At 35.2% G+C, this 72,089-nt stretch overlaps 4 protein-coding genes across 5 annotated transcripts; 2 read left to right on the top strand and 2 right to left on the bottom strand.

Annotated features, from left to right (window-relative positions):
* Window positions 1-5,032: 5,032 nt before the first annotated feature.
* LOC104105182 (rhamnogalacturonan I rhamnosyltransferase 1-like) lies at window positions 5,033-8,594 on the top strand. Its single transcript, XM_009613437.4, has 8 exons — window positions 5,033-5,940; window positions 6,324-6,391; window positions 6,519-6,607; window positions 6,708-6,873; window positions 6,963-7,252; window positions 7,329-7,533; window positions 7,621-7,778; window positions 8,014-8,594. Exons 1-8 carry the CDS (start codon window positions 5,613-5,615, stop codon window positions 8,267-8,269), a joined length of 1,560 nt encoding a protein of 519 aa, XP_009611732.1. The 5' UTR covers window positions 5,033-5,612; the 3' UTR covers window positions 8,270-8,594.
* Window positions 8,595-32,573: 23,979 nt separating this feature from the next.
* Window positions 32,574-38,914, bottom strand: LOC104105183 (transcription factor BIM1). 2 transcript variants are annotated; one of them, XM_070197551.1, is made up of 12 exons: window positions 38,598-38,914; window positions 38,180-38,512; window positions 38,035-38,103; window positions 36,243-36,617; window positions 35,795-35,909; window positions 35,575-35,702; window positions 35,380-35,488; window positions 34,972-35,041; window positions 34,801-34,893; window positions 33,898-34,346; window positions 33,137-33,266; window positions 32,574-33,019 (listed from the first exon to the last, which is right to left on the bottom strand). In XM_070197551.1, the coding sequence occupies exons 2-12, from the start codon at window positions 38,214-38,216 to the stop codon at window positions 32,918-32,920; spliced, it is 1,677 nt and encodes a 558-aa protein (XP_070053652.1). In that variant the 5' UTR covers window positions 38,217-38,512; window positions 38,598-38,914; the 3' UTR covers window positions 32,574-32,917. The 2 variants fall into 2 exon arrangements, with proteins under 2 accessions (XP_070053652.1, XP_009611733.1); XM_009613438.4 differs by having other exon boundaries at window positions 38,602-38,914.
* Window positions 38,915-53,849: 14,935 nt separating this feature from the next.
* LOC138908452 (uncharacterized) lies at window positions 53,850-54,536 on the bottom strand. The gene has a single exon (XM_070199118.1). It carries the CDS (start codon window positions 54,534-54,536, stop codon window positions 53,850-53,852), a length of 687 nt encoding a protein of 228 aa, XP_070055219.1.
* Window positions 54,537-67,446: 12,910 nt separating this feature from the next.
* Window positions 67,447-67,761, top strand: LOC104105185 (zinc finger BED domain-containing protein RICESLEEPER 3-like). Its single transcript, XM_009613440.1, has one exon. It carries the CDS (start codon window positions 67,447-67,449, stop codon window positions 67,759-67,761), a length of 315 nt encoding a protein of 104 aa, XP_009611735.1.
* Window positions 67,762-72,089: the final 4,328 nt, after the last annotated feature.

The following is a 72,089-nucleotide window of genomic DNA, read 5'->3' as shown; positions in this document are numbered from 1 at the left end:
AGCCCAAAGGGCCTCTGTTCATTTAACCCGTGACACCACTTGACCGTTCTGACACAGTCTTCTCACCTACTCGTCTTTTCCCCTTCGTTATAAACTTGCCGTTATAACGGCGGTACCGACACTCCTCACGGTACGGGCCTATAGTAATAGCATCAACGAAAGATCCAGTTGTCATTTCTTGTTCCTTTTCAATTTATCGCCCAGCGTAAGCGTACTTCTCGCTTACGATACTACTAATTTTTACGCAATACTACTCGTCTGCCGCTATAAAATTATTCCGAAAATGGAGTTTCATGATCTGTGGAATCTTGCATAGGTTTTAACTACTACTTCCTTATGTCGGGGATAATTTCTACCATTTTAAGAAATCACAAATTCACCCTATTGCTTGACAATAAAAATCTCTGGCCTTAAAGATTAAATCAATTTTCCTGTTGACCTTCATTTGTATTTTAGAAGCCTGCTTGCTTTAAGTATGCATACTTTGCTTTTCTTTCTTGCCATATTATATCTGGTATACGACAAGTACATTAACAAGGTTGAGAATTCTGTAGTATTATATCATTAAAAATGTCTTTCCATGCTTTAATATCAACTAGATATAAAATAAACTCTAACTTATGACGCGTTTATTTGAATATGTGATTGCTCAAGATATCAGTTTCCCGCCTTATGCAGAAATTATTGATAATATACAATATATAGTTAGTTTAATAGAACCAATTACTTATTGTATTGAATTACAAATAGATGAAAATCGGGAAAATCTCATGGTTTGGCATAGAGCTGTCAAAACGTCAGCCCAGCCCTCGTGTGCTTTTAAATTTAGTGTGCTAGGATGGGCCGCCCGCCATATAAATGAGTCTTAAAATGGCTATCCCAACCTAGCCCTAAGAGGGTCGCAGGCTAGGGCGGACCGATCCTTCAATTGTTTTTTAGAAAAAAGAATTTCTTTAAATTCTTAAATATTTTTTCGTGACATAATCGATTAATCATGTACACAACTTTTGTTTGCTTAGAACGTATAAAAAGCTTGATATTTGACGAGGAATCTCGTAACTGAAATGTAAATTTTTTACATCTCTAACTCTTCTTTTTTAAAATTACATGAATATTTTCTTAGTACTTTTCTTTCATTTTTCTCAGATTCAGGGATTGCTTCAATAAGTTTATATGTTGAGGTTTTTAATTTAGGATTAACATTATTTGCTTATTTCATCATTATAGTCTATTAAATTTTTAAAATTCCTGAATTTTGCTAGTGGTCAATTTTTATTTTTTTGTGTATTCAAAATTGATCTTTTTCTATACTGAAGAGCAATTTAAATATTAATAATATATTAAAGTAATCCAAACTGATCATTGGCCACTTAAAGTAATATTTTTTTTTGAAAAAAGATTATTATTGACCACCTAAAACTTTTCGAATTCGTTATTAATTAGCCAAAAGAAAAACTAATTTTGTCATATTACATGCACGTCAAAAATCTAAATTCTAGTTGATATAGAAATGTAAATGAGCAATCTAGGGTTGAGGAATGTGGATTATAGTTAATAGTTGTTACTTTTTTAAATATTAAATATTTAATAGTTAATTAATTTGAATTTAATTAATTTTTGGCCCATGGGCCGGCCCAGACCCAATCTCGATCAAGCCTCAAGGGCCAGCGGGTTGATTTGTGCCGGGCTTATAAGCTTAAGTTTTAAATGAACAAAAAAAATCCTAGCCCAACCCTACCCAAATAGCGGGCTGGGTTGAACTGGCCTCACGGGCCAAGCTCATTTTGACGGCTCTAGTTTAACATATGAATCTCTAAAGTAACAGCCAGGTTATCAATTACTTTTGACATATCTATCTAAATATAAGATACCTGAAAGAAGAAGAAGAAAAGATAAACCTTATTGTAAATGGTGATATGTTTGAGACACCAAAATTAAGATATGCGCTTTGCTTTGTTGGATAAGTTAATTATCTATGCTATATTTACTATTTCTTGGGCAAAAACTTACCCACTTGGAAGTGTTTATACCAAACAAATATATACCTAATATGTGTCTTGCAAATAAACTTCAAGCACTCAACCATAGTAAATTTACGCTATTTCTTGAGTCTAAAACCCTCAACCGTTGTATTCTTGGTCTCTTAAATCAATGATCACATTTAAATCTGTCCCGAGGCTCCTGGCTGAATTCCACACATGGCGCCAAATTGGCCCCTATTGCAACTTTTTTATCTTATTTTGAAGTCGATCATTTTCTATTTCCTTTATTTTGCATGAGGCTAAGATGGTTCGGACATGTTAAAAGGAAGTGCACAAATATCCCAGTCAGGAGGTGTGAGAGGTTGTCCTTGAGGGTTAAGAGGAAGGGTAGAGGTAGGCCAAAGAAGTCTTGGGGAGAAGTGCTCAGGCGGGACATGGCGCAACTTAAGCTAACCAAGGATATGACCCTTGATAGGAGAGTCTGAAGGTTGACAATTAGGGTAGAAGGTTAGTAGGTAGTCGAACGTTTCTTTTTGTCTTCCTTAGTTCAATAGTATTAGTGTTAGTATGGTATATGTTTTATCCTAAGCTTGCTATTACCATTTATCTTGTACTGTTATTACTTGCCATCAGTACTCCCTTAGTTTGCTATCAATACATATCTTGTATTGTTATTACTTGTTATCAATACTTCTTTCATATTCTCTTTTGCTATCTTGGATTTAGTTTTCTAATATCCTGTATTGCTATTTCTTGCTATCAGTGCTTCTTTCATCTTTTCTTTAACCGAGGGTCTATCGAAAACAGTCAAGCTCTTCCAGGGTAAGGGTAAGACTGTGTACATCATACCATTCCCAAACCCCATTAAGATGCTACTTTGAAATAGTTTTAATAATAGCATAGAAATTATTATTTTAATTAGTTGTTATAAAATCAGAAAACTACCTGTCGTGATCTAAATAAACTGGCTCTTATTATTAGACACAATGCAAGCTAATCATTCCTTGAGTAATGAGGTATCAAGTTTCCCTTTATTCTTCGAAGAATAAAAAAGGACTGTATTACAACTATCTCCAACTAGATAGTTGTCTCATGTTTTTTTTTTCTTAAAGTTTTCCTGTTCATTATTATATTAGAAATTTTGTAATTTAAATTTTATATTAGATTTAATATTTCGAAATTGTACAATAATTTCTAAAAAATTGATTGAATAGTAATGAAAAGTAAATCTGAGCTGAAAAACTACATCCAAACTTTTATCTCAATTAATAATCAAGAAACACAAAATTTAAAGACTAACAATTCTTGATATTTTTAGAATTACTAATGATATTAAACTTTCACCTTATGCGACGAAAATGTTTTTACTCAGCAATTGAATCAGTAAGAGTGTGATTTAGATGTATTAACAAAGGCAAAGATAAATTAGGGATCAGTTCCCTCTTCAGCTGCACTTTCATGTCGTAGCGAATAAAGCCAAAAAAGTAAAACAGGAAGAGCTAACTAAGACTCTAAGAGTCCGTTTGGACATAAAAAAAAAATTCTCTTTTTTTTTTTTAAAAAATCATTTTTTTTTTACTAAATCATCATTTGTTTATAAAATTTTCAGTTTTTACTTGAAAATACATTTTGAAAATTTTGAAAATTTTAAAAACTCCAAAAAAATTGTTTTTCAAAAATTTTCACTCAAATCACTCGCAAAACTTTAAAAACAACCCAAAATTATATTTATATACAAACACAACTCTAAATTTCAAATACTATTTTCAATTAAAAAATTTTTTTCCCTATTTTAGAATTTTATAATTCTTATGTCCAAACACTCACTAAGTCGTGATAAGAATGTCAAAAGAATTGGGGATAAAAGGTAGCATGAGATAGTAAAAACTAAAAAGCCAAAAATAAAGGTTTTTTCTAAATGCAGCCACAGAAATATCGCGAGATATTGTCGGTGTCTCTATGTCCATTATAATTCGGGCGATACGAAGATTGTTGTACGGCCATCTCACGGCGCCACGTGTGACGTTAATGTGGCTCGATCTTTGACATGTCTGACTGGACTTTTATTGAAATGGGCCCTAACCGATAACAATTTAGCTGGCTCTCATTTATTGGTTGTATTTCCATATTTGCCGTGGTTCTCAATTCATAAAACTCTGTTCTAACATGCCGAGGAGGAATCTGGTGTACCCGGTTTCATACTCCAATGGTTGCTCTTGCTCCCCCTTTTATCTTTCGTCTCACTGTTTTGTTTCTATTGATTATTCATTTATTTTTAAGCATATATAAATGTTTTATTTTTATCCTGTCCCCTGCACATTGAAAAAGATTGACACCCAATGGCTTAATTTGGCAGTAAAATGTCCAATCAAAGCTTTGATCAAGTTTCAATTCGTCAATTTGTTTTGCAATAAACACGTTTGATTCATGTGAAGAGAAAAATATACTGATGAAAAATAATGATATTATTCTTTTAATACTGATTGGACATTTTTAATTGCTACATTTTACGTAATAAAAAAAGGTTTATATATTTAACTTATAACTAATTGCACAATACTTGGCTCTTTCTTATTCAAAGAGTTAAATTAGACTTACGATTTTATATGATTGATAAATATGATTGATTTTCACGACGAACAAATTGATCTAAGCATATTATACATTATATTACTCACATTATAGTGACATGATTCATAAGGGTTGTCATTTGTTCAAATGGTTTGTATATTAGGAGTTGATATGACATAATCAAACAAGATATCCTCCAACCAATTTAAAACCAAAAAATAAAAATAAAAATAAAAGTCAAATACACAATTTATTTAGTTTAGAAACTGAACCCAAAGGAGAATGAATATAAAAAAAATAACCATTGCTATGAAAAAAAGACTATATTAGTGATACACGAAAGTAGAAAAAGAAAAAAACAAAACATAAAAAATACATAAAAGGGGAAATGGAAAAATAACAGGAAGAGAACTGTGGAAGTTGCCGCATGTGATAACCGCTATAACCACACCCCAAATCACTCCCCTAAACTCACCACGCGGTGCGTTTTCGTCTCTCTCTCTCTCTCCTCTTTCTTTTTTTCGTCTCTCTCTCTCTCTCTCCTCTTCACATTCACAGTCTCTTTCCCTCCCTCTCTCGTCGCCCACCGACGGCGGCACCAGATTCCGGCGAACGTCACCGTCTCGCCGGAAAATATTCTCAAATATCCGCCACATTTCACATTCATTCTTTTTAATTGTTTTTCTTCCCTTAGAAAAGATAAAACTGAATAATCAGTTAGGGTTCGCTTCCGTTATCACTCAAAGATCGAACTTTTGGTCGATTTTTCCCTTACTATGCGAGAAATTTAGTGTTTCTGGTGCTGCTCCAAAAAATAACAGTCTTTTGAGATCTAATAATCCAAGTTTTCTTCACGTTTCTGAAGGATCAAATTCTGTCCTCTTTTCTCTTGCTGCTCGGATTTGATCCGCTCACGTAATCTGTTAAGCTTTTTTTTAAAAAAAAAAAAATCCTTTCGTTTCTGAGTGATTTTGGATACTACATTATCAAAAAGGCGTGAACTTGTTCAGAGTAAATAGATAAGAATTTTGAGTAGAGGGGAGTTTGTATGGGTGGGATATGTGCAGAATAGAAGGGGAAAAGAGTGAATTGGAGGACAGAGAGGAGAGGAAGAAGATAATGGGTTTCAAAGCAGTGGCTTTAGGTGATAGTCGTGTGGAGAAACTGAAAAGTTCAATGATGTCACGATCTAGAATGAAGTTATGGATGATAAGGGCAACAACGTCGATACTGTTGTGGACTTGTGTGGTTCAATTGATGACTTTAGGGGAGACTTGGGGTCCTAGGGTTTTGAAAGGCTGGCCTTCTTGTTTTTCACAGGAGTCTGCTGCTTCATTTGTTGTCAATTCGTCGCCTGAGGTCCCTGCTAGAGTTCTTCCACCTAAGAGTGAGTAGCTTTTTAACATATTCTGTCACAGAGTAGAGCATAGATGAGCTATTTTTAGTGAAATTGTGAAATAACCGCTGGTTGTTACTTCATACATTGTGGTGACATGTAAAGAGTGTTTTCTGATCACCAGTCTTTTGTGGCATGGTGCTAATTATAAATTGAGATATTTGTAAAATATGTGGTAGAATTGTTTGAATATATTGCTTGTGAATCTTAGTTGAAGTCACGAAAGGTTTATGGTCCTATTTAGGCTGTTCTAGCTTTTTGTGCAACGCTAATGGTCCAAATAAAACAGCAAAGGAGCTTGTTGCTTTCTTGGATATTTATTTTCTCACGAGTATCCAAGTCCTGACTGTTGTCATAATTATTTTTGAATCCAGGGGTTTATAAAAATAATGGTTACCTTATGGTTTCATGCAATGGAGGGCTGAATCAAATGCGTTCTGCGGTGAGTGGCTTTACTTAAGATAAATATCAGTTTAGTGGCACGAGTTGATGTAATCCGATAAGAGTAATGGTTGTGAGTTTAGGTTTCTTTAATTCTCCCACTCATTCCTCTGTATTTGTTGTTGCAGATATGTGATATGGTTACTATTGCAAGATATTTGAATGTGACTCTCATAGTTCCTGAGCTGGATAAAACCTCATTTTGGGCTGATCCAAGGTGTGTCTCCTTGAGTATGTTGATTCTAATTATAGATTGGTTCCTTAAAAAACAAAGGGTAATGATCTGTGGTACACTAACAATACTGTTGAACTTGCAGTGAATTCCAAGATATTTTTGATGTTGATCATTTTATATCATCCTTGAGAGATGAAGTTCGAATATTGAGAGAGCTACCCCCAAGATTGAAGAGGAGAGTAGAGCTAGGAATGATTTACACCATGCCTCCTATCAGTTGGTCTGATATTTCTTACTACCAAAATCAGGTTTGTAGGGTTAGGCCATGCTTCTTTGATGGTGTTGTTAACTCACGTAATCTTCTGTGAGTAATAACTGTCACATTTGCTGATTACAGATTCTTCCCCTAATTCGGAAGTACAAAGTTGTTCACTTAAACAGAACCGACGCTCGGCTTGCCAATAATGGTCAACCCATGGAAATTCAAAAACTGCGTTGTCGAGTAAATTTTAGTGCCTTGAAATTCACCCCTCAGATAGAAGAGCTGGGCAGAAAGGTTGTTCGACTTCTCAGGCAAAAGGGTCCTTTTATGGTACTGCACCTGAGATATGAAATGGATATGCTGGCCTTCTCTGGCTGTTCTCAGGGATGTAATAAGGATGAGATTGACGAGTTGACAAGAATGAGGTAAACTTATATCCTTGTATTAAGTGGTGATCTTTAGTTGTCTTGTCACTCTTGGGCTGATTTAATCCTTTTGCAGATACGCTTATCCATGGTGGAAAGAAAAAATCATAAATTCAGATTTGAAAAGGAGAGATGGTCTCTGTCCGTTGACACCTGAAGAAACTGCCCTGACTTTAAGGGCATTGGACATTGATCCCAGCATACAAGTTTACATTGCCGCTGGAGAGATATATGGCGGAAAAAGGAGAATGGCTAGTCTTACAGCAGCTTATCCTAATCTGGTAGTTAGAAAGTGCAATCTAGTTTTTAAGCTGCTTGTGTTACCTGAATTTGTGGACTCACAGTTTAAGCTATTTTATGTTGAGCAGGTGAGGAAGGAGACACTACTTGAACCTTCTGACCTTATGTTCTTTCAAAATCACTCTTCTCAAATGGCTGCATTGGACTATCTTGTTTCATTGGAGAGTGATATCTTTGTTCCTACATATGATGGAAACATGGCCAAAGTTGTTGAAGGACATCGCAGGTATTTCCATCTGATGAACTTTTTTATATGCTCAAATGCTTAAGATAAATGATATCCTTTTGTTTTGCGTTACCTGGCATGCTTTTGATTGTTAGTACTGCCCAGTATGTATTCAGTACAATTTTAGCTACATATGGTGTCTTCTTATTGGTTTGCTGGTCTTAGTACATAGTAAAGATTTGGTTGCAGCGTTATCTGTTACTTCTTCTATATAAATCTCTACCATTCTATGCAGATATCTTGGGTACAGGAAAACGATCTTGTTGGATAGAAAGCTTCTAGTGGATTTGATAGACCAACATAATGCTGGATCATTGACATGGGATGAGTTTTCTAACTCAGTTAAGGAAGCTCATGCTGAACGTATGGGCAATCCTATGAAGAGGTTGGTTATTCCAGACCGACCCAAAGAAGAAGATTATTTCTACTCAAACCCATGGGAATGTTTAGGACCATCTAATGAGGATGAAACACTAAGTAGCAGCATTTAAATCGAGGTGGCGGTTACAGTTGGTGAAGAAAAGAAAACAGCCATGCAGTTGTGTGACAGATCTAGAGAAAATAGTTCTCTCAATACCTTGAGACAAGAGTGAGAAAGCAGGATTTTGCTTTGAAGTGGCTCTTGAAGTTCAGTGGGAGGTGCACTTCGACGGGCTTAGATGACTCGAGAGCATGCTGGAGAGTACATTGAAAAGTTTTTTACATAAATTAATAATCAAATTTCCTGTATAGAAGCTTCCTTGCCATTGCAGGGTTACATCAACTCTACGGCAGTGTACACAGAGGGGTGAAATATAGAATTTCTTTTACTTGGCAGTACGGACCCAACAATTTTAAGATTCCATCTCATACCTTAGTTTAGGCTTCATTCTTTTCTGCCTCAACGCTCCCTTACAAATTTTTTTTTCTCCTCGTTTGTGTTTCTAGTAGTATCTTTTACTACCATTTATCTCGTTTGCCAACTGCTCTTGTACGAATTTTTGTGCCCCCAGCATTATATTATAGATATAGTTACTTAGGCAGCTCTCTTATAGAGAATACCAACTTTTATTTGCTTCATTGATTACTGGTTTACGTGCTAAAAGAGTTGATGTGAGCAGAACGGTTCTTATGTAGATATTTTTAGATCATGTTTGTCCAAGCGTAAGTACTTTTTGGAAAATTTAAGGTGTTTTGGCCAAAATAAAAAAATACTTTTGGGCAGCAAATTCTAACTTCTTCCAATAAACAGAAGCAACAAATTAATTTGTTCAAGATAAAACTAACCTTACAATAAATTTATATTTTTTAAATTATCCCTCATTAATTTAATATTTTTCTTTTCCTTTTTCCTTTTTTCTTTTTTATTTCTACTATACATTTCTTCTTTTTTTATTGTAACTGTACTTTTATTCTCTTTCTCCTATTCCTAAGAATAGTTTTTATATTTATATTGAATGATGCCTTTTGACATAATTTAAATTAACATTTAAATAATAAGTAATACCAAACACTCAATGTTATTGCTTTGGAATAACTATAATTTAAATTAATTAGAATTTTAATTTATATTTTTAATTTACGTTTTATATTTTAACTGAATTATTTTCTAATAAATGTTTAAATTTAATTATCTTTTCTAAATAATACTAATAGAAAATTGAACCTTTATTGTCCTTTTTCGTAATTTTATAATTAAAAGTGCTTTTTTAGAAGATTGGCCAAAGACAATAGCCATTTACCCTAGACATTGAGTCTTATGTGAAAATTGTGTAATTGAAAACCATGTACGCGAGGTGACAAGTGCGTACTTGGTTTATATGTGTAAATTATATCGGTTGAAATTAAACCGCTATTTTCCAAAATTACTAATAAAAGTGAAGATAAGTAGTTTTTGGCAGCTTGGCCAAACAGGCTCTTAATTCTCATTTGGCCATAACATTTGGGAGCTTTTTTTTAAAACTTTATTTTTAAATATCTGTTTATTTATTTTTTGGCATATTTTGGAAACAAAATCTTTAAATCGCTAAAACAACTCTAGAGCAGTTTTTGAAATTTTCTACTCACAAAACTTCAAATTCTTTTCGAGTAAAAATGCATGTCCAAATGCAATTTTAATTTTCAAAAATTATTTTTTATTTTATTTTCAAAAATTTGTTTTTTCAAGTTTCAATGTCCAAACGCTACCTTAGAGTGCTTAAAGAGATAAACTTCAGTAATGATTTTTTGGCCCAAGAGGTTTTGGATGTATACGAAGAGACAGGGGGACAATTATATTTCCATGTATATGCGGTTGGTAAGATGTGACTAGTGGGGGAAGACGAGGCAAATTATTTTGTAGTCAATATTGGGTATATGTCATGTAAAATTGAAGGTTACACATACGTCTATCATTCCTGAAAGATACAATATATTTAAAAAATGAAAAGCATATGAAAGTGATTGCTTTCGGGCTTTCGGCACATTCTTCTGATGTAAGAGTATTTGATTAATATTCCGAACTATTAATCTAACCACTATTTTTAGTAGCATCAACCAACGAACTCAACTATAAGCCTCCAACAGCTTAGGGGAGCATAGGAAGTTAGTCTAGTGCATGCAGCTTCTTGAACTACAAATTAATTATACTGAAATATGTTACTTTTAGAGAAACTATTACTTTTAGACTATCCACGTATAAACTGTTAATATTATATACGGTCGAAATAGATTTCGGCATTCATATGTCTGATCGAGTTCGAAAGATAAGCGATCGAGGTGAGACTTCAAGATGGGTTCCGAATATAGTACAAACAAGCTTCGAATCCGAGGGACCGATCAATGTCGAGTTCGATATCATTATCAAGCTCGAATCCAAATCAAACTATGATGCAAAGTAAAGCTATCAAGCTTACGATCCAGAGACCGACCAACATTGACTCCGAATCAATTCAAGGGTCCGAGTCAGAATCGAGCTTAAGCCAAGATCGAGAGCTCGAGTCAAAATCGAGCTCACGGACAAAAGCCATTGCAATCCCACTAGAGGAGAGAATTTTGGTAGGAATTCACTACTAAAAATTCGCTAAAAACCAACCAAAAAAACGACCAACGTTGGTCGGTTATGGAAAATTACCGACCAAAACGCGACCATTTCGGTGTGGACGGTGTTTTGATGGTCGGAATGGCTTACCGACCAAAGTTGGTCGGAAATTACCGACCAACTTTGGTCGGTAGCTTAAAACGACCATCTGACAAGTTTAATTACTTACCGACCAACTTTGGTCGGAAATATATTTTATTAATTTAATTTTACCGACCAAAGTTGGTCGGTTTAACTAAATTATATTTTTTTATTAATTATTAAAATTAAAAAAAAACCGACCAACTTTGGTCGGTAATTAAAAATATATATATTTTGAAAATAATTAAAATTAAACATTACCGACCAACTATGGTCGGTAATCTCAACAGTACAAGCAAAATACCGACCAAAGTTGGTTGGTAATGTTGAATTCTGAGAATTCAATGTTCATTAACCGACCAACTTTGGTCGGTATTTTAGAATAATTTATTTTTTTAATTAAAAACCGACCAACTTTGGTCGGTTTTTCTGGGTTTAATTTTGGCATAAAATGCCTGTTTTGACAGCTACATCACCTGCCAGCATACCAATACAACAGCACAACAACAACAACAACAACAACAACAACAACAACAACACAACAACACAACAATAACAACAACAACACAACAACAACAACAACAACAACAACAACACAACAACAACAACAACAACAACAACAACAACAATAACAACAACAACAACAACACAACAACAACAACAACACAACAACAACAACACAACAACAACAACCAAAACATTCAATAAATACTTTAAAACTAACAAATTAAAGTTCAATTGAACATAAAAATCCAAAATTAAGTTAAAACTAATTACAACTAGTTCAAAACTGGTTCTATTTGTCTAGTTCAAAGTATATAAAAGTCAAGGGGTATTTTCTACAACATCATCATCACCGTCTGATGAACTTTCATTTACAAGACGATATAGAGAACGGTCTTGTGGAGGACAGGAAGCACGATCACGGGGAGGACGGGAGGAACGATCACGAGCATGACGGGAGGAACGATCACGTGGAGGTCCACCCTCTGGAGATGACTCACGAGATCAGGGCAACGGAAAAGCTCCACTAGATAGGAGAGTTCTGATCAGAGCTTGCATGCCAAGGAATTGAGCATCTCTAAGCCTTTCTCTTTCCTTGGCCGCTTCTAGCTCTGATGTGAGCTTTGTCACTGTCGCCCGCATAGCGGAGAGGCTCTCCCTATTAAGTTGCTCGCCTTGCGAGGAATTCCCTATTCCTCGCATTCCACACTTATAGCGATGGAAGTTTTTAGTAGGAAGCCCGTATACCTTCCCCCATTTTGGACCGCCAACAGACTCCAACCATATTCTTTCAGCATCCTCGTCCGAAGATTGGGTTGGCTCACCCGATTCACCAGCTAGATGACTACGGATAAATTCCTTCACGTTACTTTGGTAGCGACCCTATATTATTTTAAATTAAATCAGTATTTCAAAATTTTTATAAAAGTAAATTATAATACTTAAAGAAAATTGAAAGCTTACATATGCAGTCGAGGCCCGGTCCTCGACCCACCTATCTTGATCCCCCTCTTTCTTCTTCTTCACAATATGTGTCTCCTTGAATAGCTCATCATGACTCATTGGACGCCCATACTTCTTTTCCTGAAAATAAATTAATTTAGTTAATAAACAGAATAGATATACTTAGAAAAGTAAAATAATTTAAACAATTACGTACCAATCTTCTTTTTATTGTTCCTAGGCTGATCGCACCTCCAGTGTGCAAGGAGCCTCCCTTCTCGGATGCGCGAGCTTTCTTTCCTTTTTTGCTCCTCTCTAAGAACTCCGCGGTAAGCCATTGCCTTTGCAAATCATTCCACAAATTCTCTAGTAACCAGCCAGGCCTCTTGTTCTTCTTTCTAGCATCCGAGAAAGCATCCGCCAATCTCTTGCGAGCTTTATGATGAAAATTTGTAGCCACTTTCGCGCTATAGAGGTCTTCCCATACACACTTGCTCTGTATTTTAAAAGTTAAATATTATATGGAAACATCATAAATATAAATTATTAAACTATTTAAAAGAACATTTATACCTTAAATTGATTGAAAATTTGCTCCTTCAGTGAGAATGGGCAATCAGTCCAAGTCGCATAAGGGCCATCATAAAGTTTTATGATGGCATTGGTGATCCTCGTAGTCTTATTACCCGGCCTGAACCTGTAATTTAACAATAAAAATACATTAATATCTTAGTAAAAATGTTACAAATCAATAGACGCAAAAATAATGAATAACACTTACCCATCACCCTCAGGGACTATGATGATCCCGCCATATCGATCATAATGCACTACCTCGTCATCACCATCCGAAGCATATGTATCAGAGGCATGTGAAGACGGTGTAGGCGGGTCAGAGCTAATGCCTCGCAGGCGAAGGCCTGTAATAGATGGAGTCGATGACTGCGACATAGCTGGATGCAACCCAAGTGGATGTGATACCGATGGCTGTGACCCGAGTGGCTGTGACATGGATGGATGCGATCCATGTGGCTGTGATATGTAGGGATGTGATCCATGTGGATGTGATGCAGATGGCTGTGAGGCAGCTGGACTGTATGTCAGACGTATAGTCTTATGGCCCTGTGATGGAAGACTGGGTGTCTGAATGAAGGTGTACGGCTCGTGATGCAGTGACAGCTCAGTATAGCCGTGTGGTGGAGGATAAGACATAGGCATCTCTGAAAAGGGTGGACAAGAGGGAGTATTATTTTCTACCCTCCTTTTTCCCTTCCTACCCTTTTCTCGACCCTGAGAACTAGTAGGGTCATTGTTACCTTGACCCTTGCCTACCATCTGCATAATATAATACACATTTAGATTGAAACATATAAGAAACTAGCTATAAAACGAGAGTGCTTTAAAAAACCAACTTTTTAATCCTCATCGACGTATTGTTCCTCGTCCGAGAATTCTTCGTCCTCACTTGTTTGAGCTTCATCAGTTGATTCTTCGTCCTTATTTTCTATAATTGTTACTTCATTTATATCAACTTCTTCCAATATACGTTCAGGATGTTCCAAATCATTTTCTAACTGATCGTCCACTATTTGGTGAACATTGGAGATATCGTTTTGATATGCAACATCTAACACATTCTCGACTTCCACCCTACCTACAAGCTTAGTTTTTATTACAACCCACCAATCGGACTTATTCCGCCGCAATGGATAAGGAGCATAATACACTTTCCCTAACGTTATGTGCAATTATGAAAGGATCATCTTTATAATATAACATGCAACCATCTTCATAACAATCAATTCTCATTGACGAAGGTCCTAACTTAGAAACCAATCTCTTTGCCTTATAGAAATCACCAGGTAAGTTGATATTAGGGTCAACTAGTTCACTCATAAGGTCAGTGAAAGAGTCAATGGCTGCTTGAGAAATATTTCAATTAGATTTGATACTTAGTAATCTAACTGCAACAGACAGCTCAGAGTGCGGACTTCCTTCACGTAGTGGACGACTAGCTTCCTCTAACTGTTCATAAAAACGTTTTGCGTCATCATTAGGAGTTTGTTCAATATTTTCATTGGGCTCACCCCCAAAAGCATCCGCAATCATATCCTGAATTCTAGAATCAAGATTTGTATTCTCCACCGACCTACTACTTTCACCAACAACCATGTTATGAAATATCCCACGGCTACCATCGATCTCTCCATGATTAGTCCACACAAAGTAATTCTCTATAAAGCCCTTCCTATAAAGATGAAGCTTAACTTCCTCCGATTTTTTATACTTCATACAATCGCACCTGACACAAGGGCACCTAATTACTCCTTCACTTTGGTATGGTAGAAGTGACATTGCATGTCTAATAAAGTCATCAACCCCTTCTATAAAATCCTCCCGCAATCCCCGCCGATTAGGATAATTTCTATTGTACATCCAAGTTCGATGTTCCATCTATACAAATAAAACAAGAACAAATTAATTTATTCTATAATTATAAATTATTTATATCTTTTTTAGTTAATTCAAGATAATTATTTTTTTCTAATTACACCAATTTATATCCTAAAAGTTCAATTCATATCCAAAAAGTCCAATTCATATCTTAAAAGTTCAATTCATATCCTAAACGTTCAATTCACAAGAACAAATCCTAAAAACTAAAATTTCAATTCATATCCTACGAGTTTAAACGTAAACTAACTAAACTAAAGAAATTCAACCCATACCCTAAAAGTTCGATTCACAAGAACAAATTAATTTATTCTACAATTATAAATTAATTATATCTTTTTTAGTTAATTCAAGATAATTATTTTTTCCTAATTACACCAATTTATATCCTAAAAGTTCAATTCATATCCAAAAGGTCCAATTCATATCTTAAAAGTTCAATTCATATCCTAAAAGTTCAATTCACAAGAACAAATCCTAAAAACTAAAATTTCAATTCATATCCTACAAGTTTAAACATAAACTAACTAAACTAAAGAAATTCAACCCATACCCTAAACTAAACTAATTCATAACTAATTGACTAATTAACAAAACTAATTAGTTAATAAAACTAATTAATAAAACCAATTAAAACAAGACCTAAACTCTAATCCTCAATAAAATGCAATGTTCAAATAATTGAAATACTAATCAATTGAAACTAATTCATAACTAATTAACAAAACCTAGAAATAATAAATAAATGGGTTGTAATTCAAACCTAAAATTTTTAGGAGATGGAGAAGGAGAGGGGCGGCAGTGGCAGTGGCAGGTGCGACGGCGAGGGCTGGGCGGTGGCAACGCGGGGTGGGGAATGAGATTTATGTGAGGGAAATAGAGAAGGAGATGGGGAGATTTTGAGTGAAGAGGGGAAAATTTCAGAGAAATGGGGGTTTCCCCCGTTTTTCAATTCTCTGATTTCAGAATTACCGACCAAAGTTGGTCGGTAATTTCGGTCGGTACATTAAGTGTTGACCGTTGTTTTTTTTAAAAAAAAAAAAATTAATTTTTTTTTTGTGTTTTTTTTCTTAAAATATTATAAACTATAAAAAAATATTATAAACTACAAGCATTTATTTTATTTAACTATGCAATTATTATAAATAATTATAAACTATAAGCATAATCTTTATAAATAATTATATTAACTATTTAATTTTAATAAATTATAATAACATCTATCTAAGTAAATTTTCTAAGTTATAATTAAGTATGTGAGTAATTTCTCACACACACACATACACTATATTGTAATTGATGCTAATAACTTCTTTTTTCATTCGTTCATCACTAATAATGCATGACATAGATTAATCGATATATAGGTCGAGACGTTTTGATGAATCATCGATTAATATTCATCGATACATCTAAGTAAGTTATAAGTCGATGAATCAATTTACAAATAGATATATTTGATGATAAAGTATATATACTAATTAGTATCTTCCCAAGTCTAACCCTAAAAGAACCCGACCCTGTGGTCCTAGTGCTTCATGTTCTTATATATATATATACACACACACAAACACACTTCACTGTAATACTTTAACTATATATATAGCTTGTTATAGTATATGTTAGTGTGTATATATATAGCTTGTTAAAGTTTGACCATGTTTGACCTATTAATTTAACTCGTTTACTTAATACTAATAGCTTCTTTCGTTTATTTAATTTGTGATCCATATATATATATATATATATATATATATATATATATATATATATATATATATATATATATATGTGTCAAAGATGTTTAGTATTAATTCTTTTATTTTTCATTCATTCATCACTAATAATGCATGGCATAGCTAGATTAATCGATATAAGTCGAGACGTTTTATTTTTATTATTAGTCGATATAGGTCAAACGTTTTGTTTTTAATATTCATCGATGCATCTAAGTGAGTTATAAGTCGATGAATCAATTTACAAATAGCATGTTATATATAGTATATGTTAGTGTATTCATTATTTGTATTACAAAAGTGTTAACGAATTATATTTATATTATTTAGATAGTAAATATAAAAGTAATTCGAAAGTTTGATCAATGTTGATGTAATAACCGACCAACTTTGGTCGGTTATTTTGCAGAAAATAACAATTACCGATCAAAGTTGGTCGGTAAATGCTTCCCCTACATTAACCGACCAACGTTGGTCGGTAATTTTAAATATAAATTCTTAAATATTATAAAACATTTTAAATAATAAAATAATTATTAAAATTTAAAAAATTGGATCCAGATTCCCGACCAACGTTGGTCGGTAATCCAAAATTTTCTTGTCTGACCAGCTGGGTCAATTTGTTGACCAATTTACCGACAAACGTTGGTCGGTATTTAGTTATAAAAAAATATAAATTTTTTTCCCCAGTTTCCATCCAACCTGGACGGTTTTTGGTCGCTTTTTTTGACCGACCAACGTTGGTCGGAAATAGTTGGTCGGTTTTTAGCAGATTTTTAGTAGTGATTGTGGAAAAGTTGATCTATCATAGACTTCCCACTGAGTATTTTTAATTATATTTAAAGTAAGATCCCTCTACTATAAAGGTGGAAGGGCAGTTTTTAGATAGAGCTCACATTGTAATTCAAGCACCATATCCTCTTATATTCAAAAGTTACTCTTTTAAGCCTAAAAAACTGATCCATCTTGCTTAGTCCTAAAAATTGTCTTCCTTACAACTTTGTTTATTTTACATTCTTTGCAGTTCATATTTGATATTTCCTTTTATCCTTACGATTTGTATTAAGCTATATCACATATCCTTAGAACTACGCATAAATTCAACTCTATCCGTTTTTCGGGTAAACAGTTTGGCTCACACCGTGGGGCTAAGGATAACAGTGGTTATTTGATACGAATCTGAAAAAATACGCTATTGTGTTTTGCGCTTGTTTCCGAAAATATCTTGAATTTTGGATTAGCTACGACAAACCACCAATCAAATGGCTTCACCAATCGACAACGGAGCCGGCCTTCAAGATAAAAACAACAACTTGACACCCAGTACTGAAAGACCACTTGTAAACGCCATTGGAGCTCGAATCGGAGCGCCAATAGATATCAATTCGCATGTAACCATTGAGGCGAACCTACATGCTGAACCCGAGAATAACATCAATGGTGGTACTCGGTCTGCAGCTCGAGATACCCATAACATCGAGAAAAACGGCATTAGCTTGCGTATGATTTTCGAAATATTGCAAGCCCAACAGGCAGCAATAGCTCAGTTGTAGAGCCAAACCCAGCTACAAAGCAGGCCGGAGCTCAATCCACCTCGAGAAATCACCCATAGAACGGGGCTAGCCATAGTTAAGTCAAATGAGCAAGAATCGGGGACTACTCCCGAAATTACTAAATTGCTCGAGGAACTCACAAAGCGAGTCGAAGCCAACGATAAAAAAGTAAAAACTTATAACTCTAGGGTCGATCAGATCCCGGGAGCTCCACCAATGATAAAAAGATTGGATTCGAAAAAATGCGTGCTAAAAACTTTTCCCTCGAGCGCAGCCCCGAAACCAATCCCCAAAAAATTCAGTATGCCCGAAATTCCCAAATATAACGGAACGACCGATCCCAACGAGCATGTGACTTCTTACACATGTGCCATCAAGGGCAATGATTTAGAAGACGATGAAATCGAATTTGTGTTGTTAAACAAATTCTGAGAGACCCTCTCGAAAGGGGCGATGATTTAGTATCACAACCTACCACCAAATTCCATCGACTCGTTCGCCATGTTAGCAGATTCTTTTGTGAAAACACATGCCGGCGCCATAAAAGTCGCAACAAGGAAATTGGACCTCTTCAAGGTAAGACAAAAAGATAACGAGATGCTGAGGGAGTTCGTATCTCGTTTTCAAATGGAACGAATGGACTTGCCACCAGTCACAGACGATTGGGCTATTCAGGCTTTCACTCAAGGTTTGAACGAACAAAGTTCGACGGCTTCACGTCGATTAAAGCATAACCTGATCGAATACCCAGCCATCACATGGGCCGACGTGCACAATCGATACCAATCAAAAATTAGGGTCGAAGATGATCAATTGGGGGTCTGAACCCACTTTTCGAAGGGGTACTAATCGATAACGAGGCCCGATCGGGTATCGATACCAACCGTACAACAGAAGCCACGGAGTCAGTGAATCGAGACATAACCTCGGGAAAATAACAAAAGAAGTGATCGAGGTCAAGGGTCCCGGGGGCTGATGAACAGAAGTAGGTTCGATAGGCCTGCCGGATCTAAGGAAGCACCTCGGCTATCGGAATATAACTTCAGCATTGATGCATCAGCCATCGTTTCGGCTATCAAACGCATCAAAGATACTAAATGGCCTCAACCCATGAAGACCGATCCTGCCCAGAGGAATCCCAATCAAATGTGCGAATATCATGGCACCCATGGCCACAGAACAGAAGATTGCAGGCAACTAAGAGAGGAAGTAGCCCGGTTATTCAACAAAGGGCACCTTCAAGAATTTTTTAGCGATAGGGCGAAGAACCATTTTAAAAATAGGGATTTCGGCAAGCAAAACGAACAAGAAGAACCACAGCACGTCATTCACATGATCATCGGACGGCGCCAATATCCCTCAGGGACCAGTGCTTAAACGCACTAAGACATTGATTGTGAGAGAAAAGCGATCTCGAACTCAAGATTACACACCCATAGAAACTTTGTCCTTCAATGATGAAGATGCAGAAGGAATCATACAACCTCATAACGATGCAATGGTAATATCCGTACTCATGAATAAAACTAAAGTTAAGCGTGTGTTGATTGATCCAGGTAGCTCGACCACCATCATCAGATTGATGGTCGTAGAACAACTCGGCCTGCAGGACCAGATCGTACCCGCAACCCTAGTTCTAAACGGATTCAATATGGCATGTGAAACCACCAAAGGCGAGATAATTCTACCAATAAACGTGGCCGAAACCATCCAGGAAACAAAGTTCCACGTGATCGAAGGCGACATGAGATACAACGCCCTTTTCGGAAGGCCATGGATTCACAACATGAGAGTTGTACCTACACCAGGTCCTCAAATTCCCAACATCGAGAGGAGTCGAAATAGTGTACGGAGAACAACCAGCCACAAGAGAAGTGTTCGCTGTCGAGGAAGCGAAACCAATATCCTCACCTTTGCCAGTAAAGGGATCGGGCTCAGAAGGGGAACGAGATACCAAATAGCAATCACAGACATCGGCCTTGACCCAACCAGATAACCAGAAGATCGAAGAAGATGATGATCAGAGGATCCCTCGATCCTTCGTGATTCCCGATGACTCTGATGACACCAAATCAACAATTGAGGAACTGGAGCAAGTCACACTAATCGAGCACTGGCCCGAACGGAAGGTATACCTGGGAATGGGGTTGAGCCCCGAACTCAGGAAGAAACTTATTCAATTTCTTATCGATAACATCAAATGCTTTTCCTAGTCCCATTTAGATATAACAGGGATTCCACCGGACATAACGACGCATCGGCTAAGCTTGGGCCCTAGGTTCAGACCGGTGAAGCAAAAGAGAAGACCCCAGTCCGAGGTAAAGCACGCGTTCATAAAGGACGAGGTAACCAAACTTCTCAAGATAGGGTCCATTGGGGAGGTGAAATATCCCGAATGGTTAGCCAATATAGTTGTAGTACCTAAAAAGGGAGCAAACTTAGAATGTGCGTGGACTATAAGGATTTGAACAAAGCATGCCCCAAAGATTCCTTTCCGCTGCCCAACATTGATCGCATGATCGATGCCACGTCGGCCACGAGATCCTCATTTTTCTCGATGCCTATTCCGGGTATAATCAAATCCAGATGAACCTGGAGGACCAGGAAAAGACTTCATTTGTCACCAAATATGGAACATATTGTTATAATGTGATGCCCTTCGGGCTAAAAAATGCAAGGGCTACTTACCAACACTAGTAAATAAAATGTTCGAAGAACAAATAGGTAAATAAATGGAAGTTTATATTGATGACATGCTAGTTAAGTCCCTGCACGCAGAGGACCATTTGACCCATTTGCAGGAAACGTTCGAGATTTTGAGGAAATACAACATGAAGCTCAACCCTTAAAAATGTGATTTCGGGGTCGGTTCGGGCAAGTTCCTCGGCTTCATGGTGTCAAATCGGGGAATCGAGATTAACCCCGACAAAATTAAGACCATCAAAGACATCACCATTGTGGACATCGTGAAAGCTATACAAAGGTTAACGGGACGGATTGCAGCCTTAGGCCGATTCATTTCAAGATCATCAGATCGAAGTCATAAATTTTTCTCCCTACTCAAAAAGAAGAACGATTTCGCTTGGACCCCGGAATGCCAACAGGCATTAGAGAAACTAAAACGATATCTAAACTTTGCTTGTACTTGGCAGTATCAAAAATCGCAGTAAGCGGTGTCTTAGTTCAAGAAGAGCAAGGTACGCAATTTCCCGTTTATTATATAAGTCGGACCTTGGGTGAAGCAGAAACTAGATATCCACACCTAGAAAAATTGGCATTTACACTAATAAGCGTCTCTAGAAAGTTAAGACCGTACTTTCAATGTCACCCCATATGCGTATTAACCACTTACTCGCTTTGAAATATTTTGCACAAGCCCGAACTATCAGGCTGATTGGCCAAATGGGCCGTCGAACTCAGTGGGTACGATATCGAATATCAACCTTGTACGGCCATCAAGTCTCAAATTTTAGCAAACTTCGTGGCCGATTTCATGCCAACCCTCGTACCCAAAGTCGAAAAAGAATTCCTCTTGAAATCGGGTACGTCATCGGGGGTATGGACCCTTTTTACGGACGAGGCTTCGAACGTGAAGGGGTCCGGGCTAGGCATAGTTTTAAGCCACCCACGGGCAACACTATTAGGCAATCTATTAAAACTACCAGGTTGACTAACAACGAGGCCGAGTATGAGGCCATGATTGCAGGTCTCGAGCTAGCTAAAACCTTGGGAGCAGAAGTCATTGAAGCCAAATATTACTCTTTGCTGGTGGTAAGTCAAGTAAACAAAACCTTCGAAGTTCAAGAAGATAGAATGCAAAGGTATTTGGACAAACTACATGTCACTTTGCACCATTTCAAACAATGGACTTTACAGCATATTCCACGAGAGGAAAACAGTGAGGCCGATGCACTTACGAATTTGGGTTCATCGGTCGAGGAAGGTGACTTGAGCTCGGGGACTGTCGTTCAACTCTCGAGATCCGCGATTGAAAAAGGTCATGCCGAGATAAATTCTACGAGCTTAACTTGGGATTGGAGAAATAAGTATATTGAATACTTAAAGAACCGAAAGCTCCCATCGGACCCTAAAGATTCAAGGGCACTATGGACTAAAGCTGCTCGATTCACATTGGCCTCAGATGGAATGTTATTCCGAAGGACATTCGATGGACCATTGGAAGTATGCTTGGGTCCAGGTGATACCGATTACATCCTACGTGAGGTACACGAGGGCACTTGTGGGAATCACTTCAGTGCAGATCCACTAGTCCAAAAAATAATCAGGGCAGGGTATTATTGGGTCGATATGGGCAAAGATGCGAAGGAATTTGTTCGAAAATATGACAAATGTCAAAGGTTTGCACCAATGATCCATCAACCCGGGGAGAAACTTCACTCAGTCCTATCCCCATGGCCATTCATGAGATGGAGAATGGATATCGTCGGCCCTCTGCCATCGACCCCGGGTAAAGCTAAATTCATTTTATTTATGACTGACTATTTCTCCAAATGGGTTGAAGCACAAGCATTCGAGAAAGTAAGAGAGAGAGAGAGAGAGAGAGAGGTTATAGACTTTATCTGGGATCATATCGTATGTCGATTCGGGATACCCGCTGAAATAGTATGTGACAATGGGAAATAATTTGTTGGCAGCAAAGTGACGAAATACTTCGAAGATCACAAAATAAGAAGGATATTATCAACACCATATCACCCCAGTGGGAACGGACAGGCCAAATCAACGAACAAAACTATCATTCAAAACCTAAAGAAGAGGCCGAACGACGCCAAAGGAAAATGGAGAGAAATCCTACCCGAAGTCCTTTGGGCATATCGAACAACGTCAAAATCTAGTACAGGGGCAACCCCGTTCTCCTTAGTATATGGGTCCGAAGCCTTGATACCCGTCGAAGTCGGCGAACCCAGTGCCAGATTTCGATACACAACAGAACTGCAAAATTACGAGGCTATGAACACTAGCCTCGAATTATCGGACAAAAAACGAGAAGCTGCTCTCGTCCAATTGGCCGCCCAAAAGCAAGGAATCGAAAGATACTATAATCAAAGAACCAAGCTCCGCCATTTTAAGCCCGGGGACTTAGTGCTAAGAAAAGTCACCCTCAATACCCGAAATCCTAACGAAGGAAAACTAGGACCGAACTGGGAAGGACCATATCAGGTTCTCAAGAACGTCAGAAAGGGATCATACAAGCTCGGCATTATAAACGGAAAACAACTATCAAGCAATTGGAATGTGTCATATCTAAAACGATACTACTGTTAAGGTACGACCCTCTCATATTCATTTACATTTCAAAACTAACCCCTGCAGAAGTCCAATCAGGAGCTAAGATGGATCCTTCAATACGAAGCCTTAGGTCTGAAAGCACGCGTTGCACTCTTTTTCCCTTAGACCAGTTTTATCCCAAATGGGTTTTTCGGCAAGGTTTTTAATGAGGCAACCAATGATCGTGCTGCACTTACAACAGTATCCGAAGCCTCTTTACAATTGACCTCGAATACTGGGGGGGCATTAGCCCCTCAAATATATCAAGTTCTGATGCAAGAAAGTTATTTCGCAACAACAGAGTTCCAATAAGAAAAGTTATAAGAGCCAAATGGTCAAAACGAACCATGCTCATATAGTTGGCCCGAACCGAGACGCAAAACATGAACACATGTATAATGACTTGCAAAGAAAGTTCTCCTCTTTACCGATATCTTATATCTAAGAAATATTACTCTATTTGGGGATTTATTATGCAAACAGAATTAAGATAAACTCGACCACTAAGCCTACGGGCTACTTTTATTTCGAGTTCGAGTAAGCACTCACTCGACCATTACGCCTATGGGCTACATTACTTCGAGTTCGAATCATTCACTCGACGACTAAGCCTACGTGCTACTTTTATTTCGAGTTCGAGCAAGCACTCACTCGACCATTATGCCTACGGGCTACATTACTTCGAGTTCGAATCATTCACTCGACTACTAAGCCTACGGGCTACTTTTATTTCAAATTCGAGCAAATAATCACTCGACCATTACGCCTACGGGCTACATTACTTCGAGTTCGAAATATTCACTCGACTAATAAGCCTACGGGCTACTTTCATTTCGAGTTCGAGCAAGCACTCACTCGACCATTACGCCTACGGGCTACATTACTTTGAGTTCGAAACATTCACTCAACTAATAAGCCTACGGGCTAGTTTTATTTCGAGTTCGAGCAAGCACTCACTCGACCATTACGACTACGGGCTACATTACTCCGAGTTCGAAACATTCACTCGACTGATAAGCCTCGGGCTACTTTCATTTCGAGTTCGAGCAAGCACTCACTCGACCATTACGCCCACGGGCTACATTACTTCGAGTTCGAATCATTCACTCGACTACTAAGCCTACGGGCTACTCATATTTTGAGTTTGAGAAAGCACTAACTTGACCATTAAGCCTACGGGCTACATTACTTCGAGTTCGAATCATTCACTCGACTACTAAGCCTACAGGCCACTTTTACTTCGAGTTCGAGTAAGCACTCACTCGACCATTACGCCTACGGGCCACTTTTATTTTGAGTTCGAGCAAGCACTCACTCGACCATTACGCCTACAGGCTATATTTCTTCGAGCTCGAATCATTAACTCAACTAATAAGCCTAAAGGCTACATCACTTCAAGTTTGAGCAAGCGCTCCCTCGGTTATAAAGGCTACGACGTCCAAATTTGATCCTTGTGAAAACATTCATAAGACGTGAATAAAGTCTTCACAAGACAGGAAACAAAACAGAAGCAAATCGGCAAAAAAAGGGATATTTTTATATACAAAATTGTTTACATGATTGATTACAATGTAAACATTAAGGACTAAGCTTCCTGATCATCCCCAGGAGCGGTCTCTTCTCTATCGGGCTCCCCCACGTTCTCGGATCCACTCTTACTCCTATCGTCATCATCATTGTCATCATCATCGTCATCGAAAACCAAGGCTTCAACATCGGCTTCGAGTTCTTTGGCCCTTTTTATCTCTTTAGCGAGGTCGAAACCACGAGCATGGATCTCCTCGAGGGTTTCCCTCCGAGATCGGCACTTAGGAAGTTCAGCGACCCAATGTGCTCGAGTATCGGCAGTCTCGTCTACCTTTTTTGCTTGGACCTGGGTAGCTTTAGCATCGGCCCGATAGACGGCCACGAGTGCATCCGCATCGGCCTTTGCTTTTTCGGCATCAAATTCGACCTTGGCAAGTACAGAGGCCAACCGAGCCTCGAGCTCCTCTATTCTTCTTGCTTGAACCATGCCTTTTTCCTTCATTCTCTGAAGTTGGGTTTCGGCCGATGATAACTGGGCTCGAGCAGTTTTTTTCTCTACAGCAAAGCGGTCCATACCTTTTTTCCACTGCAAAGACTCCGCTTTTATCATGTCGACCACCTCACGAAGCTTCCCGATCATCTCAATTTTTTGCTACAACTGTGAGACCGATAAATTAGCCATCGTTCCGGTATCAAGCCCATAGGCTTTTAAAAGTATCATTACCTACTCAGACAGATCGGTCTGATCTCGGTAAGCCTTGGCCAACTCAGCTCAGAGGTTTTTTTATTTCCTCTTCCCTTTGCCCTAAGAGAAGTTTTAGGGAGTTCCTCTCCTCAGTAACCCATTGAAGGTCGGCCTCGTATCGACGTAGTTCATTTTGGGACTGAGAACATGCTTCTCGATGAACTGCCGCTGCCTGCAAAGAAACAAGAAACGAAGTTAGAAACGAAAAATAAACATAAAGGTAGTACCGACAAAATAATCTTAGGGCTTACCTGATTCAAAGCCTGATGCACCCCGTGAAAAAGATCTGATTCATCACTAGTACCGGCAACGTCCTCGATACCAGTTAACAGGTCACGAAAGGGATCCTCTCCATCATGAGGCCTGTCTAGATCGAGGGCCCCCAAATCTTGGGCTTCCCGAATCACCCCTGCGTAAAAAATGGGGAAAGGTGGGCGAATCTCCGATTGTTACTTCCCCAAATGAATCACTTGGAGCATTCTCTTCGGTTCGAAGGGATTCAAGAGGGCCCCCTTCAGACATATCCCTCATCCGTTGGCTAAGATGGGATGCGTCTTCGATCTCCTTCAGGGATTCCGCCCGAATCTTTCTCCGATATATCCTCAGTTGGAGGCGGAGCCTCATGAAGCATCATTGATCTAGCTGCCGATGGGGCATCGGTGATTCTCTTCGTTCGGGCCACCAGCGCGGACCCATCATTTTCTTTTTCTTCTTCGTCTTCATCCCTTAGACGCAGAACTGATTCCACAGTCAAAGGAATGGCATTCTTGTTCGGCTTACGAGCCGTCCTCTTCTTCGGTTTTGGATCTTCGGGAACAAAGGCTCTTTTTCTTTTATTTTCCTTCACCGGCTTTGGGACGGAGGCCAAAGTTTCTTCCTCGTTGGACAAGGGCCTCAAAACCGCATCTTTGCCCAAACCTGCATATGGAAAATTTTATTAAAATATTTGGAAAGCATCTCGTCCGAATTATCAAAGAGTACGAGAAAGGGGCTTACCATGAATTTTGGCCTCTCACCGACCCTTTGACAAATCACGCCATGAGCGCTCGGCGTATGTGGAGATCGAAACAAGAGCTCGTACCCAGTTCTTGAGATCGGGAACTGCTCCGGGCATCCAGGGAACCGATGCATCACAAAAAGAAGAGTATCGATGAGAAAATAAATGAAAGAACAAAATAGAAGGAAGTAACAGCAGGATCATACTTACGTTTCATATTTCACTCCTCGGAAAAGGGCATCTTTTCTGTCGGAATCAGGTCCGAAGTCCTCACTCGAACGAATATGCCCATCCAGCCCCGATCCCTGTCCTCATTAATGCTCGAGAGCAAAGCCTTGGTAGCCCGACACTAAAGTTTTATTAACCCTCCTCGAAAAAATCGAGGACGGTACAATAGGATAAGATGGTCGAGGGTGAACGGCATCCCCTCGATTTTGTTCACAAAGTATCGGATCAAGATAACGATCCGCCAAAAATAAGAATGGACCTGGCCTAGGGTTATTTGGTATTGATGACAGAAGTCAATAAGAAACGGAATCGAGGAGACCTAACGTAAAAGGGTAAGTATACACATTCAAAAACCCTTTCACGTAAGTGGTGATATCTTCGTCAGAAGTAGGAATTATTATTTCTTTTTTATCCCAATTACAATCTTTCTTTAGCTGTTTGAGGTGCTTCTTAGTTATCGAACACATGTACCTCGATACTGGCTCACATCGGCCAGGGACCGATGAGCTTTTATCGACCTTAAAATCAGAAGTAAGAACACACACCCCGGGAACGCACTTCTCGGGTCGTGGTTCTGTCGGTGTCTTATCGGCGGCACACTGTGAAGACAAAGCCTTCTCTTTTTGAGGAATGGTTTGTGATGTTTTCGCCATTTTCGAATTCAAAGGTGAGGAATACAAGAAAGTGACGAAGATTTGATAAAATTGAAGAGGGGCTTTTTGCAAAGAGAAATCACATATTTGCGGGCAAGTTAGAGAATACGAAAAGGAACTTGGGAAATTTGAAAGATTGGAGATGTAAAAGTGATAAATAATGAAAGGAAGGGTTATTTATAGGTTTAAGCGATGGCGGTTCAGTATCAGCGGTGGCCGACCACCGTCTGACATGCATTAAATGCCTTGAAAGACTAAATCGACGGGACAGCTATCACGTGCGTCATGATCGAGCCTGATGGAAATATTAGTTTATAATCTGATCGAGCCATTGAAAAATCATATCGTTTCTCACCACATTCTTCTTGAGAAACGAGGGGACTATCTGTATACGGTCGAAATAAATTTCGGTTTTCGTACGTCTGATCGAGTTCGAAAGATAAGCGATCGAGGTGAGACTTCGAGATGGGTTCCGAAGATGGTACAAACAAGCTTCGAAATCGAGAGGCCGATCAATGTCGAGTTCGATATCATTATCAAGCTCGAATCCAAATCAAACTATGATGCAAAGTAAAGCTATCAAGCTTACGATCCAGAGACCGACCAACATTGACTCCGAATCAATTCAAGAGTCCGAGTCAGAATCGAGCTTAAGCCAAGATCGAGAGCTCGAGTCTGGATCGAGCTCAAGCCAAGATCGAGAGCTCGAGTCAAGATCGAGCTCACAGACAAAAGCCGTTAGAATCCCACTAGAGGAGAGAATCTTGGCAGGAATTTTGGAAAATCTGATCTATCATGGACTTCCCACTGAGTATTTTTAATTATATTTAAAGTAAGATCCCTCTATAGTATAAAGGTGGAGGGTTATCATTTCTGGAAGGGCAGTTTTTAGATAGAGCTCACATTGTAATTCAAGCAACATATCCTCTTATATTCAAGAGTTACTCTTTTAAGCCTAAAAAACTGATCCATCTTGCTTAGTCTTAAAAATCGTCTTCCTTACAACTTTGTTTATTTTATATTCTTTACCGTTCATATTTGATATTTTCTTTTATCCTTACGATCTGTATTAACCTATATCACATATCCTTAGAACTACGTATAAATTCAAACGGCCTTAAAGATGTACAAGTCTTTCTTTTCTTTTTGCGTTTCAAGTATTGACATCAAACTTGTTTATAAACTAATTCGTCGCGTGAAAAATATTGCATATCTTATTGTGGAAATCTGCGATTATATGGTTGTTGGCGAGAAGGTGTGAATCATCATTCTGATCAATAATTCACGTGTAGGTCGGCTAATACTTGAATTTTATGGAAAAGAATAAATTATAATATTATATTTTATATTCATATAATAAGAGGAGACGACTAAAATGGGGAAAAGCCCAAAGATAAGCCACTTTCAGCACTTAAATAAATAATAAATAAAACTCCAATAAGATAATCTTGTGGTAGTACTCATTCCTTCAATCACTAGTGCTTTAGTGCGTCCATTCTAGTTGGAAGGATCATTATTCAGCCTTGTATTATTCTTACATTATTATTCACTGGCAGTGGCCTTATTCAACCAATTTTTAAATGACAATAGAACAATCCAAATTTACTGGCCCCTAATCCTCCTTTCTTTTCAAACCATTCACTTTAATTTCCACTGGAGAAACCAAAACACAAAAAACGAAGAATTGGCAAACTAATAAAGTCATAAATCATAAATGGGATAATTCATTGCTTTGAATTTTTTGGACTTGGGAATCGTCGCAAATCAGAAATCCAAGATAGGCAATCCCAAGAAACTATAGGTATTTTATCAACTTTGAATGATCCGAGAAAGGCCAATTCTCGAGGGAAGAATTAGGTGCTGCAATCCATTCAATTTTATATTCAAGTGCATTTCTGGCTCTATGCAACTCTCTCCAAGTTTGTTTTTTCGGTTCCCATTAATCCGAAATTTAGTCGAGAACACTTCAAGTTCTTTATTTTTATTTTTTTTGTTTAGACCAGGTATTCAATATCCATTTTGGGACCTAACTAATTCAAATTCGTGTTAAATTTATTTTGGGATTAAACTCTTCCTACCAAAGCAGAACCGACGACTTCTAATTTAAACTGAAGAATTACTTGCCATTCCACCAAAATCTTTAATGTCCTATTTCGCGATTCTATAACTTGCCACTATAATATATTTTATTGCATGTAGAAGTCCATCTAGCTACCGTTGCTTTCGTTACACATCACAGTCGGCTAAAGGGTACTTACTTCAATATATAGGTCAGTATTCTACAGCTTTTGACTTCTCCTGGAATATTCTACTCCATAGTGTAAGTAGTGCCATTTCTTGAGTTCTAAGGAATTGAACTCACCAACTCCTCTATACATTCATAATATTAAGGTAGCAAGATTTATCGATAGTGATGTTTGGTGAGACTAGAGCTTCGCTTAATTAACTTGCAAAAAAGAGAGATTGTCGCCCGATTAGTATCTTAATTAAACTATTACTCTTAGTTTTTAGTTAATAATTTTCCAGATCAATAGGATATATATGGTAGTGATTGGTGGATGAATAAGGAAACATATATACCTTGAGGAAAATAAGGTTGATTGAATTGATAACGATTCCTCGTCCGATTGTTATTCGCACTATTACGTTTGAGTGTAACGAAAAAATTACCACGAATTAATGCATGCATGCATATAGTAAGGAGACCATATATGTTAGCTTTTCCAGTAAGATATAAACATGAAATAGAATGAACAATGTAAACTTGATTAACTCCCGAATGTATAGGTCATGTAGGATGAAATTGCAAGCTTTAGATTGTTAATATATTTATATTTGGTATGAAGAAATTCTTTTTTCAATGAAATAATATTTTCCTTGAAAATGTTTCAGATTGCAGAATTATTTTCTGGATCATTTTTCAGTGTTTGAATATATATAAAAATTAGTGAGATATTATAATTGTACAAGGTGCATAATGTATGAGCATAGACTTAATAGTGACTGAAATCACATATATAAGACTTTAATATCGGTAAAGGAAAATGGCTTTCACTTATAAATTAGCGAAATACTTTCTCCATTTCATGAGAACTGTTATGTTTGGAGATAATTTTTTCACCATTCAAGGCAGCCAAACGTTGAAAAATAGTTGTCTTTTTCAAGGGAAATGTTATTCCAAAAAAGCATTCTCAATCAAAGCAAAGACACCTCTCGTTAAAAGGTTTTCTTTTCTTGGTTACAACATTAAGTGGGGTATATGAATATTTTTTTATTATTGCTATTTGTCTAAATTGAACTAAAGTAGTAAGTATTTTTTAAGCAATGGAACTTCCTTCAAGCTTTTGTCTAAAACCGTACAATTTTCTTTTTTAAAAATACATAGTTTATCAACTCCTCTTTTTTTTTTTTTTTTTTCCTTTTTCTTATGGGATTGATACACAAATAGCCGATCAGATTTATAGTTTACTTTTTCTAATCGGTATACATAAATTATATATTTATTATACACATTTATATATATATATATATATATATAGAGTGGCTATTTGAGCTAATTCTTTTTTTTCTTTTCAGCTTGAATATAATGGGTAAGCGGGTCTAACTGCGTAGCACCACAAAGTGGGCTAAGAGTTTAAGGAGAAATGGCCCGCCTGTTTAATTTAGGCCTGAAAGTGCAGAATGGGCAATTACGAATGATTTTCCTGTCAGAGCCTCGAAATTATAGTCTTTGCAGTATAGTAGAAATGATACCATGTAGCAGCTCCAAAGGGTTGCTATTTAGCAATTAATCAGTGCATCCTGAATTTCAGTTTTTCAGTTTAAATTTTCAGGACAAAAGTATCATGAGTTGTCTTGAAGATGAGATTTTAAGTTTAAAATTACAGGACAAAATAAGTACTGGCTAATCTCTAAATAGCATCCCTAAAAATGGCTATATGTACACTTGCCCCCGCAGTATATGCCCACCATACCATAGGCTTCTTTACACTCACTAATTCAATTCCGTTTTGTTAGAGAATTATACAAAGAAAGTAGATTGAATAATTGAACCTGGAACATAGTCCCTCTACTTTTTCAATGACTTTTAATTTCAAAGGTTTAGAGGAAGATTTCTATTAAATTTCCAGTGTAATGGGCATGAGGCAAAGAGCTGTAGCAAAATATCATATAGTTGATTTAGAAACATATGTCAGGACGGTTGGGTAAAGAGTCAGCTCAGGCTTCATAATAAATTAGACAATTGACGATAAGCTAGTGTTTGTTTGAAAGTATAATCATAAATTATTAAAGTGTATTGTTTACTATATATATATATATATATATATATATGAAATATTCAAGAAGAGCTGCTCCCATATAAGGATCAAGTATTGTAATGTAGCGAGGAATTTAGTCTGATAGAGATGATAAACTTAAATGAGTGAATATTACTACAGGAAGAGATGTAATCTAATAGAGGAGATGATGAAATTCAGTGAATGAATATTACTTCTTGATGATCTTGAATTACATCAATTCAATGTAGTGACTCACAATATCTGATACAGCACATAAACATCTTTTCTATTACACTTCAAAATTTATAGAGAATTTCAACTTCAAAATGAAAAAAAATTATTGCAGGCAAAAAAATTGTTTCCAAACACAATTCATTTCAAATCCTCTACTTCAATGAAGTAATAATTTAAATAATAGTTACAATATAATGTCCAGACTTCTACTACTGATGGTCGATACAAGCAGCATGATGAATCTGTCGCTGCTCTTTATATCTGAATAACGTTTCAATCAGAAAAGCATGTCGAGTGCTTAGCATTAATCAAGTTTACTCTGGGAATCAGAGAAAATAGCAATGCTAATATAAGCCATATTCCTTTTCAGGATCCTGCAATACTCCAACGCTGTTCCCTCTACTGCAAACTAAACCCATATATGGGCCAAGAGCCACTGTTTTCTTTTTCTTTTGGAAATTCATCATGTTTTTATATATAAAATAGACTAGAACAATGTCCTTGAGCCATCCAATGAAAATGAATGGAAGCCTTAAACTTGAAAATGCTGCTTCTCATCATCAGAACGGGAAGCCTTAATAATGATACAATAGTTTACTACAAGTAATAAATATCACACTCTAGGCAAGGAAATCTGTGCAGCCCAACAAATTCAATAGGGAAAATGAGGGGCAGAAAAATAGTACATTGCATATACAGTGGCTTGTGAAACTCTCATTTGGGAAATTTCTGTACCAGGTGTGGACGTCAATATCGCTCGAGAAGGGGAAGCGGAAGAGAAAAACAATTAAATTTAACCAATTGCAAAAAAAAAAAAAAAAAAAAAAAAAAAAAAAACACTAGTGTGTTAAATTAGCATTAACTAGTCTTCAGCCTTTTGAAGGCACGGTCAGACTCCTCCCTTGCGCTTGTACCTATGGATTTTGGAATTGGTTGCTTGTTTGTGGAAACATCGTCACCCTGTTGGAATTTTTTGAAAGTTACTATTAATTAAGGCTTCAACCCCAGTTGTTAAGTATGAGAATAATAACATCTAGAACTGTATAAAGTATCTGGAATTAAAAAGGGCTCAGGTACCTTAACAGTGGAAGCTGAAGAATGTAGTATGCCATTTGCTCTCTTCCCAAGATCAATTTGCACAGATATATTGGCTTGCGACAAATCTACTCCAGAATTCTGCAGCGCTAGTGTCAAGGTGTTCAACAACCTGGCAGGTACCAGTATATACTTTAGTCGAGCATCCGGTATATTCAGCAGAAATCATATAGAATAGTCTACTTAGGAAGAGGGAGATTTCATCAGAGTGCAACACCATGTATAACAAAGCAATGCAATAAACAACAGAACTTTCTACAGTGCACTATCTTAACAGAAAACAGCAAAAGATTGATGCAGAACCTGATTCAAACATATATAGTAATTCAATCCCAGCCTAAAGTGTAGTAAAATGACTTCTTCTCTGTCAAAGTATATTAACTGCCATGTTTTTGGATGCCTTTTTTTGTTGCAACTGCGTCTAGTTTTAAATCCTTAGGACCCAGTTACTAGAGTTTATACGATGTTTTTAGATATGCATGTGGAAGTAGAACATCAATGTTTCTTTCAAGAAGGTAAATTTCCAGAATCTTTTAAGTATTAAAAGAATTCTTACCCTTGAGAATAGGCACTAGAAATGCTGATGGTACCACTTTCTATAGACAGATATTGGCCTTTAGGACAAGCATTAGGTTACTTGAGTTTATATGATGTTTTTAGATATGTGTGTGGAAGTAGAACATCAATGTTTCTTTCAAAAAGATAAATTTCCAGAATCTTTTAAGCACTAAAAGAACTCTTACCCTTGAGAATAGGCACTAGAAATGCTGATGGTACCCCTTTCTATAGACAGATCCTGGCCTTTTGAATTAGCATTTGGAATAGCATAGTCAGTCATATGTGATCTGCTAACCGAAAATTGAGGATGAGACTTTGACTCCAACTTAGCAGTATCAGCTGTCAGCTTTGATGAATATAGAGCTGCTGTGCTACTAGCCCCACAAAATGAAAATGTATTTGGGTGCATAGAAGTTGTTGTCGCCTTATTTGTTAAACCAGGCCGCTGACTGCTTTCTTTTAAACTTGCGGTGCTTATGTTTGGTTCCACTTTTTGCCCATTAAAAGGATTAGTAGAAGAAATCCCCATTATGTTCTCATCGAACTTTCCTGCATACGTTGGTGCAGCACCTGATGTATTGATAGTGCCTTGAGGATGATTGCTTACACCTCCAGTCGTCCTATGGCACTTGCTCTGTTTAAGGATGAAGGTCTGTTAACTTTTTTTGCCAATGAGTGTACTATGAGTATAGGTATCTAGATTTTAGCTAATATACGGATTACAAGGAAATAAGTTGTTGCCTTTTAAGATTGAATGTTATTGCACTATAAACTGCATCCAAAATCGATCCACTATATTTCAGAGCCAAAAACCATTAGTATCTTGATATACTCGGAAAAGATAGTGATGGAAATAAGCAAGCATGTCAAGACTTCAATTCATTTCACCATCTAGGCATCTTAATTATACGTGGGGTATTGGACCAACTCCTTCCCATATGATACATTCTTAACGTAAAATTCTTAGGCTTCAGTTCTTAATACCACACGATGAGCCAATTTTTGAAAAAAATTGAGCATGACATAGCTGTGACCTAAGAAAGGAGGTAAACATTGAGAAAGAGTGAAAGACCAAGAGTTGGATCTACCAATGGTAACTTCAAAGGTTCATTCTCCCAGCCTTGGTATGATTCCTCATACTTGTGCACTTTCTCTTGTAGAAAATGAATATATTCAATAACCTGCAAACAATATTTTAATTTTTATTAGATATATCTTATTCATAAAGAGAGACTTAACAAAGTATGCAATTCAAGTACCTCCAGTAAGAATGATGCTTTATCTCTTTTCTGATCACTGTTAGGGATGATCCCTCTCAACATCTGAAATCTGAAAAGAGAGTTAAAAAGAATATTTAAATGTTCAGCTAGATATCACTTTATTTCGATTAAAATGCAATCGAAGTAGCAGCAGATAAATAAAGTCTGAAGAGATGGAAACATAAATCCTATATAGGAAATTATAACAAATAGGACACTCGAGCAACCTTCTTTCTACAGAGAGAAGACTACTTGATATATTTCAAAGGAGAAATGGTACTAAAGTGAAAATTAAAAACATCTGACTAAGCATCCAAATCCTTCCCTAGAGATAATATTGCTATAAGAAAAGGATTGTATATCAAAAAGATTTCTATGTTTAAACTATCAACTGTGTCGTAGACATGCCTGTCATTGATCTTGCTTCTTCTCCGTTGCTCTGTTGCTGAATGCTTTGAACGTGGGGTGTTTGGCTTTTTATCATTACCTTCTCCATCAACTTTTACGGACAAATTACCTGTAAAAGGTAGCTATCTGTATGTTATAAAAAGACAACTGCGTGTAGACAGTGAGTAGGAATCATCAGACTTACACAAGACAAACCTCTGGGGTGCGACTGTGGTTCTTTCTTAATCACAAAATCTTCATCATCATCGTCGTCGTCATCTTGTGCATTCTTAGCTGATGTTATCATGTGTACAAAACTCTGGGTCTTAAGAGGCGATGATTGTCTGCAAGGTGATCATAGAGTGAGAAAGTGTAATTAAAAGTATTAGCATCAAGGGAAAATGGGCAATTCATATGGAGCAAAAGAGTCACTGACCGAGCGGATGAGAGCGAACTTATGGCCGTAGTGTTGTGTTTGTGATTTGACGACGATTGTGATTGCCATTCTAATGATGTCGTAGGTTGACCGCCTCCAGTGTTCAGACCTGCTTCTGCCAAGCAAATAGCAGGTTTTAATTGGAGCTGAATTTCAAGGTTAACACCAGAGCAAAAACTAGAGAACCAATATCAGTGGTTGGCCAAATTTAATCTTGTTACGTGTAAGAAGCTAAATTAACTTAGGTTCTCTAGTGCAATCAAGTGTTATTCACCATAACTAATAGCGCATGGAATGCACTGCTTCAGATAACAAACAGTTGTTGTATATATACTCTCTAACTTTTCAGTCTTTCACAAGTATGCCTTGCATAAAGATTGATTGTGGATGCAGATTTCAGTTTTCAAGAAAGACGCAAAGCAAGTAGAAGACAAAATAAAGCTTTTACCTCTTAGGACGTGTCTATCACCCCCAGAATTCTCCTTCCCTGTCTTTCCCTTCTTGACTGCAGATTCATCCCACAGTGTGAAACCACTCCCTCCTGTGTAAGAACTGCAGTTTGAGTTTTCATCATTTCTGTCGGTACTACTTGCCTGTGCTACAGCAAACAAGCTTGCTTCTGGCTTTGGTACCCTTTGGTGCAAATAAGAAATGCTATAGGTGCCTATGCCACCAGGAAGAATATGCTCCACTGAAGGAGGACCTACTGGTGCTTGAGGCTTCTCTACAGCCACAACCTCAACTTTGGTTTCGTCCTTCCTTAATGCCTTCTCTGCTTGCTCCAGTGGTTGCAAGAAGTCATGTGTTTTTAGGAATCCACCAGCTTTAGTATGCAGAATAACCATAGAGAAAGGAATTATTCAATACAAGGCATGTTATAGAGGACATAGTTATCTATGTGATATACATTAAAGAAGTGTCGAGCACAATAATGTAAATGAAAGATAGCATGGGAGCGTAGAAGAATCTGGCAAGATTATTATAGTATTTCATAAATGCTAAGTACTTTAAAAAATAAAATTTTATTAGCTAAAATCAGATACATGAATAAATGAATCACCAGAATATGAGTCTGATAGAAGCGTCACAACAAGATGAGCTCTTATATGAAGAGAAGCTTGTGTTTTGTTGTGATTTTCAAATTTTAAATAATGTAGTAAGTTTCAGATTACAGTACTTTATACTCCTTCGTAGATTTAATTATTAGTGTTAATTAAATCACTTCCAACTTGAAAATCTCTTAAATTGGCTTTTGAAACAAATCAATTCAAAATCTCATGATAATTATTTCACAATTTAAGAGCAGATACGTGTTAAAGCAAGGATCAGATACCAATTTCTGGGTCCCTAAACGTACCACAGAGAATAATCAAGCCCAAAAATCGTACGGATCAAATTACTCGATGTGAGTGGGGAGTCATTTAGTCCAAGCCCCAACCTTTTTCAGGATCCAGTAATATCAGCCCTATCCAAGTGGATGGCCCGCCAGGGAGAAGATGACCCAGATCCACATACGCATTCAGATCAGGAATCAGCTCTTTGGGGTCACGGGCGCATTAATTGCAACACTCGTGGGTGACTGTTATTTCCCCCTTCTATCCCAAACCACATTTTACATCAGAACACATTTTCTCTACTGTTCCCAATTCCCCATTTATCTACAACTTACCCCCCATGATTTTTTTTAAAATAAAACCCAGATTCTTACAATTCTTTTGGGGACAAACCAGCCCAAATTTCTGCATCTTACATTGGAAATTGAAGATCAGAAAATTAAAAAAAGAAATAAAGTTTTTAAAATAAGTAAAACAAAGCCGGGTTGAGTTCTTTGCTATGACACTGCAAAATGTATTCACATAATCAGATCATGTAAAATCCAGTTGAATGAATATCTCCATAATGATCATGGTATGCAACCGAACGAAATATAAAAGTTCTTTACACTAAAGTGTAAATAACTTAAATCAAATCTAATAACTCTCGATTCCAGTAGAGTTTTTATTTATTAAAAAAACAATAAAGGCTTGCACCTTCCCTAAAAATGATAACACAACATGCACACCAAACACAAACCTAAAGAATCCAATATCCTCAAAATTATATTATTGGCAAAACTTTCTCATAAGTAAAACTGAATACAAAGAAAAAACACTCTTAACTCCATTAAAAATAAAAATCTAAACCAAAAAAAAAAAAACACTTCTGTTTGAAAAGACAATCCTGCATGCACGAAAGTTTACCTTGCGGAGGTATTGGATCTTGTTGAACAGGTGAATACAGTGAAAGAAAGTCATGCGTCGTCTTCCTCCCTGCAACAATCACGTAATTAGACAGAATTCTCTAAGATTATCACATTCAAAATAGTGAACCTAAAGTAAGTATTACCTTCTGTTCCAAACGGTCTGGGCTGAGGCAGCTCCATCACAGTACTTGAATTGTGTGTTCGCCAGATCAAAGTAATTACACACAATTCAACTGAATTTCGCTAAGCCGTTCCGTAACTCGAAAATTCTATTTACTCAAACACTCTTTCAATTTCAGATCCGCCTCCAACGAAAATTGGAGGCGCATTAAGAGCAATCTTCTGTAAAACTAACTTCAATACGTGTAGATTATTTCCCGAGAAAATTCACTTCACTTCTCTCCTCAGGAAATTCGGTCTGCTGGAAATTCAGCTCCAAAAAGAAGTTCCGGTGAGAAACAAATAGTCGACCAAACCTGCATATAAATCATAATTCAACTGAAAAACATACGCAAGGAAGTAAAGAATTGCAGAATATGAGAGATCCAGAAGGAAAGATACGTACTTTAGATGAGAATTGGCGATGAATAATGCATAATTCAGACGGGATTCCTTTGACAGAAATGAACACAATTAGTTCTCAATTCCCCAAAGCGTAATAAGGAAGTGATCCAAACAGTGACTTTTGAGAGATTGTTAGTAGGCCCTCGTCGTCTTGTCTAACGAAAACTCAATTGCCTAACACCCCCCCTGAAAATATATATTGCTTTCTTACTACATCAATACCCAGAAAAAGAAAAAAGAAAATTAAATGGGTTTGATAGATCAGAGAAGTCTCTCTCTATCTCTCTCTTTGTCTCTACTTTTCTCCCTTAAGGGGCTTTAGTGAGAGGTTGTTTTAAAGGCAGCGTACTTCATTTTCGTTTTCGTTTGTCCAAGCGCTTTGCTCTCCGTGCTAACTCCGTTTTAAGTTAAAACGCCGTTTATGTAACGTCGTTACGGCAGATTAACGGCGTTTGGCTCATTGTTAACGGTTTTTCAGGAAAAGGTTCAAGTGACCGTTTACTAGACTGTGTATGTCGGATCGGATCATCGTGTTTATGGAATTTAGTTCACTGCTAGTGGTATAAATATTTGATAATCTAGTAGATCGAATTTTTTATATTTTTGCCGATCCCGAGTAATAATATTAATCTATTTAGCGACTAAATCTTTTAGTATAGATAAAAATTACTACTTCATGTTTCTAGTTAAACAAATAGTGATGCATTAATCTGTCCCGTTTTTCGAAAATAAACGGCTCCTACACATGATCATAAAGATAATTTATTGAATGACTTCCAATGTGAGGCATAGTGAGTATCAAATTCCAGCATTCTTCTTAACCGATTCAAAAATTATACTATTCTACATAATTTTTTTAAAATTTATTCTGTCAGTCGCGTAAAACTCTGACAGTTTAATTTACAATGATTTTAAGTGACAAATTATTTTGCCTTTGTTATGAACTAGAACAAAGGCATGAAAGTTAGACAAAGGCATTTATCTTTTGAAGGTGATGTACTAATCTAATATATGTACCGATTTATCGTAAATTAAAAAGCCCTAAAAAGTTCAACTCCTGTTTATTACATGTAACACATACTTATCTCGTAAGGGGTAGGGGTAGTGGTATTGACTATTTTGTCAGTGAACAATTTAATGTGGCGCTAAATAAAATTGGAAGGTAAGAACAGTGACTCTAGCTCCCCTAACTATAACAACAAAGGTTTCCCGGGAAAACTTTAAATTTACGTTTCCATCCTTTATTACGTGTTTGACATACTTTCAAAAAGTTAAGCTTACGAAATATCCGCAAAGCAAATCTTGAGACTGACACACTTCGATTATTAGTTTATTTACCCATAGTTTCATCTCAAGCTTTATATATTTATCAAAAAAATTCATTAAATATATATAAATTTTAAATCTTAAATCTTTTAAATTAGATAAAATATAATATAATTGTGAGTTTAAACCCATAAAAATTAAATTTTAAATTTGTTATAGAACTACGGTGATATTTGATCCATGATCCAGAGGCAAGTTTGTGAAAACGAGCAATGTCTTTTCAACCAACAATTAAATAATAATAAAAAAGAGAGAACTTATGGATCTATTGGAGTGTTCCGAGGTGCGCACCTAAAAGTTAATCAATCTCTTTGAACTTGAGTGGGGTAAGCAGTAAGCTCGTCTTTTTCTCACAAGTAAAAAAGATAGAAATTTGGTTTTACAGATCTCAATAGTGTAATAGTAGATCAGTACAAAGAATGATAGAGGAAGCATGTCACGTGAGAGGCCTCATAGCTCAAACTCACACACAAAAATACAATACTCAAGAGTTAAGAAGTTGGCGTTGACCCCCAGACACAGAGATTAACTTGTTAAAGATATTAATGACGATGATTAGCGCACAAATCCCAAGTAAGTAAATTATCTTATTCTACTGCAGTAATTTGAATTTGGTTGCAGAGTGAAGTACAGAAATAAAGAAAGAAAAGGAGATTGACTGAGTAGATGGAGAGAGAGGGGATGTTGGTAACGGAGGAGGAAAAGTCACGTGATGGAACCACTTTTTCACTTCTCTCTTTCTCTCTCTGTGGGGAGTGGCCTTTCAATTGCACCGGGGAACGCGGGACCTTCTCTCTCTCTTTTTATTTTTTTCCTTCCCATGTGCGACGCAGATTCTCTCTCTCCCCTCTCCCTCTCCGCACGCACCCAAAGATGTTTTGTCCTGTGCCTCTCTATTTATTTATTTATTCGTAGAATAAAAAGAATTAGATACTTCCTTTTATTGGCCAAGAAAAGATTAGTTTAGGTATTGTGATAAGTACTCTTTTATTTCGTTCCTTAGCAACAAAAAAAAAAAGAACTCTTTTATTCACAATCGTATGTTTTGAATTTGAGGCTTCGATATAAAGTCGTTTTTATTAGAATATGAAAATTTTCAGCGTGAATTCAAATTTAATACGAGTATCAAATATTAAGTTGAAACCAAAAAAAAGAAGAGGCTAATTACTCCTACTAAATTGAGACGAAAGTACTGATAATTTGATACTCCCTTCGTCCTACTTCCTCCGTTCACTTTTACTTTGCATGTTTTGATTTTTCACGCCCCTTAAAAATAATAAATGAAATGCATAATTTACCATGATTCTCATATTAATTAATGCATATTTTGTTGGATTTAAAAAAATAATTTAAAATAAGTAATAAATATTATGGGTATAACAGAAAAATAATTTTGTCATTCTCTTGATATGCGTAAAGTGACAAGTAAAAATAAAAATATATATTTAGTATATATGCCAAGTAAAAATAAACGGGAGAGTATATTACTAGTTAGGGTTACTAAAAATATTTGTCCTGAACTACTTGTTAATTTATAAAATTAAGATATAACTAATTAATTTTTTCCTCATTTTATTATTAATATTAATTGCTCTTGAAAGCAAACAATGTTAGTTTGCATAACATAAAAAAAAAATTTTAGGGCGTACAAAAAGGTGACAATTGGCTCAGCTCAAACCTCAATAAGATTAGCATTGTTCTTCTGAAAAGTCAGGTTTTAAACTTTGAAACATTTAATTGCTTAAATTTTAACTACTCGTGCCATTGCAATCTCTTATAAAATTATTCTTAGGGTAATCTGATGAATATATTTATGAAAACGATGGAGACAGAGCGGAAAAACTCATTTTGGCTCCAAGAATATTTCAAGATGAAAATTTTCAAATATCATTTTCAATATATTTCGAATCGGAGGAGAAGATTTGTTACTGCAATGAAAATCCAATTCAGGAGAAACTTTGGATAGTGATTGTAGCTTCTTTTTTTTTTTTTTTGGTGCGAATGATTGTAGCTTATTTCTATGTGTCTCTATATATACTTTCTCCGTTGATTTTTACTTATCCACAATAGACTTTACACGCACCTTATAAAATAATAGATGAAATGCATATTTTATCATAATACCTATAATATATGTTATTTATTATTCCATAAGGAGGGTGTAAAATGAAAAACTAACAAATAATATGGGACGGAGGGAGTATCAATAAGTTTTAGGGCCTGTTTGGAAAGCCACCCTATAATTGAATTTGGATGTAATTGGGTGCAATTACACGGTTTCGACATGTTTATCTAACCAAGTACAATATATAATTGGGTGTAATTACACTCTGCAAGGGAGCTGAGACTTGCTAGTAATTACATTATTTTTCCAAATATTTAAAATTCTTTTTCTCAATTTTTTTTTTACATTATTTTTTTAAATTTTGTATTTCTCATTTCCTAACCTTTACTTCACGTGTTTTTACATAATTTCTCATATTTTGTTTCTTTTTTAATAATTTTTCTTTATTTTTTTATTACACTTAGCTATGTTATTATCTAATTTTTCTAAATAATTATAACTCGTAATCTTAGAAAGAATAAGTCATCTACAAACTTGACTTATAATGAGTGATGCCATTAAAGTTGAAATTTGTTATTGGATGAGGTTATACACAAACTTAACTATGTTAAAAAGATAGGTTACTTTTTAATATTTAAATAATACTTTCATTTTCCAAACTTTATTTTTTGTGATTTCATGTAGTTGCTCATGTTTTTTCTCTCTCTCCATTTAGCATAATTGTGCTATTATTCTAGTTTTAAAAATACACCACCTAATATTGAAAATAATGAATCATTAATAAACTTAACATATAATGAGTGATGCCATTAAAGTAGAATCTCATTATTGAATGAGGTTATAGACTTATGTTTCCTTTCCTTTTGAATTATATTTACTTATATTATGTTGAAATTTATTTTATGTTATTTTGTAATTTTACATAAGAGTATTATATTTAAAAAAAATTGAATTTTGATTTTATGTTATATTTTCGCTTCTAAATTTGCTTTAGTAGTATTCACTTAATAAATCAAGATTGCATGCTACTTATTTTTCAAGTAGAATTAATAGATTATTTTTTAGTAAAATATTTGAGTAATATTATGCCATTATATTTATAAATATTAATCATATTATCAAGCATGGAGTCCGTGATGTTCTTATAAAATATGTACTTTTAGTGTTTATAATTGATGAAAGTAAAATATTATTAATTTGAAAAATATATATTAAGTATTTTTATAATATTATTTACAAATATATGCTTATTAATTAATATATTTTCATGAAAAAATATCTATTTTAAATGTCAAATTTAATATTATTTATAAAGGAATATATTTGTTAAATCGTAACTTTTAATCTTTGGTAATTAAATTTATATTTAAAATTTAATTTAAATGTGTAATTATACTTGAGCCACCAAATAATATACTTGTAATTAATTACACTATAATTACATTATGACAAACAATCATGTTGTCGTAATTACAGTACTGTATAATTCTTAGGCTGTGTAATTACAACACCAGTAATTATATCAATTTTAATTACCTAGTGGCTTTCCAAACAGACCTTAAGTTAATCTGGATTAACTTGTAGTATCCAATTCATGTCAAATTAAGTATTTTCACATAATATAAAACGTGAGGACTGCTCGATAAAAGGTATAGAAAGGAAGCTTTTAAGTATTAAAACTACTCACGAGTATTCACTCTGATTTGTATTATCTATCACGAGTCAATTTAACTAATATTTCAAATAAAAACATATATTTAAATATTTGACGATTACATGAAATTCAACAATTCTAGGTATACTAGAGTACACCAACTAATACATCAGTTTAAAAGAAGCTGTTTGCTTGTATATTTGAGATTGGGGATGGAATCATTAAGTTTAAAAAATTAATCATAGATACTTTAAAATTGGTTTTTTGGCTCCGACAACCAAGGCAAGCATTCACATTAAGGTGCACACCTACAACCGAACAGCTTGTCATTATCATACTACTAATTATATACTAACTAATCCAATTAATTTAAGCTGTATCTCTTTTTGCATCTTAATTTATTAATTATTAATTAATTACCCTTTTGAAAAAGTTGCAGAACATGGCTTCTTCCTTCTTAAACTCGAACTAGCTTTAATTAGTTTCCATGGCTCACAGGTTGTATGGTGCCACTATGTATATTCTTCTCCAATTTGGACGTATATAAATCTTTTAACTAATTAATCAATTTTAATACACAATCCATTACAAAAATATTTGTGTCCGACTGTCCGTAATCCAAATATGTTATTCATTTCTTTTTCTATGATAATATATAAGTTCAGTATTATCTTCTCATTTCAAGGAGGCAAACACCCTTTCGATCTATAACCTAGGGTAACATGCAGCGCTCCTAGGTGCTTAAAGTGTAATGCCTCTTATATATTGTAGACATCGAAATTTTCATAGATTAGGCCTAAATTTGGGCTAAATTTTAAATTCAAGACACTACTCTTAAAATTCTTGGAGTCTATTAAGGTTTATTGGAGGCTACGCTATCAAAACCCTAACTTTGAGGTTACTCTACCCTAACCTTAGGTTACTCCCGTAAAAAGGATTGCATATTCTCTTTTAAAAGTATCTCCAAAAATGGAGATCATCTCGAATATCCCATAAACTCACGGGATACTCACAAAGAGATCAAGATGTGGCCGGATAATTCTTGATAATCAATTACTTCTAGAAGATTCACAACATCCTTTCATGAAAATCAAATACATCCCAAGGAAGTGTGTATCATCCTAAGTTCGAGAAACATGATGCGCCAACCCTCAGAATCATGGAGATAATCAGGAGAAAAGAATCAAACAAAATTGTACCCATATTGTTTATGAATAAAATTATGTTTCTTCATATTTATATTGTGATTACAATTTGTTTTTCATATTGCAAAAATATGTTGTAAACATATGTCTTAAGAATGAAAAGCAGAGGATTATACTAGTCCTAGTATAAGCCCATGTCGAAACAAATCATGTGATCTCAACAGTAACTTATGGGCTGGCAATTGGCCATTACGACTAAGCTAGAATAGACCTTACCTTCGAATGTGCTTCATTTCTTTTAGATAACTCCCTAGACTCCACATATTGTGTGCCTCAATGTTTTTCTTTTAATAATCATGTTGTTCGGGTCGTACATAATCAAGTAATTCCAGCAGAAGTGGCTCAATCCTAACGCCATTAAAGTAGTGGCTTTAGGCCCTAAAAATTAATAACTAAAATTAACTATGAAACTAAAATAATTAACAATTGATTACAGAAAGACAAGAGTTGAGCAACACCGAAATATCAATGGGAGAGAGAAATAAGGATCATAACAAGATAGGTGCAAGATAGCTATTTGAGATCCAACTCTAGTTCAGTTCACTCTAAAGTTCTAATGATTCTCACAAATTCACTAGATGATTAGTTCAAACGTGTAGTCAAGACTCCTCTCTCGATTAAATCTTAACTCTACAAGGTGAACTAATATAAGCACTATGAACATATGCAAGCATGCGTTAACGGATTAGTCTTCAGGAAAACGTCTCTCGAAAGTTCTCCTAACTTGATTTAATCAACAATTCAACAAACTCTTTCGATTACTTAAAATAATGACTGAATTAAATCAAATAAAATAATACAAATATAATCACCAAAATATTCCTCTTTTGATTAAATAAACTGGCGAATAAAGTTGCAATCAATTCAAATCTCCATAAACGAATTCAAGCAAAGAAATAGAGTTGAAATCCATAAATATCAATCAAAACACAATATCGTTCAAACCCTAAGGTAAACTACTCCATATTTATGGAGAAATTCATCACAAATAAAGTTGAATAATCAAAAAATATGAACTCAATCCAAACTCGAGTATTGAGTTGAGGAAAGAATGATGAATCCTTGTGCTTTGAGTCTCTAATGCTCTTCCAATCTTCCGTAGGTAAAAAGCACCTTCAAAAAATGTGTTTCCAGTGTATTTATACCAAGTAGGAACGAACCCGGACGAAACTACCCTCTTTGAACCGAAGTGAAAAAACCTGCAAATTTTTTACACTTCATTTGTCGCACAGTGCAACAAAGGGTTCGTTGCATTAGTGCATTTTGCTCGTTTGTAAACTCTCTGAACTTAGCTTATCTGACAAACTTTTATACTAATGCGCCGCACTATGCAACGCGCTATGCATCGCATTAGTGTATTTTTCTGTCAGACTCAAAAACTACAAGTCTTTGAACTTCTCAAATTTCTAACGAACGTTTTTACTAATGCGTCACTCCATGTCACACCTTATGCGATGCACTAGTACATTTTGCTCTAGCCCTTGCGCTTTCTTCCAACTTTTGTATGCAACGCCGGTCCACGAGCCCCGGACGCGATCCCGGTTTAATTCCTTGGCCTTTTACTTAGACTTTAAAGCTTGAAATTATTCGATTAAGCTCCAAAATAACTTTTTAACTTGGAATCATCTCTTACAAAGCATAAAACACGAAATAAGTGTAAATCGCCATCATTTACGCTCAAACATGCTCAAAATACAGTAATTACAGTGCGAAATGCGGCTAAAACATGTGTTCCTAGCTTACTATCAATACCCCACACTTCAACCATTTCTCATCCTCGGGCAATCAAACTACACTTCACATAGAGACGACCTTCTCATCAGACAACTTCCCTAACGCATCATGCCAAGAATATTTAAAGCAGACTAAGTACCATATCATAACATCCTAGCCTCAAGACTTGACTCACACCTATCACGTATTTCAAAATCTTACTCGCTTACTCTAACTCAAAGGCCAAAGATATTAATTTTCCTTCGCAAATCATGTGCCCTCACACCACAGATAGAGAGTAGTTCCACACACAATAAAATTCAAGAACAAGTAGGAACTCAAGATAAAAAGAGTTTACTCACTCTCAGAATTAAAATTCATGTGCCACAGAAGACGCACCATATGGTTGCCCATAGTGTCATACTCTACTAATTGGTTATAGAGTAGGTTGTGGGACGAGTAAGATACATTTGGTTATAGTGACTACACCTCCCTAAGCACTTTAATATATATACATAAATAATTTAAACTTCAAACTTGTGTTAAACCAAACCCCAACCTTCACACATAATAATATTAAGCTCCCAATTTCTTTAAGTACAGACAAGGTGAGAACTACCACTAGCAAGGAATCAATTATTTTTCTTTTCTAAGTTCTGATTTTTTTCATTTCAAGCAAACTCATTTTTTTTTTCAATTCTCTACAAGTGGCTCTCATATATTTTCAAATAATGCACCTTTCTTTTTTTTTTTAATAGTTCCACTCAAAAACCTGCGCATTGACGAGCGCAAAACACACACTTAAATTATGTTCGCTAGTCAAAGATAGTATAGTATAATTATCCTCTCCACAGAGATTGAATTTAAACAGTATTCTCGAAGTTCGTAGCTCGATTGCTATCCAGGAGGATCAACAATGGAGATTTATACAATTAAGAATTGAAACTAAATAAGAACCTAAACTATTTACTAATGACAATCTCAACAATGGTAAGCAAGGAAGTTATCAATGGGAGAAAATATGGGTTGATAGGATAGGTGCAAGATAATTGTTCGGAATCTAACTCTAGATAATTCACTTCTAATGTTCAAGTGAGTCTCTCGAATTCACTTAATTATCAGTACAAATATTTAGTAGAAACTCCTCTCTCGATTAAGTCTCAACCTCACAATATGAACTAATTTAAGTTTGGTGAAGATATGCAAGAATTCGTAATGGATTGGTATTTAGTAGAACCTCTTTCGATTATCCTCCTAACTAGGTTTAATCAAGGATTCAACTATACTCTTTCGATTACTTAGAAGAATCTATGAACTCAATCAATAATATAGTACAAATATATCACAGTTATACCTCTTTCGATTACAAGAACAAGTGAACATAGATGCAACAATTAAATTTTCCAAAAACGATTCAAATACATAAAAATAGAGTTATAATCCACAAACAACCATCAATACATCAAATCCATCAAAACCCAAAAGGTTCTACTCCATGGACATGGAGAAGTTCTTCACAAATGAAATAAAAGTATAGAAAAACAAAAATACAATCCAAACTCGGATCTTGAGTGAGAAAGGAAGGATGAAATCCTTGTGTTATAGCTTCTCCCTTTTCTCCTTAGCTTTTTTAGGTCTTGGTATGTCAAAAGTGTGTCAAAAATGGTATTTTGGGGTATTTAATCCACCCCCAAAATAATCCCGAATGAAACTACCTTTTCTTAGCGAAATAGGGCTTTTCCCGGACAGGACATGCGTGACCGCGCAACTGGTCGCGCACTTTGCACACCATTTTGCCCCAAGTGCGTGATCGCGCACTTGGTCGCGCACCTGGGTTGTATAAGTTGGGCATTTGGGAAAGTGTAAAACATGAAAGTTTTAGCTCTTTTAAATATCTTTCCAACGATATATTGTAGAGCCTAAACGGAGTTCCGAGGGAAAGGTTATGTGTATTTTACTGGATACTGCATAATATGCCTGCTCGATTCTTCTTTTCGTTCCACTATCATCCGTTGATCTCCGAACTCGATCCTAACTTAATCCTTGGGCTTTTACTCATATTTCAAAACTCAAAAATAGCATGAATTCATGTCATAATATCTACATAGCTCGGAATCACTCCTACATGGCATAAAATACACAATAAGTGCAAAACATGCCTAATTAAAGCTCAACATAAATAAAGTGCAGTGAATTAGAGTACAATAAGCAACTAAAACACGTGATTATAGCCTACCATGAACACTCCACACTTAAACTATTGCTCGTCCTCGAGCAATCAAACTACACTTCACTTAGACATGACCTTTTTAAGCAAGTCTCCTAACTCATCACACCAAGAATATTAGAACAAATTAAGCACAAGACCGTAACATCCTCGCCTCAAGAGTTGACTCAATAACACCACACATTTTTCACAACCTGCTCACTTACTCTAACACAGAGGTCAATGACATTACCATTCCTTCATGAATCAAGTGCCCTCACACAAGAATAGAGAGTAGTTCCACAAATAATAAAATTTAAGAACAATTAGGAGCTCAAGATAGGAAGAATCCGCTCACTCTCAGAACAACATTCATGTGCAACAAAAGATGTACCATAAGCTTGTCCGTAATGTACTACTCTACTAATTGAGCTTATTCAGTCAAGGATCAAGTAGGACTTTAATTGGTTGTAATGTAGGCTGTGGGATGGGTAGGAAACATTTGGATATATTGACTACACCTCCCTAAGCACTTTAATACATACAATTGACCATTCAAAATCCCACACTTATGTCAAACCATAACTCCACCTTCACATCAATATATATTAACTCCCTACTTCTTTAAGCACAATTACATCCACTAATCACTATCAAGGAATATTTTTCACAATCATACACTTATTTTTTTTTCAATTCAAGTGGCTCTTTCTTTTTCAAAATAGTGCACCTTTCTCCTTAGTTCAATAGTTCCACTCAAAAGCCAAACCAACCATCGCACACTTTAACTTTTACAAAGTTCATACAATTTCAAGTGCTCATGAGAGGTAATAGTTCAAATAGATGGTCAATTCATACAGATGGGTAAGGCTTGTAACGTGGTTGCCAAAGAAACAAGATTATAGGCTCAAAGGGGGTTAACTAAGATACATTACAATTTGGTGGGTAAACACATATATCTGGCTCAACAAAGAAACGCCTATATCACTTCCAAGTGGTTAAGCAAAGTTAAGATCGTACAATGCACAGAATATATGAATGCAGTACACAGAATACACGAAACCTCACACACACATGGCACATAACCCACTCAGAATCGGACTCATCAAGACACTCTAATCAAAGTTGTTAAGCAAAGTTAAGATTATACAATTTAAGGTGTTTATACAAGAGTCAAAAATTGAGCCTAAACGTCACAACTAAAGCACTTATTATTCTCAAGGCATAATAAAGTCAAGAGATATTGCTTTCATTTAAAATCACAACACAAGGTTTCCTATTCCTAAAAAAAAACTAACTACACCCAGTTCAAACAAAATCCTTGGAAAAGAATCGCATCACAAAGAAAAACCAAGGGTAATTCATTATACTACCTAAAGAATATAATATAATATATATATATATATATATATATATATATATATATATATATATATATATATATATAATTCGACTTTAAAAATTTCAATCAAAAGCAACGACACACACAAAAAACAAAAACAAACATTTATTTACATATTTACATCCCCACCTCATACTTTAAATTGTGGCATATCCCCATGACACACAAATAAAAAGCAAGAGGTAAAGAAAACTTCTATGGACTTTTTCCGTTTCCGAGAACTTGTGAACTCCACCCCTAATTCTGAATGCATTTTTCGATTTCGCTCCTCGAGATTCTTTATGGAGCTCATTAGGCCAATGTCCTTTAGGGATATTTGAAATGCCCGCTCTTTTCTTTCTTTCTTGGCCTCATTTTGAGCGTGGATTGTTCTTGTATGATTGTCTTCAACTTGTTTATGTATTCATTCACAAGATTAATCCACGCATATTCCTGTAAATCCCCAAAAACAAAATTCATATGATCAAGGTTAGAATAAGAAAATGAAGAAGAAAGATCATCTGAGTATTCTTCTGGTATGTCTAAAACCATTTGTTCCTCATTCTCTTATATTAAAAATTATAAATGTGGATTGGAGGAAGGGGATTTGAACTCTTCTTTTATTGATGCACAATCAACCAAAGCCTCATCTTCAATCATCTCAGTTGAGACAGAGTCCTCTTGCAGAGTGAAAAACTCTCTATGTAGATGTTCATCATTTCGGGTAGGCTCATTCTCATTGGGTATCTCCTCCATGTATTCACCATCACAATGCAATGACCTTTTTGAAATTGTACTTATTAGTTGATCCACATGCATTATCAGGTTGTTAGAGGCTTCAACATCATGTGTGAACCTCTCTTCCTTTAACCTCTCATCCACCTTATTAATGAACTTATACATAAGCTCTTCTAAACTGACATTTTCCTCTTAAGGTGGGTTCCTCACTTCGCTTGCATTCCAATCATAATAAGGGTTTTCATCCCAACTAGAGTCAGAATTGTACATATATGAATCCTCATACCTGTACGAACTAGAGACAAAGTGAGAGTGTTCAAAAGATGAACCAGAGGAAGAATACCTACCTGCTTGACAATCAACCCATAGATGATTTCCACCATATTTAAAACATGTATCACACCACTGATAATATTCAGTTGCTAACTCTTCAACCATTTTCTCAGGCTGGTTGTACTCCATCTTCACATCTTTTAGAGTTTAATCTAAAGAATATGCTCTTCAAGGTTTCTTCAACAGAAGAAATCTTGAAGAGAAGTTAACCAAACAAAACTAAAAATAAAAGAAAAAATTAAAAGCTAATTCCTGAATTAGCAATACAAACTACTTCAAACACCATTGATTGCCAATCCCCGGCAACGACGCCAAAATTTGACGAGCGCAAAACACACACTTAAATTGTGCTCGCTAGTCAAAGATAGTATAGTATAATTATCGTCTCTACAAGGATTGAATTTAAACAGTATTCTCGTAGTTCATAGCTCGATTACTATCCACGAGGATCAACAATGGAGATTTATACAATTAAGAATTGAAACTAAATAAGAACCTAAACTATTGACTAATGACAATATCAATAAAGGTAAGCAAGGAAGTTATCAATGGGAGAACATGTGGGTTGATAGGATAGGTGCAAGATAATTGTTCGGAATCTAACTCTAGATAATTCACTTCTAATGTTTAAGTGAGTCTATCGAATTCACCTAATTATCAGTACAAATATTTAGTAGAAACTCCTCTCTCGATTAAGTCTCAACCTCACAATATGAACCAATTTAATCTCGGTGAAGATATGCAAGAATTCGTAATGGATTGATCTTTAGGAGAACCCCTTTCGATTATCCTCCTAACTAGGTTTAATCAAGGATTAAACTAGCCTCTTTCGATTACTTAAAAGAATTTATGAACTCAAACCAACAATATAGTACAAATATATCACAAGTTATGCCTCTTTCGATTACAAGAACAAGTGAACATATATGCAACAATTAAATCTTCCAAAAACGACTCAAATACATAAAAATAGAGTTATAATACACAAACAACCATCAATACACCAAATCCATCAAAGCCCAAAAGGTTCTACTCCATAGACATGGAGAAGTTCTTCACAAATGAAATAAAAGTATAGAAAAACAAAAATACAATCCAAAACCGGATCTTGAGTGAGAAAGGAAGGATGAAATCCTTGTGCTATAGCTTCTCTCTCTTCTCCTTAGCTTTCGTAGGTCTTGGTATGTCAAAAATAGTTTTTTAGGGTATTTAATCCACCCCCAAAATAAATCCAGGATGAAACTACCCTTTCTTAACGAAATAGGGCTTTTCCCGGACAGGACATGCGTGATTGTGCACCTGGTCACGCACTTTGCACAGCATTCTGCCCTAAGTGCGCATCGAGTGCGCGATCGCGCACTTGGTCGCGCACCTGGGTTATATAAGTTGGAAATATGGGAAAGTGTAAAACATAAAAGTTGTAGCCCTTTTAAATAGCTTTTCAACGATATATTGTGAAGCCCAAACAGAGTTCCGAGCGAAATGTTATGTACAATTTACTGGATACTGTGCAATATGCCTGCTCAATTCTTCATTTCATTTTACTATCATCCGTTGATCCCCGAACTCGATCCCGACTTAATCTTTGGGATTTTACTCAAATTTCAAAACTCAAAAATAGCATGAATTCATGCCACAACATCTACATAGCTCGAAAACACTCCGACAGAGCATAAAACACACAATAAGTGCAAGACATGCCTAATTAAAGCTCAACATAAATAAAGTGTAGTGAATTAGAGTGCAATAAGTGACTAAAATACGGGATTATAGCCTACCATCACGCATACCTCAACTTAGTTTTTACAAGTTTCTAACAAATTCAAGTGCTCAAAAGAGGTAAAAGATTCAAACAGATAGTCAATTCAAACAAAATGGATCAGGCTTGTAGTGTGGTTGCCAAAGAAATAGGATTACATGCTCAAAGGGGCTACTAGGATATACAACAGCTAGGCGGGTCATAAACATATAATTGGCTCAACAATGAAATGCCTATATCACTTCTTAGACTAAATAAGACTACTATTTTGCTTTGCAAATATACGGGGCAAGATTTAGACATCAACTGACATGCACAAAATATCAACAAAATCTCAACACACACATTGGCACATAACTCACTTAGGACCAAATCTATTACGACTCTCTGGTCAAAGCAGTTAAGTAACATCAAACCCATCAAATTCAGGCACTTATACATGAGTTAAGAACTGAGCCTAGACGTCACAACCAAGGTACTCACTCCTCTCAAGGCATAACAAATTCATGAAAAGGCATCTCCATTTAATACCATAGCACAAGACTTCACTATTTCTAATAAAAGAAAAACTAACTACACCCGGTTAAAAAAAAACCTTAGAAAAAAATCGCGGTACAAAGAAAAATCAAAGGGGAATTCTTACACTACCTAAGAAAAACAAAAATATTTTTTTCTTTAACTTTGATCCCTCAGGAAGACCGTCGAGGAAATCCATCGTCGGGAAAAGTCAAAAAAAAATTTCAAATAAAACACAAGAAAACAAACATACATGTACGTATTTATATCTCTCACCCCACACTTTAAATTGTGGCATGTCCCCATGACACACAAATAAAAAGCAAGAGGTAAAGGAAACTTCCTTGATTCATCTAGTCGGGGTCTGAATCGAAGTCAGGATCTCCTTTGCATGCTTGACCCAGTGCACACATCCATGATGAGAGCTTCATTTCTATCTTCTTTGGGTACACCCCACACTTATCATTCTTGCTCTCTCCAGCTAGTTTTTTTAGGGGCCCCATTGATCCTTCCATCTTAAAGACCACCATTTCTTCCCCAACTCTTAGCATGAGCTGCCTTGCTTGAATGTACAGAATCACTCCGCCAGTAGCCAAGAAGGGTCTCCCTAGAATCCAAGGGACTTCCTTATTCTCTTCCCTGTTCACCACAATGAAGTCCACGGGGAACACAAATTTGTCCACCCGAACTAGCACATCTTCCATTATTCCTTCAGGTATGATTGTGGTCTGATCCGCCAGCTGCAAGGGCACAAGTATCAATCGAATTTCTCCAATTTCCCCCTCCAATTTCCTGTAAATAGAGCAAGGTATAGTAAAATTCCCTGGATCTCCACACTTTTTAGGGAGCTTATTTTGCAGAATAGTACTACAATGCTCTGTGAACTTGACTACCGATGTCTTCTCTACTTTTCGCTTGTTGGACAATATCTCCTTTAAGAACTTGTCATATGGCGGCATCTGTGAAAGCACCTCTGTGAAAGGTACATTAACATGCACCTGCTTGAGCACTTCTAGAAAATACCCAAATTGTTTGTACATCTACTCTCTTCTTTGCTTCTAAGGGAAATGTAGAGCATGCATATATTTACCATATTCGATATCATCGTTACTTCTTTATTTGTCTTTCTTCTTCTTTGTTGGAACTGAAGAGTTGTTGTTGTTGTTGTTGTTGTTCTTCTTCTTCTTCTTCTTCTTCTTCTTCTTCTTCTTCTTCTTCTTCTTCTTCTTCTTCTTCTTCTTCTTCAGATCATCCTCTTGCTCTGCCCTCACTGCATTCCTACTATGCACATCACTTTTTTGCTCTCCTTCATTCATAACTTGATTTCACGTCAACTCATTCTTCTGTGCTACCAACGGATCTTGCAATACGTTGTCATTCCTCAAAGACACTACATTTATTATTTCCTTTAGATTCCTTTCGATTGTCCGTAGACCTCTCGGATAACAGACTAGCAATCTACCCCACTTGCCTTTCTAAGTTTCGAATAGCTGCATCATGAGTTTCAAATCTCTCATCCGTCTTAATAATAAAAGCCTTCATTAGATCTACCATGCTGACTGATTAGAATGTGGAGGCTGGTATTGCCGCCTCTACTGATTCTGAAATCCTGGAGCTCCTTGTTTCTGGGTCTCGGATTATTCTGCTGCCATGAGTTCAGACTACCACTTGGTGAACTCCAAGAAAAGTTTTGGTACCTCTGCCCCATAGAGTTAAAATTATTACCACTTTGATAGTTGCCTCAGTCAAAACTTCCCATAGCATTTACCACTTCATCTGTAGCTGAGGCCTGACACTCATGCATTGGATGACCCATTTCACAAAAATCACAAATCGTAGATGACTGGCTCTGGACCTTGGCTAAGGTTAAATTTCTTATCTCTCTGGCCATGGTGTCTAGCTAGGCTTGTACTGATGTGTTAGAATCCACTTGATGTACCCCAACCTTTTTCCTTCTCTCGTTATCATCTGCATGCCATTGATTTGTATCTTCAAATAATTCATTTAGAATTGCAACAATCTTCTCAGGAGTTTTCTTCATTAGAGGACCTCCAACTGCGTTGTTTTGTGTCCTCCTGCCAGAGGGTGTCAGCCCATCTTAGAAATCTTGGAGTTGCATCCACAAGCCCATCCTTAAATATTTTTCATGCTTTAAACACCGTTTTTGTATCTTTCTGCTCAAAGTTGTGGATCTCTCTTCGTATTTTCCCTGTTTTTGCAGCTGAAAAATATTTTTCAAGGAACTTCTTTGTCATGTCTTCCCAAGTTTGAATTGACCCAGTCGGCAAACTCCGCAACTTGTGCTTAGCATCTTCCCTCAGTGAAAAAGGAAATGTCCTTAAGTAGATAGCATCTTTCGATACCCCATTGTGCTGGAAGGTATTCATAATCTCATCAATATCCATCAAATGAGTATTAGGATCTTCGTTGGGTTTGCCTCGGAAGGCACAATTGTTCTGAATGGTCTGAAGTAGCCCTTACTTGATCTCAAAATTATTGGTCGCGATTGGAGGAGGTCGCAGACTAGATACACCTTGGTTGTAGACTGGCCTGGCGTAGTCTCCCAGTGATCGTCCAGGCCTAGGCTTATTATTTTCAAATTCGTCTTCAACTAGAGGTCATTTCAGGTTGAATCTTCGTCCTTCATTCCCGTATATCGTTTCATCAGCTCCGAGTTGGGGTGTTCATGATTCGGTTTGGGTCGGTTTTTATCGAATATTGGAACCAAACCAAACCAATTAAGTCGGTTTTTATCGATTCGGATTTTGTCGGTTTTTTGGCTTTTTCTGTTATTTATCGATTGTTTCTTAAATATGAGACATACAATACCAAACGCATATTCCGGCGACTACATTTTCAACGTAACGCTAAAAACTAATTGCTCTTTGAGAAATCTATCATTTACCAAGATATATTGATGATAATTGACTCAAATAGTGATGAATAATTTAAGTACTCAAAAATCGATTATTTTTAACATGAAATAAATTCTTGTACTTAGCAAAAGAAAACTACCAATCAAACTAGAAGGCAAAGAATTAGATTATTATAATAGCAAAGAACTAGACTAAAAATACAAATGACTAGTATTTATCATAAAATTTTAGAAACTTTATATAAAAATATACATATATATAGGTGTAATAATAAATTTAAATAGCTACTTTTATAGTTGGTTTGGTTCGATTTTTCGGTTATTTTTTATTAAAACCAAAATCAAACCAAATTTGATCGGTTTTTATAATTTAAAACCAAAACCAAACCAAACCTAAAAAGTATCGGATTTTTTTAGTCGGTTTGGTTCGGTTTTTTATGAACACCCCTAGCTCCGAGAGCTGCTTCAGCAGCTGCCTGTGCAGCTGCTTCCTGTTGGGCTGCTTCCCGTGTAGCCGAATCAACTATCTCCTCACCGTTCTTAGCCATGTTCTCTTGCGTTGAAGATTGCCCAAGATTTTTCTGGTGAATTATTTCTCTTTCCTCAGCTGTCGCAGATGCTTTTCCACCTCTGGATCAGATGGGATCACTTCTTTTGAAGAAGATCGAGTCATACACCAAAGAACTTAACCTGTTGCCTGCACACGGAAGAGAAAAACCGTGAAGAATAAAATAAAATTGGCTCCTGAATTAACACCAAAAACTATTTTGAACACTATTGATTGCCAATCCTCGGCAACGACGTCAAAATTCGACGAGCGTAAAACACAATACGAAATTGATACTCGCTAGATAGTATAGTTTAATTATCGTCTCCACAGAGATTGGATTTAAACAATGGTCAAGTAATTTATAGCTTAATGTTATTCAGCATTATTAACACTTTGATTGGATTGATTAATAACTAAAATTAACTACCTTCCTCATACTTCAATGGTGGAATTTAACTAAGTGGTCGTTGTTACTATACGTGTTAACTTTCTTCTTTGTTTTATTCCCTATTCACAGAAATAAAACGAATTTGGAAGAGGAAAGTGGGGCAGTACTTCCATAGTCGAATACGTACGTAAACTATGGTCAAGTATAAAAGAAAAGGGTGGGGGGCAGGTGAGTTAAACACTGCAACTCACGTGCTATTGCACAACACGACAAAAGTAGCTACTTGTTCAAAATGGTACTCTGCCATTTCTACAGTTCTACTGCTCGGGAGTTAGGACATATATAGGACACTCCAACTAACCACAGATCTTCTCTCACTACGCTCCCACTGGACCCCATGTACACTTTTCCGTTGGACCTTCCCTTAGCTGGTTAGCTTGACTTTTCCCAACAAATTAAACAAAGTACGTAATATATCTCATTTATCTTAACTACCGATATTTTAACTAGTCTTATTTTTTGTTTTTTATGGTGTCTTAGGTTTCGATTGATTCGAATTCGTATGCATAAAGCTCATTAAAAAGATTTTTTTGAGAAATTTACCTAGCTATGGGAATAGAAAATTTTTTCATAGTCATAACACAATCATATATCTGGATTTATATCGAGTGATCATGTACCTGCTTGTTATTTATTCTTGCAAGAAAGAGGAAATGGGCTATCCTGCAAACACCCCCTCTCCCTTTAATCTCCTTTAATTTAAGAGTTAAGACTGACCAACGATTAGACTTTTTTTGTTAGTCAATGAAAATACACTAAGTTAACATGATTTAACTAAGTAATGTAGAGGCGATGCTTACAATGTTAGATTAATAAAAAAGAGAAGATTCCAGCATTTCTCAAAGACCGCATACAAGGTTCATGAACACAGCTTCAATTGCTTTATTTTTTTATTTTTTTTAAAATTTGGCGTTGCTTGTCAAGGAACAAATAAGATAACAGTACTTTTTTACGTAGGTCCTATATATAACATACTTTAGTCCTCTATACGTATGCTGTTGTTGTTTGTTGTCCTCTCTCAAATAATTAAAAGTGTCCTAAAATTAGATCTACAGGCAATTTATAGTGTCATTAGGATATTAAAACGAAAATACCCAACAAGAATTGATGAATTATTTGTTATAGTAACACAAGGTTAATGATTTCAGAAAACAAACTGTGCAGACATCAAGATAGAAAATGAAAAGAATAAAAATCGCTAATTTTATGCATTTTCTAGTTTTAATTCTAGGGGAAAGATATCTTATTTATTAATATTGTATTGGAAGAAAAATGTGAATGTAGAGAAGGGGGAACAAAGCAGAAAGATTCAAGATTCAATCATTAGTTTTACCATTAATTCTTCCAAAATAAAGTAAAACTAAATTAATTAGTAATTAAAGTGATTGTAAAGAAGAAGCTTCCCTGTAGCGTGGACATTCTCTACTTAAAGGTATCATTATAGGGATCAGTTAAATATGATTTTATTGTGTCGGAGGATTAGGATAATGTATATGTAACTTTCTGCTTTTCTTTATTCTCCATTTGTTTTTAATTATTTGTGGGATTTTGAATAAAACTTAGCTCCGGGATAATTACAAAATATAAAAGTTGGCCATTACACGACATGTGGCAGTCTTACCTTGAATTCCGGTAGAGTCACGTGATTATAAAATGTCTAGTTGCTGCATCGTCCGCCTCCCAAATCACGTGGCCAACTCACGCGGTGATGTGGTGGTCCCCGCCCGTTATACTCGAATCTAATTTTCTTTTCATTATTGTACTAGTTTTAATACAAGGAGTATAAGATAATCCGGACTAATTTATTTAATATTATATTGACTTTTTTACTTCTTTCATTTTGAACCATAATTCAAAACACTTTTCTGAATAACACTGTATTGATTTTTTTCTTAATTGTAGCATGTTTATATTTAATTCTAACTTATGGAGAGGGGGTTCCTTCGCCTGTTTGTTTGAATTTTAATTGATGTTTCTACTTTTTTATGAATTTAAGTTGTATGCACTAATGGTGAACAAAATATTTAATTAATTTATTCATTTATTAAATAATTACAGATATATTTTATGAAGTACTAATTGATAATTTGATTAAACGATTATAACACTTTTATAAATTGTTTAAATTTATCGGTATTATTAAGGGATATTTATAATGTTATTGTGTATAAGTTAAATCGTTTTCTCATCCAACTTATGAATACAAACCAATCAGGGGAAAGAAATGCTTCCAAACTTGCTTCGCTCACATTTTGCGGTAAGTTTATTTACAACAAAAAAACACAAATATGCGAGTAATTGTCAGATAGTAATTTGTTTGCATAGGCAGAGGACAAAAGATTAATGCAGTAGTTTGTTATGATTCTAAGCTTACACCTTTTAAAAGAAGAATTTAAATCTTATTATAATTTTTCCTTAAATATCTTTCCTTCTATCATTCACGAGTCTATTTCTCTCAAAAGAAAAGGTTTTTATTAATTAAAAAAGGATGATAACAACTAACAAGTGCTCAAAAAAATGAAATTGCGTGACAACAAATACTTTTTTTTATTTGTATAGTTGAATTTAACTCTCTACTTGACAAGATTAATATAATTTAAACAAACGCATTACGTTGATAACTTGATATTCATGGAAAAATATGCTGTCAAATGTATTACACATTCTTCTCTAGTTTTTGCTCAAAAGAGCAAGAAAAAATATGATTACCCAACTTTCTAACGACAGTATTACTGATATATTAATTAGCATGGTTGGCGTAATTTCTTTTTTATATGAATTCAAAAGTTTTTTCTTATTTAACAGACTCAACGGCACCAATATAAAAGACTAAGAAATGTAAATATGATGTAATATACGTGCTAGGTTTATATCTAGCCAACATTATAACGTGGGAGAAATACATTTTGTGTAGCAACAAGAAGAAAAAACAAAACCTAACAGATTAAGGGTGTGTTACGTAATGAATGAAATTAATACCCGAAAACTATTTTCCAAAAGATACTTTGTCTCTTTATTCAACAGTTTCTATAATTTAAGATCTATTTCCAATAGATCCCTATTAGAGAAAAACAATGAGAACCTCTTTGAAATTTGAATGCATAAGCAAAATATCCCTTTAACTGAAAATTATTTTTCAAACAAAATATTTCATAATATTTGGTTACCAAAAAATAACTTTTTTTCGGAATTTCTACCTTCATATACCAAGCACACCCTATTAAGTAATCCATTTTTTTCAGATGTAAATGTCTTTTCTTCAGATTAGTTTGGATGGGGATGAATCGGATGATGAATGACTAATGAGTAGGAGATAGGGAAATAGACTTTTGTTGGACACATTCAAATAAAGACTGGACTGAAGGAGATGGGCCCATAAAGATGAAGTGGGCCCAGTACCAAAAAGGGAAGAGCCGAAATTGTGATGTAGAATTAATTAAGGTGAATACGTGGGATGGTAAAATATCACACGTGAGCTGAGATAGAGTCCAGCCTCTCACGTGCGCCCATACCTTGCCGTGCTTCGCAACTCGCGTGCGGTGGGGACCACCTCTTTTCTTTCTCAACGGAACGGCGTTAAGTTAAACGTGACTGCTACGGATTTTGGTGAAGTCGTTATGGTTCGTTTAGATGTCTTAGTTCTCCCTTACAGAAGGTTACTCTTTTGAATACAATGTGAAAACTTGAATATGAAAAAAGATTATATCCTTTTAAATAGCAACAAAAATTGCACTTGAAAAAATAAAAATAATAGAAAGTGACGAGGGTGTTTGGATTGACTTATTTTAAGTGCTTATTGACTTTTAAGTACTTTTCTAATTTGTGTGGTGTTTGACAATGATAGAAAAATAAGCCAAAAGTCAAAAGTTGTGTATTACTAACTTATGTCTTTTGGCTTTTAGCTTAAAAGCTACTTTCTTCGGTCCACAATAAGTGATTTTTTGGATGTTTTCACACAGATTAATAAATTCACTTTTTAACATTAATTAACAATGAAATTGATTATATTAACATTTACTATCTCTTCACATAAACACCCCTAACACATACTCCAACATTATTTACTCCAAGGCCAATATAGGAAAAAAATAATTAATTCATTCTTGAAATTCAAAAAAATTACTTATTTTGGACCACAAAAAAAAATTAAAAAATCATTTATTATGAATCGAATGGAGTACTTTTTAAAAGCCAATACAAACATCCTGTGACCGTAAATAAATCACCCTTTTCCTGAATGAAGGAAATAATTAAGTTACTATTTTGAGTAAATCTTTTGAGAAGCTCATAATTGTTAGTACCTCAAATTTCTAATTGTTGGAGCTAGTGGCAACTTGCAAGCGGTAAGCCCACCAAACCTTTCACAAATTGAATTAAAGGACAACCTTCCAAGGGTCTTTCCCTCTTTATTTCTCATTAATAATTCAGAGGTCAATTGTTATCCACTACCAACATATTTAAAAAATGTATCTAATTATTGCAGCAATAATACGAGATTCATGTGTTTCTTTAAAGTAGTAATTATATTTAATTTGACCTAATAGTTTTCGGATGAGTTTAAAGGTACCCATTCTCAAATCCAAAATTTGTAAGTCCTATTATTGTTTACCCGTATCCCTTTTTAATAATAAATTTTCATTTGCAGTAAGCTGAACATTTGCCAATACGCTTTCGAAGTTTTAGTGAATATCTTATTACGCAATATCTTTTGAGAAAAATATCAATTTAAATTTAAAATATTAAATATTATACCTACTCCATACAAAATGAAATGTTATGTTTCACTTCATAATGATCAAAACATAAGTATATTTACACATAACCTTTTGAAAATGAAAAATATAACATCTTCTTGTAATTTTAGCGTATTATTTTCATATCTATAAATTCCATTCTAAAAAAATCTGATTGCCAATTGATTTTCATTTCTTAAAATGCGGCCGAATTTCTCAACCAAAAAAAAAAAAGAAAAAACTTTTTGGTGTAATGTAGATCAGCAGAAGTCTTGGTTATTTTATTTAATTACGTGATTATCACATGATTATTTCTTTCTGGCTAACCAACGGTAACTATATTTACCTCATCTCAAGTGTAATTAAGGAAGCTTTATACTGTCTTCCAGCTAGAGTAGGATTGTCAATGGCAGTGAACTTCGAATAAATTTTATGGGCGGTCATTCAATTTTGTGTTCATTATCCAAAAGTTACTTTTTTTCTTTCGTTACGTAAAAGTCATTCAACTTTGTATTCATTACCCAAAAATTATTTTTCTTTCTTTTGTTACACAAAAATTATTTTATTATGTTCTAGCTATCACAATAATCACTTTGACCAAATTTTACAAACCTTTTCACCTGAAAAGTCTATTATGTCCTTGACATTATAAATCCTCTCATTTATGTTATACCTTCTATATTATATGTTATATAATATACTTTTACCCAAGTATTTTACTTATAATTAAAATAACTTAATATTATTTTATTTATTATTTTTATAATACATTCGTACATTTGATTTTTTCTTAATATTAATTTTCAAGATATATAAGTAGCATTATTAAATTTGTTAGTAACATTACCGTGAACAAATCTCAAATTCACGTTCTTAATCATGCTTAATGAAATATGTTTAATAAAAATTTAAAAAATCAAAGCTCATTGATTTATCAGCCAAGCCATACTAATTAATTTAATAAATAAAATACTCACATTTAGCAATTTGACACATGAGATTAATACTTTTAAATAAATAATATTAATAGATAAAGCATTAAAAACTTAATATTAAACACAAATATCGTTGAAACTTTTTTTAAAATTTTTATTGACTATAAAAAACTATAATTTGTTAAACAAATTTGTTTTTATTATTTTAAATAAATATTAAAAAATAAATTTTTAATCATTTTTATATGTAAAATATGTTCATGTTTGAATATGATTAAATAAATTGAGTGCCATGGAAAAATTAAATGTATGGATATATTACAAAAATAATAAATAAAATAATTTAAAGTTATTTTAATTATAAGTAAAATACCTAGGTAAAAATATATTATATAGTATATAATATAGAAGGTATTACATAAATGAAATGATTTATAATGTCAAGTACATATATTATAAAATTTGGCCAATGTGACTTTTGTGATAAATAGAGTGAAGTAAAATAATTTTTGTGTTACAAAAAAAAAGAAGTGATTTTTGTGTAATGAACACAAAGTTAGAATGATTTTTACGTAACAAAAAGAAGAAAAATTACTTTTTTTTAATGAACACAAAGTTGAATGAACAATTTTGAAATTTATTCATGAACTTTAATCCATGTAACCGTCTTTTTAGAGATGACCAAAAAAAAAGTTTATAAATAAATAAAGAGGAGAAAATAACGCCAAACAATGGTGCCTAGTCAATGGATGAAAGGATCATGTAACATATGAAGTGAAGTAATAGCTTAGGTACTAGTGTACAACAGTAGCGGCATTGTCACTCATGAGTCATGACCTCAGGTGTATGTCCTCTGATGGTAGGGTTACTTTTGGAATCACACATAAACTTATGTGGAAGATAGAAGAACAAAGGAGAAGGGCATGCGAACCACCAATATGGTGAGATAATTGGAACTTCTTAATTCTTAATTAATTTTTTTTAAATTCAAATTTTGAGATTAGAGAATTGAAAGATATAATTTATTAAAAATATTATATTATTTTAATTATTTCTTTTACGGGAGATCGCTGAATAAAACATAAGAAGTATATTTCATATTTCTTTACATTGTAACATGATCATAGTATAGACGGTTAGTAGATAGTCAAGCTATTTATTTCCCATAACAACAATATTAGTATTAACTTTATATTTTTCTATTCTTAATTTTTTTTTCGTATATATTATTTTTTTCGTTTCAATTATCTTGTTACCGCTTCTTTCTTCTGTTTTTGAGCCAATGATCTATTAAAAATAGCTTTTTTATCTTCGTAAGGTCTGCATACAACTATCTTTTTTAGATTCTAATTGTGACTAAATATATTATTGTCATTAACATGATTGTAGGAGATCATTTCTAACAATTAAATATTTAATAATTAAAATATAAAAGAAAACAATGTGAGGGGCATGAGGGAGAATGGTAAGGAGGAGTATTATGGGCATAATTTGGGGGATACATGTAAAACAACATAACACCATCAAACTACCCAATTAGCGTACGTGATAGCACGTGCTTCTACTACTCCCTTTTGCGGTGCGTCGCTCTCATTCTCGTGACGCTGTCACGTGGGCGTGAGATTAGGATTGCGGGTCCCCCTTTTCTCCCCACCCACTCACCAAGAAAATGGAAAAGCAAAAGTAACCATTTGTTTTTTTATTTTTGGGTGTAATAAAAGTTTCTTTACAAAAGTGGGGGCATGTGCATTTCTTTCCGAAGTGACCTGTCGTTCATGGGGTCCACATTTGATATTCTTGCTGACGTGTCTCTCTCACGTGCTCGATATCTCGTGCTTTTCCCCTGGTCCTTATTGCACTAACGTAGCCCAACAATTCTTCCAACGTCTGTCTCTCTTTTTTCCGATTTCACTCAGTACTAAGTTTTGGATCTTTACCCATATACTTGATCGGATACTTTTCATTCTTTGGGCTTCTTTCTAACTGGCCCATATTCCAGGCCTGAAATTGACACCGTACCGAAATTAGCCTGATTTACTCCCTTTACTTTTATTTATTTACTATACTATAAATTTTACTTGTTCACTTTACTAAATTTTAAACCTTTTTTTTTTCTTTCTGTTTTTACCTTATTATTAATTACTCATTTTTTAAATCATTCCCCAAGACTTTTGGAAACGCTATCATTATTATTAGTAATTATAAATTACATACTTCTATTTTTTTTAAAGGGAGTGCAAATTCAAAAATGGATAACTAAAATTCGAGTAAGACCCAAAAAAATTGTAGCATAATATGTTGGATTATGAGACTTTCGCGATTAAAACTACAAAAAAATATGTACAAAAAGACTGCATATTACGTTGGATTATAAGACTCCTGCATATGAAATTCTAATATATTATATTAAAATTGCAGCACATTATAATCTAGTAATTTGTAAATATTTTCTCAATTATTTTATAATTGTCAATGTTATGACTTTTGACATAGAATATCAGGTTTGGGCTTGTAAAAGCTCACTATCCAGCAACATGACCCAAATCTAAAACCCAATAAGACAAAAGAAAGTTTTCTCTCACTTCCCAAAGAATCGAAACTCTTCTCCTCACTCTCACTGGAACTCACCGGTCGCTACTTGCTAAGTTTTGTTTACAACTCGTCGGTCGCTACTGCTGCAAGTACCAATCTCACTGCTCAAATACAGTCTGGTAGGCCAAAGTGTTTGATTAAAGCCATTTATTATGTTCTTTTGTCCCTTTCAATGTTGGTAGAAATGTAGTACTAATTTCTTTTTTGCCGTTTAATGAACCAACAATGTCGTAAGAAATGTATTGCCTACTGTTGTGGAAAGTTATACCTTTTTTTTGGTATCCACTTAATGATTTTTTAGTGCAAAAATTCTGTCACTGTTATTTTTTCTTGTTTTAATCTTGTCCTGTTAAAATGATCAAATATTCCCTACTCCATTGTGTGCAGGGACTCCCTTAATAGATGGAAACTTCAACCGGAATAAAGGTGGAGATGATTATCAACAATCCTCCGACTATGCCGGTGGTACATCAAAAGAAAGGTAAAAACAGTCATCATACAGGCCCTCCTCCTAAAAAGCAAAAAAGAGCTGGTAATACTAGAAGAGAAACGTCTGAAATTTGGGATCACTTTACCAAATTTATTGATATAGGAGGTAAACATAGAACAAAATGCAATTATTGCATAAAACACTTTGCTTTTGATACCAAGACTAATGGAACTTCTGCATTTTGGAAACATTTAGATGAGAAATGTCCTAAATCTCCCTTTAGATTTATTTATAGGAAGCAAACAACACCGAAACTTACGCCTATCAAACAAGAGGGACAAGAAACTGATACAAGTTCTATTGAAAGAGTGGTGTATAATGTGGAGGATATTAGGAGGGCAATTGCGGAATTTGTTATAATTGATGGGCAACCATTTAAAGTTGTTGAGGGGGAAAGATTTAAGAAATTAATAGCTAAAGCCTTGCCTAACTTTGAATTACCTTCCCCTGTAACTGTGGCTAGACATTGTTTGAAGATTTATCAAGAGGAGAAAAAAAAGCTTAAAAATCTCGTCAAGAACCAACGTGTATGTCTTACTAGTGATACATGGACATCACAACATAACTTGACTTATATGGTTGTAATTGCTCATTGGATTGATGATGATTGGAATTTACAAAAGAAGATTCTTAACTTTTTCCAAACCCCGGATCACAAGGGTGAGACTATTGCTAAGGGTATTGAGGCATGCTTGTTAGATTGGGGGATTGAGAACTTGTTTACAGTGACCCTGGATAATGCTAGTGCTAATGATGATGCCGTAAAGCATTTGAAGGCATATATTGATGATTGGAAAGGGGTGATATTGGGAAATGAGTTTTTACATGTTAGATGTAGTGCTCATATTTTGAACTTGATCGTAAAAGATGAGTTAGATGAACAAATTGAGCCCATTTCTCATATAAGGAATACAGTAAAATATGTCAAGTCTTTGCCTTCAAGGTTTGCTTCTTTCAAGTCATATGTTGAGAAAGTTAAGATAGATACTCATGGTCTTTTGAGTCTTGATGTTGAGAATATGTGGAACTCGACATATACCATGTTAGATAATGCTGTGAAATTTGAAAAGGCATTTTCAAGAATGCACATGGATAACTATATGTACCAACAATATTTTCGAGAGATGAGTGGGATCAGAGGACATCCATCTGAAGATGATTGGAAGATTGTGAAAGTTCTTATCAAGTTCCTTAATATTTTCTACCAGACCACTTTGAAGTTTTCAGGAAGCTTATATACCACTTCAAATTCATTCTTCCATGAATTTTTTAATGTTCAAAATGCTATTATTAAGTATTCTCATAGTGAAGTTCTTATTTGATTGATATGGCTGAAAGGATGAACAGTAAGTTCGATAAATATTGGGGTATGTTTGAGAATTTGAATATGCTATTGGTTATTGCCGTTGTGTTGGATCCCAGATATAAGATGAAGTATGTGAACTTCATTCTTGGCAAATCATATGATTCTTTGTCGGGAAGATTGAAGTCGGATCTGGTGGTAGGTGTTTTGAATCACTTATATGATCGCTATGATTCGTTGTTGGAAGCTTCTAATGATGATATTGGGGGTGATACTAGTACGATGAGTGAAGCTGGTGATGCATGGCAATCTCAATGGGAGAAACATTTGGAAGAATAGGAAAATATTGAAAAAAAATTTGAGCTGGAGAAATACTTGATGGATAATGTAGAGAAGACCAAGGATTTAAATATCTTGGCTTGGTGGAAAGCTTCATCTAATAGATATCCAATTGTTTCAAAAATGGCAAGGGATATTCTTTCTATTCCTATTTCTACCGTTGCATCTGAGTCAGCTTTCAGTACCAGTGGTCGAATTCTCGATTCTTATTGGAGCTCTTTATCACCAAAGACGGTAGAAGCTTTTATTTGCACTCAACAATGGATACGGTCACCTTCCGAAGAATGCAAGTTTCAAGACCTTTTAGAGGAAGTTCAGAAAATTGAGCAAGTTGAAGAAGGTATTTACATAGTTTATCCTTAATGAATTTGATTCTCTTTTTATATTGTTTGATATGTTAATTTTTTTTTCTTTTAGAATATCCTGGAGCGCCTTTGAGTATTGACTAGTTCGGATGAACTTGGTGCTTATTTCTGACTCTTGTCAGCTAGAACTATTGGCATGTTAGATGGGATGTAGTTTTTGGGTTACCAAGTCTATGAATTAGTGTCCTTTTTATTTTGGTCGAACTTCAAAATTGTTGGACTAAGCTCAGACAACTCTGTACCAATTCTCTTCTTTTGTTTTGTGCTCATTTTGACTGCAACCTTCAATCTGGTAAATTTAGCAGATTGAACTTGGATGTTTCAATGGAAGTCTTTTGTACTCATGTAAGTTTCAGTCTTTGCTTGAGATTATTTTAGATCTTCGTTTCTTTATTCTTTCTATACTGAGTTCATTTTCTTATTTCCGCAAGTTGTTGATTTTTCTATTTACATGTGATTGGGAAGTTCACTGTACTTAGGCTAGCGGGTTTAATTTCACACGCTAGAATCTAGATATAGCTGTGGTGGTGACAACTGTGTGTAGAACTGAGAGTCTCAAAGCAATTGTCTGTGAAGCGGGTGGGAATGTGTGAAAAATGTGAGGGAAATCTATGCTGCATTACTAGTTTACTGTTAAATATAATGATGTGATCCATGCATCTGCTAACTATAGCTCAAAATAACAATCATACTTAGATTGAATATCAGTCTTGGATTCATAGTCTACCTCAACTCTGCTCTTACACCACTCTTTTAAACATTGAGCTCTCCTGAGGATATACCAACCTGCACATTAGTTGAGTCTGATCTGATAGAAGAAATCAAACATGTGGATGCACCACATAAGTTTCTTGTTCTTTAGCTGTCCTCTGCTCCAATGACAGACATCTAATTAATATATAATGGTCTAGCTAGATGCTGTCAAAAATCTTCCATCTACACCACAAGCAACTTCTGCAGTTACACTCTCCAGCTTAACAGCATATAAATGCAATGATCTTTGGTCCAATCTTCATTAAGATCTTGAGCTTGTTTAACCGGCTACTTATAGCCTGTTTGGCCAAGCTGAAAAAATCAGCTTATTTTGAGGAGAGAAGCAGTTTGTGTTTGGCTAATCACTCTGAAAAGCACTTTTGAGCAATAATTTGTGTTTGACCAAGCTTTTCAAAAAGTGCTTTTAAGTATCAAATTACGAATAAGGACATGAATAGATTTACTTATTAGTTAATATTATAAGTAAATAAATAATCTCAAAAAATTATTATTACAGGCCATAATTAAATCTTTTCATTTTATTTAAGTAAAATATGAAAATAAAATTAAAAAGTACTTTAATTCTTTTAATATTATTATATTAAAAATCATTCAACAAATATATAAGCATTCACCCCTAAAATCACTATTTATTAGAAAACTATCCTAAAAATAAGAAGAAATACTTATACATTAATATCCTAAGTATTATATTTAACGGTTATTTTGGTATATACTATATTTTGTTAAGTGTATTTTTGGTAAGAAGAAAATTCAAAAATACTTCTGCTTTTGGGAAGAAGCTACTTTTTTCTGTTTCTCAGAAACTGCTTCTGCTTCTTCCCGAAAACACTTTTTCCCCCCAAAAAAGCTTGGTCAAACACTAAGTTAAAAAAAAAAAAAAAACTTTTGGGGAAAAAAGCACCTTTGGCCTTTGGGGAGAAGCTTGGCCAAAGTCTCAATCCCATACTATCTCTCTTGCCATTCCATCATTTCCCAATCTTATTTTTCTATATTAGTCATTTAAATTTATTTTGATCTAACCATAGAGATCTCAGCATTTACCTCATTGCTGATACTAGATTTGGTTGAGCAAACTTACTACTTCTGAGAGAAGGAAATGTCCACTTAGAAAATCATACTAATCAAAGCTCTTTTGGCAAGTATAGTATATCATTGCTGTATCAGCAGGAGATGAATTTCAATTAAACGAATAGCCAGTGAGACAGCTCTTAAAATCATTAATATAAGGTTCTCATACAATAACATATACAGTCAGACCTCTCTATAACATCCTTATATAATAGTCATTCATTATAAAAGCCGAGTTTTTCTTAGAACCGATATTTTAAGTTATATTTTACCTCTCTATAATAGTTTTTACCCATAACATCAACAACCATATTTATAGCAGAACGCTCTTTGTAAAATTACCCCTCTATATCAGCCATATAGAATCTTTAAGAATACTAATAATAATTCTAAAAATACGTACACAATCTTTTTCATTAAACAAAGTTTCTATCTTGCATAAGATATAAGATTTGAAAATTTACACATGGTATCTTTTTCATTGGACAAATCGCAAAAAATATTTAGATAGAAAATTTAACTTTTAAGCTCTTAGATTGTCTTCAAGAAAAAGTTATTAGATACTTTTTTGCTGAAAAGTTGGACACGAATCTCCACCAATTCAAGCGTTATATCGCTAGTAAGAGAATAAAATCTACGAAACAAGCTACAATTACAAAGTTCTTCTATCAATCTTGAAAAAAATATATTTTTTAGGTAGCTTTAAAATGTCTGTCTTAGAGTTTAAATCTTTATACTTTTAGTTATGAATGTATTAATAATGTATTAGCTTTCTTCAATAATTAACTAGTAAAAATATGAATATTTTTTGAGATTTTAAATTTGAATAATTTTGTTATCTTTTATACGTAACATTAAAAGGGGTAAAATAATTATTTTTTGGATGACGGCCAAAAAAATATTTAAACGTCAAATGTTATTATAGGTGTATAACAATCATTCACTATAAAAGCCAAAAAATATCAAAACAAACGAGGTTGTACCGACAACAGTGGGAGATTTAATTAGGCCATGTTGTGCCATGCGTTACATTGCACTTGTGAATACAGAACTAGTTAAATAATTGCATTTACAAGTTACTCTAAATAACCTGAATATTTATATTCATCAAAATAGCGTGCGCGCGAGAGAGAGAGAGTTAAGTGAATATACCTGGTCTAGGTACCGGTGACCAATTCAATCTTATATAGGCAGTCAGATGCATAAGGCATCTCGTATTCCCGCAGGATCCAAGAAAGGGCTATATTTTAAAGGGTGTGATATAGACAGTTTACTCTAAAGCAATCATTAGTGACTGCTTGCACATCTAAACCCGTGATCTAAGGGGCACACGACCACAACTTTACCGTTGATCCAAAGCTCCCATCAATTTAAAAACAGATATGCTAAGTAATATGAAGATCACTTCCTACTTCAGCCCTTGAAACAATTAGTTACTTTAATAACAGGTTTTTCATGCATATTCCACAAAGTTTCATTACACCTATGTTGTCAATGAACTAAAGATAGTAGATGATAGCAGGCAACCAAGTTTCTGACACATATTAATGTATACGGTCGAAATAGATTTCGGCCTTTCTACGTTCGATCGAGTTCGAATGATAAGCAATCGGAGTGGGATTTTGGGATGAGTTCCGAAGGCAGTACAAACGTGCCTCGAGTCCGGAGGTTGATCGAGGAGTCGGCTCGATACTTTTATCGAGCCCGTGACCAAATCGATCCGCAAGGCATTGCTTCGAGGTCAGAAATGCGCTACGCCCACCCCGGAGGTCGAACTCAAGCCAAAACCGAGGGCTCGACCCAATAACGAGTTCGAGCCAGTGTCGAGCTCCCAGACAAAGAGCTGATACAACCGCAGTAAGAGAGAAAATCTTGGCGGGAATCGAGGAAGAGACAATTCATCATGGGTCATCCATTATATGATTTATTTTATTGTATATAAAGTAGGTTCCCTCTATTATAAAAGAGAGAATCCTTGTAAGCATACGACCACGGAGAATATACTGTAACAAAAGATCACTTCTCATATTGAAAGATATCTCCTCATTCTTGTTTTATTTTAGCTTATTCATTCTTTTGCTCACTATTCCCATTCTCATAACCAAGAACACACATATT

This window comes from Nicotiana tomentosiformis, chromosome 3 (assembly GCF_000390325.3).
Source record: "Nicotiana tomentosiformis chromosome 3, ASM39032v3, whole genome shotgun sequence".
NCBI classification, from domain to species: domain Eukaryota; kingdom Viridiplantae; phylum Streptophyta; class Magnoliopsida; order Solanales; family Solanaceae; genus Nicotiana; species Nicotiana tomentosiformis.
Note: the sequence above shows the minus strand (reverse complement) of the source record. Positions and strands in the feature narration are given on the sequence as shown.

What these genes read in the sequence shown, in the direction of transcription:
- LOC104105183 (XM_070197551.1), bottom strand. Translation starts at nt 38,216, where the DNA reads ATGGAGCTGCCTCAGCCCAGACCGTTTGGAACAGAAG. An exon ending in AGTTCGCTCTCATCCGCTCG is followed by an intron (nt 35,703 to 35,794) that starts GTCAGTGACTCT and finishes ATCACCTTGCAG; the next exon opens with ACAATCATCGCCTCTTAAGA. An exon ending in AGAAGCAAGATCAATGACAG is followed by an intron (nt 35,042 to 35,379) that starts GCATGTCTACGA and finishes CTCTCTTTTCAG; the next exon opens with ATTTCAGATGTTGAGAGGGA.
- LOC104105182 (XM_009613437.4), top strand. Translation starts at nt 5,613, where the DNA reads ATGTGCAGAATAGAAGGGGAAAAGAGTGAATTGGAGGACAGAGAGGAG. An exon ending in TAGAGTTCTTCCACCTAAGA is followed by an intron (nt 5,941 to 6,323) that starts GTGAGTAGCTTT and finishes TTTTGAATCCAG; the next exon opens with GGGTTTATAAAAATAATGGT. An exon ending in TCATTTTGGGCTGATCCAAG is followed by an intron (nt 6,608 to 6,707) that starts GTGTGTCTCCTT and finishes TTGAACTTGCAG; the next exon opens with TGAATTCCAAGATATTTTTG.
- LOC138908452 (XM_070199118.1), bottom strand. Translation starts at nt 54,536, where the DNA reads ATGTACAAACAATTTGGGTATTTTCTAGAAGTGCTCAAGCAGGTGCAT.
- LOC104105185 (XM_009613440.1), top strand. Translation starts at nt 67,447, where the DNA reads ATGGCTGAAAGGATGAACAGTAAGTTCGATAAATATTGGGGTATGTTT.